At 43.7% G+C, this 72,089-nt stretch overlaps 1 protein-coding gene across 18 annotated transcripts; it reads left to right on the plus strand.

The window, feature by feature from the left end:
- Window positions 1-4,586: 4,586 nt before the first annotated feature.
- Window positions 4,587-48,634, plus strand: ZNF496 (zinc finger protein 496). 18 transcript variants are annotated; one of them, XM_085012224.1, is made up of 10 exons: window positions 4,587-4,793; window positions 5,439-5,667; window positions 7,553-7,669; window positions 8,016-8,442; window positions 8,856-9,039; window positions 15,860-15,936; window positions 36,771-36,903; window positions 37,430-37,537; window positions 38,756-38,869; window positions 46,003-48,634. In XM_085012224.1, exons 4-10 carry the CDS (start codon window positions 8,053-8,055, stop codon window positions 46,755-46,757), a joined length of 1,761 nt encoding a protein of 586 aa, XP_084868350.1. In that variant the 5' UTR covers window positions 4,587-4,793; window positions 5,439-5,667; window positions 7,553-7,669; window positions 8,016-8,052; the 3' UTR covers window positions 46,758-48,634. The 18 variants fall into 18 exon arrangements, with proteins under 18 accessions (XP_084868350.1, XP_084868357.1, XP_084868360.1 ...); XM_085012231.1 differs by having other exon boundaries at window positions 36,792-36,903; XM_085012234.1 differs by having other exon boundaries at window positions 8,063-8,442.
- Window positions 48,635-72,089: the final 23,455 nt, after the last annotated feature.

Below are 72,089 nucleotides of genomic sequence, written 5' to 3' on the forward strand. Positions count from 1 at the left end.
GCCCTTGCTCAGTGGGTTAAGGATCCGGCGTTGCCGTGAGCTGTGGTGTAGGTTGCAGATGCAGCTCGGATCCCGCGTTGCTGTGGCTCTGGCGTAGGCCGGTGGCTACAGCTCCGATTCGACCCCTAGCCTGGGAACCTCCATATGCCGCGGGAGCGGCCCAAGAAATAGCAACAACAACAACAAAAAGACAAAAGAAGACAAAAAGACAAAAAAATAAAAATAAAAATAAAAAATAAATAAATAAATATTAATCTCATCTTAAAAAAAAAAATTTCCATAGCAAATCGAGTGTTTTTGTTTTCTTTTTTAGGGCCGCAGTTGGGCTAGGGGTCAAATTGGAGCTGCAGCTGCCTGGCCTATGCCACAGCCATAGCAACACAGGATGTGAGCCACATGTGCAACCCACACTACAGCTTTGGGGCAATGTTGGATCCTTAACCCACAGCAAGTCCAGGGATTGAACCTGCATCCTCATGGATACTACTCCGGTTCTTAATGGGAGCCACAATGGGAACTAGTGTTTGATCAAATACCTGAGTAACCTGATCTTGCCAAATTGAGACATAAAATGAACCATCATAACATGTTTCTTACTTTGCTGGAGTGTCTGAGCATTCAGAAGTCCACCCATGGATTTCCACACGTCTGCTCCCTGTCAGCCCCAGGGCCCAGAGGCCATTTTGCCTGTTCCTCTCCTCTCACACTGTTCCCCTTGGTTCCTACCTGGCCCCTCCCTGCTTTAAGTCACAACTGTAATTCTCCCATCTTTAAGATGGGACTCATATTCCCTCAGCCACTGCCACTTCTTTTTGCCCGTTGTCTCCACTCCCTCAACTCCCTTCTCTCTTCAAACTGTACTCCAGCCCACCTTTGATCTGCTCAGGGGGTCTCACTACCAACTTCCATAGTTAGTGTTCTTAGTGTTTTTCGCATCTAATTTGACCTTGCAGCAGCACTTACCCCACCTCCCGAGTATCCCTCTTTGTTTCTTTCTTTCTTTCTTTCTTTTTTTGCTGCACCTGTAGCATGTGCAAGGTCCAGAGCCAGGGATCGAACCCATGCCACAGCAGTGACCCAAGCCACTGCAGTAGCAACATTGGATCCTTAACCCACTGTGCCACAAAAGAACTCCTATCCTTCTTTCTTTCTTGAGACACATTTGCCTATCTGGGATTCCAAGGCTCAGCACTGCCCAGATTTCTCTGGTCATGGTGCCTACTCCTTCTTTTCCCCTTCTCCCTCCATATCCCTTTCTTCTCCTACCTCCTCTCTTCCTAGTCTTCAAAGCTGGATGGCCAATTCACCCTCTCCAAAGCAGCTTCTCCACCCATGGTCATCTATCCCAGGGTCTCAACTCCTACTCTGAGCTGTAACAAATCCGCAGATTTCCACCTGCAGCCTTGTTGTTCTTCTAGGAGGCTTATAATTTTGTCTGTTGAGGATTTCGGACCCAGCAAATCTGAAACTCGTCTTTGTCTCCCAACCCTTTCCCAGAAACCTGCTTTGCAATCTCCTAGGAAGACCCTCCAATAACACAAGTGGGGCCAAAACCATATTCCTTTAACATGTAGCAGCACACTACAGGAGAAATCACCATTGCTCACTAGCCTCACCACCACCAGCAGACTCTGAAATGGACCATGTCCTGCCTGCATTTCCATGGCTGCTTCCAACATGGCCTCTACCTCCTCCACCCAGCTCCAATCTGTTCTGCACAGTGATGATGGTAAAATCAAAGTTCCATCAGGTCATGTCCTCATTTGAAACCCCCTAAGTATAAAATCCACAGCCAATCCATTCCAGTTTCCTCTTTCTTTAGGAGGGACAAGCTCTTGCTTCATGGCCTTTGTATGAGCTGTTCCCTCTGCTAGAATGTTCTTTATGCACACCTCAGTTCAGTTCACCCTCCACCTGCTCTGTGCTCAAATGTTGCCTTCTCATGAAGGTCCCACCTAACTGCCCCAGCAGACTCCTTACTGTTTTTTGTTTGTTTGTTTTCATGCCATCTATCACCAATGGCATTATATTGCAGAGCCATTTGTTATCTGATTCCCCTTCCAGCTTCTAGAAGCCAGATTTTCTGCCCACTACTGGTGTTCCCAAAGCTGAAGCAGTTGGTGGCACACAGCAAGCATTTCATAAAAAATATACACCATCAGCAACAAAATTTAAACCAAATTAAATGTACACATTAATCATGGGATGGCTTGATAATCCTTGAGCAGGGTTTACATTCAGGGTTCTCTTTCTATTGCTTCACTTGTGGTATCTGACACAATTTTTGATGCTGAGGAAAGCACATTCCCAAGGTCTTCAGTTGCCCCTGCCCCCACACCTTGAGCTGATACCTTACTGCCCTCACTCACTAGCTGCCTCACTGTGCTTCCATGCCTGCAGGGCCTTTGCTGTCAAGGTGGCCTCTACCTGGGACCCTGTTCTCACCAGCTTTGAGCTTGGTCAACTCCCTCATCTCAAGTGTCATCATCAGCATGGAACCTGTCCTGATCACTTCTGTAATAATACTGTGAGCATCAGCAGCTCATCTCCAGCAGCCCTGTTACCTGATGCTGCTCCCCTTTCTTCTTCCTCTGAAGCATGAATGGAATATAGCAGATCATGTTATTTATTTTGCTAACTGCTTTCCTTGCCCCACCCATTCCCCCAGTCAATTCTGGTCACTGATGTACCTGGAGAAGCTGGAATGGAGTCTAGCATCATGAGTTATCTAGTAGGTACACAGTCACTGAATGACTGAATGGCTCTGCATGCTCAGTGAGGTAGACAGCATCATCCATTTTCTGGATGAGGACACTGAGATACAGAAAGGTTCAGTACACCTCTGGAGTTCCTGTTGTGGCTCAGTGGTTAACAAATCCAACTAGGAACCATGAAGTTGTGGGTTCTATCCCTGGCCTCACTCAGTGGGTTAAGGATCTGGCATTGCCGTGAGCCGTGTGTAGGTTGCAGACGTGGCTCAGATCCCGCATTGCTGTGGCTCTGGGGTAGGCCGGCAGCTACAGCTCCAATTAGACCCCTAGCCTGGGAACCTCCACAAGGGAGCGGCCCAAGAAATGGCAAAAAGACAAAAAAAAAAAAAAGAAAGAAAGAAAGAAAGATTCTGTATACGTCAGATCACCTGGTTAGAAATTGATGAGGGAGGTTATAACCCAAGTGTTGTGACTCTTAACCCCTGTGCTGAGCAAAATGCAGAATAAACACAAAACTTTGAAGAGATAACAGTGCACAGAAGGTTTTAGATCAGGGGAAGGAACTGGACAGGGCAATGAGGATTGATTTGATACTGTGTACTATGGATTTCTGGTCACTGCATTTTATCAGCTTTAGAACTGTAGTGGGCAGAACTATGAGCACAAATTACCAACACTCAACAGGTAGTTCCCTGCCTGGTCACATGGCTGGGAACTCAGGTGGAGTATCTGGACTTCTAGAGCTATTTGCCAAAGCACGTTAGCCAGATCTACCTTAGCTGATACTTGGTTCTTCCTCAGACCTCTCCCCCAGACCGTGGTGCCTGGCTGGTGTTCCTGAGAAGAGGGTGCACGTGAATCCTTTTCATAGTGAGTCCAGTTAAAGTCTGAAGTTGGGGGGGTGGTCCCTACTAGTATCTGCAGATTCCAGGTAAGATTGCTAGGTGGCCCTGCCTGTCACTTGGGGTAACAAATCACTGTTCACAAAAATAAGCTTCATTCCTTTGCTTTGATCCATCTCCTTGCAAAAGTCACAGAATCCAAGCATATGACTTATGGTGGCTCCCAGTAACTCTGATACTCAGAAGTGATTATTCATAATTTAGAGGAAGAAACAAAAGGTTCCCAACTCCATGGAATAAGGAAAGCAACAGCGCAAAGGAATCCAGTTCCTCAGTCGATCCACCTCTTTCTCACCTGCTCAGCCAGGCCTCTTTCTCTCTTTCGTGGAACTCATATTGCCCTGCTTGATCTGAGGGAAATCAAGATCAGAAGTGTATCCCTGTAAATGGTAAATTTCTTTGCCTTCTTTCCTGGGAGAGTCTAACTTCAGTGCTGGGCACATGAAGAAAGAGAAGGGTTGGTGGGAGACCCCAATACATTTTCTCCCAAGCTCCTGAACCTGGAAGATTAAGAATTAGCCCGGGAAGATCCCTCTGAGCCTTCAAGCAATGTTCAGTCTAGAATAGTGTGGCAGGTAGCCCTGTCTGGGGGTCTGGAGGCCCTAATTCTTCTCGCCCCCCTGACACTTGACTTCAAGCCAAAGTTGCTTAACTCATCCCTCTGTGAACAGCTAACTACACCCTACACTTAAGGGAGCAATAAGCACCCCGACCACTAACGGGGGACCCTCTGTTCACTCCTCAGGGTTGTCCTGATGCTCAGAAGGACGAATGACGCACAGCTGGGAAAGTGCAAATCCCTCCAAAGCCCAGGCTGACACCTTGAGCATCTGATGTTGGACTAAGCGGGGCGGCAAGACTTCCCTTCTCCTACCTTCCTCGCCCATTCAGCGGCCGCGGGCCGGACGCAGAGGAGGGGTTTCGGCTGGAAGAGGGTTGGGCCTGCCGGAGGGGGGGGGGGGGCGTCACACGGGGATTCTGAAATGGAGCGTTCCACGATGCACCACAGCCTTTTCTCCGCCCCCCACTCCCAATTCCAGCTTTCAGCCTTGGCTCCAGGATCGACCCTTCTGGGCGTCCACAAACCCTTAGGGGAGTCCGAGACAGGAGGACAGCGAAGAGATAAGCCTCCAGACCGACCTTCCCAAACCGGTGGCGGCCCACAGCAGGACGCACCAGCGTGAGCCTCCTGCCAACCTTGTCCTCAGCCTCTCCACTTGGCCACCCGCTCGCGGGCGCGATTCCCGCCGCGCCTTCGACGCCCCTACCTCCCGCCCCGCCTCGGCGCGCGTCCCCCGCGCGAGCCCGCGGGGAAGCTGGGCAGCCGTGGCTTGGCGGACCCACAAAGCCCCCGGCCAGGAGCCGAGCCCCGGGCGCGCGCGGAGCGGGGCGTGGCAGGGCGGGGCGCGCAAGCCGGGCCGGGCCGGGGGTGTCGGATGTCACCCCCAGCGCACACCTCGGCCCGGGGACGGAGGAGCGAACCACTGAGATGCGGAGACCTCCCCGGTCCTAGAGCGGAGCAGGAAGTGTCCCAGGGGAGGGAGCCGGAGGGCTTCGGCCTTTCCTTTTCTCCGCGTCCGGCGGGCTCCAGAGGCAGCCAGGCCTGCACGGCGCGCCAACTGGGACGCGGCGCGGCGGTGAGTGCGGCCCGGGCGGCCGAGGCTTCTGCGGCCCGCGCGCCCGCTCGGCGCCTTCCCGCGCGCCCGGCTCCGCGCTCCCAGGTCCCTTGGCTCCCAGCCCCGCGCGCTCCGGCCTCCCTCCCTTCCCCGAGCCGAGAGGTGAATCTTCGGGCAGGGGCATAGACAACACAAATGTTGTTTTTCAGGCGTCTCCATTTGCTCCTACTTCTTCCCTCCTAAGCGGAGCCCTGGTTTTCTGGATGAGCAGGAGACGGGGTCTCGGCTAGCCAGGAACAGTCTGGCCCTTGCAGAGAACCCGCCTCAGGAAGGACACCCGGGAGACCGCGCTGGAAGGATGAGGAGCTGCTGCCTAAGTCTTCCGCCGCAGCAGGAGGGATTTGAGTTAGACGCTGGGAAGGAGTTCCAGGCTGTGAGGTGAGGAGCCGGGAGCTGGTTAAACTGGAGGCGTGCATGGGTGTGGATGTGTAGGGAGGGAAGAGGGAGAGGGATCTGGAGCTAGGAAAAGCTTGCCCCTTTCCCTGGCACAAAATGCCCATCCCCTTCTCTTTCTGCTAATCCAACTCTGTCCTCCTTATAGAGCTGCTTTAAGTGCGCCCCGCCCCCTACGGGATCCTCCAGGGACCTACGTTAGTTCATTCATCAAGCTTCATTCCTGAGCCTCCTATGTGCTAGATGCCAGGGCGACAAAGAGGAACATGGCTTTCTAGTTAGGGACGATGGGCAGAGCTAGGTGTTTTAGAGTGGACACTGAGGACTTAGGGTGGGGGCACGGGTCCCCTAGCCCTGAGAAATCTAGGGCCCTGTAGGTGTGTGATGGCAGGGAAGGTGGAGTGGATAGGGCTGGGATTGGGTTTCAGATGTAGGAGCAAACACTGGAGGAAATCCATTGGTATTGGTGGGGCAAGTTGTAAGGTGTCCAACCAGATACCCTCAGAGCCCTTTCATACCAGTGTGCATTTATCTTTATGTTGGAGAGCAGAGGTCCAGAGGTTTGGGTTTTTCTGACTGCCATTTAGTGGCATTGTTGCTCTTCTAGCCTCACCTGTCTTCCTGTGAAATGGGAAAGAAGCCTCCATTTTGCACGGAACCCTTGGGGGATGGGTGGGGGCATTGAGCTGTTGGAGGTTAAGGGGCTGGCTTGCTGGGGAGCCTTATAAACCAGATGTGGAGAGTAAGTGACCCTGTCCAAGGATTTCAGAGGCCCGATGGTTGGGGAAGAGTGACCCCATTTGCCCTTCATCTTTTCTGGGACCCATAGTCTGGAATAGTGGCTGCTACTCTATGTTGTTGCTCTATATGTATTCACTGGGGAGGTAGAGGGGCCCCTGAAGTCGTGGAGGCTGTGCTCTGAGCACCTCACCTGTGTCCTGCCTAGGAAAGGCTGTGAGTTGTGCATGGTTTTTCTTATTGTAGATTGAAGATGACAAGAGAAGGCAAAGTGGACATCTTTAAGTACTAGTGTATATTGGAGTTCCCATTGTGGTTCAGTGGTTAATGAATCTGACTAGGAACCATGAGGTTGTGGGTTCGATTTCTGGCCTCGCTCAGTGGGTTAAGGATCCGGCGTTGCGGTGAGCTGTGGTGTAGGTCACAGATGCAGCTCGGATCCTGAGTTGCTGTGGCTGTGGTGTAGGCTGGCAGCTGTAGGTCCGATTAGACCCCTAGCCTGGGAACCTCCATATGCCACGGGTTCGGCTCTAGAAAAAGGCAAAAAGACAAAAATAGATAAATAAATAAATAAAAAATACTAGTGTGTATTTAAATGTTATTGTGTACCATTCAGACTAGTGAGTTGTGCAGAGGCTCCTCAGAGAGTACTGACATTTTTTTTAGTCTTTTTAGGGTAGCACTCGTGGCATATGGAAGTTCCCAGGATAGGGGTCTAATTGAAGCTGTAGCTGCCTGCCTACGCCAGATCCACAGCAACACCAGATCCGAGCGACGTCTGAGCGAGGCCGGGGATCGAACCTGCAACCTCACAGTTCTTAGTCGGATTCATTAACCACTGAGCCATGATGGAGACTCCAAGAGTACTGATATTTTTAAATGCATAGTGTTATTTTCTTCTAGTAAACTCAGGGTGTAGCCACCTCTTAAGATTCCCCATCTCTTGTCTGGGTATCTTCTCTGCTATCTGCTTCATTTTCTGCCTATCAGTGCTTACTCCACTGAGCAAGGCCAATTCTTGCTCTGTGTTGTTCCAGCACTGCTAGTTCACTCTAACTACTGCAGGATGAATTTCTCATCTGGATTCACTTTTGAAGGCTTTTCCTGTGCATGTCTGTCTTTGTCTTTCCAGCTCATTTTGTAAAGGTCTCAAGGACAAGGACGGTGACTTCGGCTCCAAAGCCTCAAGGTAGCGGCCTTCTCATCTTGTCCATATCAGGTCCTTTCCAGGAGGACCTGGCCACTGAAGGTACCACACAGTGTTAATTACATCTCTGTCCTGCATGTGGCCCCATTGGTCTCTTGGGTTGCTTGGAACACCAATGCCACATTGAAATGCAACTGCTTTTCTCCTGGACTCCTTGCCTTGTTCATCTGGTCACCCAGTTAGGGAAATCATAATGATAGTTTTGGAAGTGGGGTCATTCCTTCTCTCCCTTTGTCTAAGGATCATCCACACTGACACTTCTCAAATGTCCTAGGGCTTTTCCTAAGGGCTCCTCTCTGTGGGCTTTGTCACTTTCCCCATCACCACCCCCAAAAAACTACTGCAGGAGACCAGAACATTGAAGCCAGTGATTTCTGTTTGGAAATAGGGTCGTCTTCTGCTGCTGACCCCCATCAAATCCCATCATGCCCACAGCCCTGTGCCCCCGAGTATTGGCTCCGAAGGAAAGTGAGGAGCCCAGGAAAATGAGGAGCCCACCAGGAGAGAACCCTAGCCCCCAGGGTGAGCTTCCCAACCCTGAGTCCTCCCGCCGCCTCTTCCGACGTTTCTGCTACCAGGAGGCGGCGGGCCCCCAGGAGGCCCTGCACCGCCTCTGGGACTTGTGCCGGGGCTGGCTGAGGCCTGAAAGGCATACCAAGGAGCAGATCCTGGAGCTGCTGGTGCTGGAGCAGTTTCTGGCTATCCTGCCCCGGGAGATCCAGGGCTGGGTGCGGGCCCAGGAACCTGAGAGTGGCGATCAGGCTGTGGCTGCTGTGGAGGCACTGGAACGAGAGCCAGGCAGACCCTGGCAATGGGTGAGCAGAGAGGGCTGGGCTGGGCTGGCCGGCAGGTTGGTGGGGAGAGGGAGAGAGTGGGCAGCAGGTGTGGAGAGGGAGGCCACTGTGCTTTGATGATTTGATGGAGTCACACCTCCCTGTGTGGCCAGGGATGAGGAATTCCATCTAGAGCTATGTGCTTCACTTAGGCCCACATCGAAGTTAGGTTTCCCCCAAAAGCAGCTCCCATTCCCTAAAGGCCCTAATTTGTGGTGCAGTTATGTCATCCCCCTTTACAGGCCTGTCCAAAGCTGTGGCTGAGCTAGTGGTAGAGTCAATGGTCAACAGATCCAGGGAGGGAGGAGTTTGCACAGTCTCTGGCACAGTTACTTGTCCTTACCTGGTCAGGGACCTTTTTACTGAGCTCTAAAAAGCCCTGTCTGGGATTGCAGCTCAAGCACTGTGAAGATCCCGTGGTGATTGATGATGCGGACAGCCCTCCAGACCAGGAGCAGGAACGGCTGCCATCAGAACCCCAGAGTGACCTTGCAAAGAGCCTGGACACCCAGCCCATGGCCCTGGCTCAGGGCCCTGGGCTTCCCAGCAGACTCTCGGGACAGCTCAGCGGGGACCCAGGTAGAGTGCCCAAGGGAGTGGGGGAGGGACAGTTATACCTTGTCCTGTGCACTTGACAGTAGCTGTTGACATTTTTAGTTCTTTCCTGCCCCCTAAGTGGCCTTGAACCATTTTCAGAGTCTGGTCCTTCTCTGCTTTTTTTTTTTTTCCCTGGCTGTACCCATGGCAGGGGAGATGTCCAGGCCAGAAATCCAACCCAATCCACAGCAGCAACCTGAGCCACCACAGTGACAACACTGGATCCTTAACCCGCTAGGCCACCAGGGAACTCTGTTCCCTAGGGCAGTTCATTCAGAATCTCATGAGAGTGTCCTCTTCATGGTGCCAAGTCTGCCCAAGGGACCTCTACTATGGCTAGATGTTTCTGAGGCTGTATCATCTCATCTCTTTGAGGCCCTGTCCCAATAGGGCCTATGCAGGGAGCTGAACATGGCCATGTCCCCTTGTCTCTCTGACTCTCTCTTACCCCAGCCAGACAACTCCTATTCTCAGTTTGTTATATTGTTGCAAGGAAATATAAAAATGCTTGTGAGGGAACAGGGTGCTATCTTCAGGGCTTGGGGCATGAATGTGTCCTGGACATGTCTGACTATCTGTATAAAGTGCGCTAATGGTCACAGGCAGGTGGCTTTGACAACAGATACACTTGGCTTTGAATATGCTAGCCATGATCCAGGGCATGCTTCTAAACCCTGCAAGCCTCAGTTTCTGGTGTGTCCAGTAGAGATAATCATTATCTTTATTGGGTTTTTGAGGATTAAAGGATTACAGGCATATATTGGAGATATTGCAGGTTCAATTATAGACTATTGCAATAAAGCTAATATCATAATAAAGTGAGTCACATGAATTTTTTGATTTCCCAGTACATATGAAATTTATGTTTGCTTTGTAGTCTATTAAGTATACAATAGCATTATATTTTTAAAAACAATCTAGAGAGTTCCCGTCATGGCATAGCGGAAATGAATCTGACTACGAACCATGAGGTTTTGGGTTTGATCCCTGGCCTCGCTCAGTGGGTTAAGGATCCGGGTTTGCTGTGAGCTGTGGTGTAGGTCGCAGACGCAGCTTGGATCTGGCATTGCTGTGGCTGTGGGGTAGGCCAGCAGCTGTAGCTCCAGTTAGACCCCTAGCATTGGAACCTCCATATGCCTCAGGTTTGGCCCTAAAAAAGGACAGAAAAGACAACAAACAAAAACAATCTACATACTTTAATTAAAAATATTATAGTCCCCGGTGGCTCAGCAGCTTAAGGATCATTGGAACCTCCATATGCCTCAGGTTTGGCCCTAAAAAAGGACAAAAAAGACAACAAACAAAAACAATCTACATACTTTAATTAAAAATATTATAGTCCCCGGTGGCTCAGCAGCTTAAGGATCTGATGTTGTCACTGCTATGGTGCAGGTCTGATGCCTGGCCCAGGAACTTTCTTTCATACACTGCAGTTGTGGCTAAAAAAAATTTTTTTAATTGCTAAAAAAATGCCAACCATTATCTGAGCCTTTGGCAAGAAGAAATGTTTTTGCTGGTGAAGGGGCTTGCCTCCATGTTGATGGCTGCTGACTTTTCAGGGTGGTAGTTGCTGAAGGTTGGTCTGACTACCAATTTCTTAAAATAAGACAACAATGAAATTTTGCCTCATCAATTGACTCTTCCTTTCATGAATGATTTCTCCTTAGCATGTCATGCTGTTTTATAGCATTTTACCCACAGAACTTCTTTCCTTTCAGAATTGAAGTCAGTCCTGCCATTGCTTTTATCATCTAAGTTCATGTAATATTCTAAATCCTTTATTGTCATTTCTACAGTCTTTGCAGCATTTTCACCAGGAATAGAGTCCATCTCAAAAAACCACTTTCTTTACTCATCCACAAGAAGCTACATCTCATCTGTTCAAGTTTTATCCTAAGATTGTAGCAAATCAGTCACATCTTCAGGCTGCCCTTCGAATTTCTAGTTCTTTTTCCTGTTTCCACCATATCTGCAGTTACTTCCTCCACTGAAGTCTTGAACCCCTCAAAGTCATCCATGAGGGTTGGTATCAACTTCTTCCAAATTCCTGTTAATGTTGTTATTTTGATCTCTTCCTCTGAATCACAAATGTTCTTAATGGCATATAGAACAGTGAATCCTTTCCAGGAGGTTTTCAGTTTACTTTGTTTGGATCCATCAGAGGAATTACTATCTATAGCAGCTATAGCCTAATATAATATATTTCTTAAATAATAAGACTTAAAAGTTGAAACTTCTCTTTGATCTATGGGTTGCTAAATGGATGTTGTGTTAGCAAGGCATGAAAGCATCTCCATCAGAGGCTATTGAAAAAGCAACACTATTTTGAAAGGAATTTCTTCTGAGGATTAGGTCTCAACAGTGGGCTTAAAATATTCAGTAAACCATGTTGTAACCAGATGTGTTGTCATCTAGGCTTTGTTCCTTTTACAGAGCACAGACAGAGTAGATTTAGCATAATTCTACAAGGCCCTGGGAGTTTTGGAATGGTAAATGAGCACTGGCCTCAGCTTTAAGTCACAAGCTGCATTAGCCCCTAACAAGAGTCAGCCTATCCTTTGAAGCTTTGAAGCCAACCGTTGCCTTCTTTTTAGCTGTGAAATTTCTAGGTGGCATTTTCTTTCAATATAAGGCTATTTTGTCTACACTAAAAATCTGTCATGGAGTACCCGTCATGGCGCAGCAGAAACAAATCCGACTAGAAACCATGAAGTTTTGGGTTCGATCCCTTGCCTCAGTTAGTGGGTTAAGGATCTGGTGTTGCTGTTTGCTGTGGCGTAGGTTGCAGACGTGGCTCGGATCCTGCAGTGCTATGGCTGTGGCTAGGCCAGCAGCTGTAGCTCCGATTTGACCCCCTAGCCTGGGAACCTCCATGTGCCACCGGTGCTACCCTAAAAAGCAAAAAAAAAAGAAGAAAAATTTACAGATCTGTCATGCAGTGTAGCTACCTTCATTAATGGTCTTAACTATATCTTGTGGATAACATGCTTCTACATCAGCACTTCCTGCTTCACTTTGTACTTTTGTGTTATGGAGACGGCTTCTTTTCTTCAACCTCATGAGTCAACCTCTGCTAGCTTCAGACTTTTCTGCACTTGTATACCTCTTTCAGCCATCACAGGTAGAAGAGAATTATAGCCTAGCTATGGATTAGGCTTTGGTTTAAGGGAATGTTATAGCTGGTTTGATCTATCCAGACCATCAAAACCATATCATATGACCATATCATCAGTAATGCTATTTCGCTTTCTTATCATTTGTGTGTTCATTGGAATAGCACACTTTTTTTTTTGTTTTTTTTGTTTTTTGGGGTTTTTTTTTGACCATGTGGAAATTTTTTTGACATGTGCAAGTTCCCAGGCCAAGGACCAAACCTATGCAGTAGCACTAGTAACACCGGATCCTTAACCTGCTAGGCCACCAGGGAATTCCTGGAGTAGTGCTTTTAATTTCCTTCAGTAATTTTTGGCTTGCATTTACAACTTGACTGACTGGTATAAGAGGCCTAGCTTTCATCCTGTCTCAGCTTTTTACGTGCTTTTCTCACTAAACTTAACCATTTCTGTCTTTTGATTGAAAGTGAGAGATTTGTGGCCCTTTTCCTTTCACTTGAACACTTAAGAGGCCATTGTAGGGTTATTAATTGGCCTAATTTCAATATTACTGTGTCTCAGAATAGAGAGACCCAAGGAGAGGGAAGGAAGGGAGCAATCAGAACACACACGTTCATCAATTGTTTGCCGTGGTTTATGGTACCCTAAACAATTGCAATGGTAACATCAGAGATCACTGATTACAGAGTACCATAGAAAATATAATAATATGAAAAAGTTTGAAATATGAGAAATACCAAATGTGACACAGTCATTAGGTGAACAAATGTTAGGAAAGTGATGCCAATAGGCTTGCTTAGTGCAGTGTTGCCACAACCTTCAGTTTTTTTTTAAAAAAATGTACTGTCTATAAAGTATAATAAAATGACAAATGCCTGTACACCCATAAAATGTTTAACAGGGCAGCCTGAGCTGCCCATGATTTTTAGTTGAGATAATCATGGGAAAAAATGGTGCTCTCAGGTTGAAGGAGGTGATCTCTAGGGTTTGAGAGTCAATTCGGGTGGACTTGCCACTTTGCACTGTAGTTACAGATGGGGAAAGAAAGTATGGGGAGACCAGGATTACATTCTTAAAATTCACAGGAGTTGTCCTTGACATTGTAGTAAGATTTTCAGTTAAAAAAAAAAAAAAAAAAGCATATTGGCAGTATCTCTGGAGCACTAGGATGCAGGTTCAATTCCTGGCCCCAGGGCAGTGGATTAAGGATCCGTGTTGCCACAGCTGCGTCAAGGTCGAACTGCAGCTCAGATCTGATCCCTGATCCGGAAATTTCATGTGCCATGGGTGGTCAAAAAAGAAAAAAAAGGGCATGTTAAATCTCATTATCTGTGAAACCATACTGATTTCTGTACAGATGAAACTCTCCAACCTTTCCCTGGTTAAAAATCAAGGTAGATGTGCTAAGTTTGTTTGGGGTGCCATAACAACGGCCCATAGTCTGGGCAGCATAAACAACAGAAATTTATTGTCTCATGGTTGGAAGTCCTAGATCATCAGAGTTGGTTTCTCCTAAGGCCTTATTCCTTGGCTTCTAGGTGGGTCTTGTGTCCTCACATTGTCTTCCCTCTGTGTGTTTGTGTCCTAATCTCTTGGTATAAGAGCATCAGTCATGTTGGATTAGGACCCACCTCAATTACCTCATTTTAACTGAATTACCTCTTGAAAGATGTTCTGTCCAAATATAGTCTCATTCTGAAGTACTAGGGGTAGGGGCTTCACCATAGGGATTTGGCAGGGGTGCAGTTCAGCCCATAACCACAATCATTTGCCCAATAAACCATGCATGTGCAAGTAGCCTAGGTGCTGCAGGTTGTTGATGGCCATGAGAGGGCCCTCAGGAGGAAAGAGAGGAGCTTCAGGAACAGTAGCAGCCTACTCTTCCAGGTGAAGTTCTGCGATAAGCCAGCTACCATAGATGGGCTTTGGGTCAAAAACATCAGCTCCTCCATTTCCCTGAGTAGTAATAAATGGACAAAGACGTGAAGAGAGTTAGCTCTTTGGAAGACATTAAATGTTTGGATGTTGTATCGTTGGGAACCACTTCCAGTAAAAGCCGTAAAAGTTCCTCATCTTGAAGGTTTTCCTAAAAATACAGATTTTGTTTAGAGGATAGGAGCTTTTCCAAAGTAATCTTCGCAGTGTCGATGTGCTTATTCGTCATGGTGTAAGGTAGAGTAGGACTGTATTTTCTCTCCCAGGAGGTGGTAGATATGAGAGTAGGATTAGAACATCCCTTTCTCAAATCCATGCCCATCTAGCCTGAACTTCTTATAATAGTGATGAGGCTGTCTCCCATGAGGAAGCCCCACCCCCCACCCAAATGTCACTGCTGGCTGAGCTGGCTCTTGTCTCAGGCTCTTGTTCCAAGTAGCCATACCTGCCCCTGCTCTTTGCTGAAGGCTTTGCATCTCAGGTGGGAACTGTGAGGAACACTTGGTTTCTAGCATTGGCTTTGACACTGATTTTGCATCATGACCTGGGGTTAATCTCCCAAACTTTCTCTAAACAAGAGATGATGGTGTAGTTTTCCAGTTCTTAGTCTGTGAAAGGAGTGCCTTTTGAAATACACCTCATTTTGATGTGGCTGTACCATGAGCCAGGTCTGAGCCAGTGCTAGGCAGGGAAGAGAAATCATATGAGAATATAGCAGAGGCCCTGGTAGCCCAAGATACGGGAGAGTGAGATGATCCCAAGACCATGTCTTTTTTGTGATAGTGGTTAGGGTACCAAGTGCTCTCCCAGGAGCATCTAATAGAGATAATGGCTTTTCTCACGGAGCTTTGCAATTTTTTCTTTTTTTTTTTTTTACAGCTGCACATGCAGTATATGGAAATGCCCAGGCTAGTGGGTGAATCAGAGTTGCAGCTGCAGGTCTTGACCACAGCCATAGCAACACAGGATCTGAGCCGCATCTATGACCTACCCCACAGCTTGTAGCAACGCTGTATCTTAATCCACTGAGCAAGGCCAGGGATCGAATCCCTATCCTCTTGGACACTGCATTGGGTTCTTAAGCTGCTGAGCCATGATAGGAACTCCCAATTTATAAACTTATAGACGTATACATTTGAATGTCCCTGGAGTCCCACAGTAATCTTCATTGCCAACAGCTCTTACTGAACCCTTTACTCCATGGAGCTTCAACCCTTTGTTTCCCTTGTATTGTGAAGGATAAAGTAAGGTCCCTGGACCTACTGGGAGTCACATAGCTAGTTGGTGGTGAACCCAGGCATTCACTGTTAACGCCCCAGTTGACATGTCTGAGAGCAAAGTGACAGAAATCCTTATGGTTTGCAAGTACATTTTATGTGTATCATCTGGTAATCCTCTTTCTTTTTTTGTTTTTTTGTTTTGTTTTTTTGTTTTTTGTTTGTTTGTTTTTTAGGGCCGCACTCATGGCATATGAAGGTTCCCAGGCTAGGGGTTGAATCGGAGCTGCAGCTGCCAGCCTATGCCAGAGCCACAGCAACTCAGGATCCGAGCTGCGTCTACGACCTACACGGTAGCTCATGGCAATGCCGGATCCTTAATCCACTGAGCAAGGCCATGGTTCGAACCCTCAACCTCATGGTTCCTAGTTGGATTCTTTTCTGGTGTGCCACAACAGGAACTCCAGTAATCCTCTTTCTACTGGTGAGAAAAGAGACCCAGGATTTTATGACATATCCTCTTCTGGTCTCTTTCAGTTCTGCAGGATACTTCTCTTCTTCAGGAAGCAAGTTTGAGGGATGCACAGCAGGTGACTGCCCTCCAGCTGCCCCCGGTGAGTGATTTCTGCATGAGTCTTTGAGAATCTCATGTTTGCCTTCTTTGTAAGCTAAGGGGCAACTTTTCAGGACCCCAGTCAGCTTGCTATCTGCCACGTAGGCTGTTCAGCCCTAGCCCAACAAAACTAATACAGGAAGGACATAAGTTTATGATATGCCTTCCTGCATCCCTCCTGCCTTCATAGTCTGGCTGTTCACTGTACTAGCTGCTTGACTGTCACCTTGGGGAGCCTTTGTGCAGACAATGATGGTGAAAAACAAATCCCCCCAAGTCCTCATCTGTTGTCCTCTTGGTATCTTAGGGTTCCTTTCCTGTGGAATAAGGGAGACCGCTCCACTCTTATACTTCACAGAGTATTTTTAATTTAATAATAATTACAGTAGTAACTATTTCAGAAATGATAGGAAATGGAGGGAAAATTACAGATCACTTCAGCATCATCACACAACCAAGTAGTGGGTTTTTAGGGAGTTTCCTCTGTGTTTTTCTCCTGTGTTACCACACAACGCTTACTTTCTCAGCTGTCCTCACCGGATAGGGGGCTGGTCTTGGTCTGGCAGGTGCTCCCACTTACCTCTTTCCAACCCATTTTCTGCCTTCTGTCATGGTTTCTGACCATACTTCTTCATCTTTTCTCCTGTCTTTCTTTCTTTCTCCTTCCTTCCTTCCTTTCTTTCCTCCTTGCTTCTTTCTTTCTTTCACCATACTTCTGCTATATGGAAGTTCCCAGGCCAGGGATCGAATATGAGCTGCAGCTGCAACCTCTGTCACAGTTGCAGCAATGCTAGATCCTTAACCAGCTTGCCACAGCAGGAACTCCCATTTTCCTTCCTAACACTTCCTTTTCCTGGCATGAAATTTAGTTATTATAACATCATCTTCCACAAGAATGGGCTGTGTGTGTGAAAGTGTGGACCTTATTTTGTTACTCGTTCCCTGGCAGGTGGAAGACTGTCTGCTCTCAGCACAATGCATTCTGCAAGACTTCAAACTTGGGGAGTGGAAGGGGCTCAGAAGGGGAAGGAATTAGCCAGGGTACATGGGATGGGACACCTCCATTCCCTCAGTGCTGTACCCATGGGCCCTTGTGCCCAACACATGTGTTAGAGCATCTTTGTACTGTGATGATTTTTGAACACGAATGACCCAAAGAATATGACTCTCATAACCAGTATGACACACAAGGAGATAGTGTGAATTTAATACCTAATGAGCTTTGGCATTCATCTTTGAATTTCTCCAGGTGCTTGTAAATGCCATAGTGAACAGAAGATGTAGTTTGATAAAGGAGTATTATCTTATTACTCTATTGAAGATTGTTTCTGTCTAATGCCCTAGAAGTCACCATCATGAAGATTTTTGTTTTGTTTTGTTTTTTTAAAGTCATTTGGGGAATTTCCTGCTGTGGTACAGTGGGTTAACGATCTGGCTTGTCTCTGTGAAGGCACTGGTTTGATGATCCCAGGCCCAGAGCAGTGGGTTAAGGATTCAGCATTGCTGCAGCTGCAGCATAGGTCACAGCTGTACCTTGGATTTATTTGATCCCTGGCCTGGGAACTTCCACATGCTATGGCGGCAGCCAAAAAAGGGGGAAAAAATCATTTGGAGTTCTCTTGTGGAACAACGTATTAAGGATCCAGCGTTGTGGGTGTATCAGCTCAGGTCCCTGCTGTAGTACGAGTTCAGTCACTGGCCCAGGAACTTCCTCATGTTGTGGGTGCAGCTGAAATAAAAGAACAAAATCATTTGTGGTGGCATATACATAACGTGAAATATACTCTTTTTTTTCTTTTTTGGCTGCACCAGTGGCATATGGAAGTTTCTAGGCCAGGGATCAAATCTGAGCCACAGCTGGGACCTGTGGCACAGCTGGGGCAATGCTGGATCCTCAGCTCTGGCCTGAGATAGAACCGGTACCTCCACAGAGACCAGACAGATCATTAGCCCACTATGCCACAAAGGGAACTCCTAAAATTTACTGTCTTAACCATTTTCAATATATAGTAATGTTTTTATTTATTTATTTATTTATTTATTTATTTATTGTCTTTTCTAGGGCTGCACCTGTGGCATATGGAGGTTCCCAGGTGAGGGGTCTAATCAGAGCTGTTGCTGCTGGCTTCCAGCCTTCGCCAGAGCCACAGCAATGCAAGATCCGAGCTGCGTCTGTGACCTACACCACAGCTCACTGCAATGCCAGATCCTTAACCCACTGAGCGAGGCCAGGGATCAAACCTGCACCCTCATAGTTCCTAGTTGGATTCGCTAACCACTGAGCCACGACAGGAACTCCTACAGTAGTGTTTTTAAGAGTTCAGTAATATTAAATATATTCATTGTTGTGCAATCAGTCTCTAGCATTTATATTCCCAAGCTGAAACTCCTCACAAATTCAGTAATAAACTCAGCATTTCCCCATGTGCCCAGATCCTTGAAATCACCATTCTGCTTTCTCTGATTTAACTACTCTATTTTTTATTTCATTTTATTTATTTATTTTTGTTTTCTTAGGGCCACACCCGTGGCATATAGAAGTTCTCAGGTTAGGAGTTGAATCAGAGCTGCAGCAGCCGACCTACACCATAGCCACAGCAAAACAGGATCCGAGCTGGATCTGCAACCTACACCACAGCTCACAGCAACGCCAGATCCTTAACCCACTGAGCAAGGCCAGGGATCAAACCCGAGTCCTCATGGATACTAGTCAGGTTTGGTTTTAGGTTCAGATTCAGGTTTGTTACTGCTGAGCCACAATGGGAACCTATTTGATCACTCTATTGTTTTTTTAATTTTATGATTTTTATTTCGTCTATTATAGTTGATTTACAGTGTTCTGTCAATTTCTACTGTACAGCAAAGTGACCCAGTATTACATATATACATTTTTTTTTCTTTTCCTCACATTACCCTCCATCACGTTTCATCGCAAGTGACTAGACATAGTTCCCTGTGCTATTCAGCAGGATCTCATTGCTTATCCACTCCAAATACAGTAGTTTGCATCTATTAACCACAAACTCCCAATCCATCCCACTCCTTTCCCCTCCCCCTTGGCAACCACAAGTCTGTTCTCCAAGTCCATGAGTTTCTTTTCTGTGGAAAGGTTCATTTGTGCTGTATGTTAGATTCCAGATATAAGTGATATTATATGGTATTTGCCTTTTTCTTTCTTTTTTTTTAATTACTCAATGAATATTATTACATTTATAGGTTACAGTGATCATCACAACCAAATTTTATAGCATTTCCATCCCAAACCCCCAGCCCATCCCCCACCCCCAACCTGTCTCATTTGGAAACCATGAGTTTTTCAAAGTCTGAATCAGTATCTGTTCTGCAAAGTTCATTGTGTCCTTTTTTTAGATTCCACATGTAAGTGATCGCATTTGATGTTGGTGTCTCATGGTCTGACTGACTTCACTTAGCATGATAATTTCTAGGTCCATCTGTGTTGCTTCAAATGCCATCATTTCTTTCCTTTTATGGCTGAGTAATACTCCATTGTGTATATGTGCCACATCTTCTTTATCCACTTCTCTGTTAATAGTCACTTAGGTTGTTTCTATGTCTCAACTGTTGTATGTAGTGCTGCAGATTTGACCACTCTAAATAGCTCATATAAGTGGAATCACACAGTATTTGTCTTTTCTGGCTGACTTCTTTCACTTAGCATTATGTCCTCGAGATTCATCCATGATGTAGCATGTGTCAGAATTTCCTTCCTTTTTAAGGCTGAGTCATGCGTATGAATAATTTGTTATTTCATTCATTCATAGGTAGACACTTGAGTTGCTGCCACCTTTTGGTTATTGTCAGTAATGCTGCTGTGATTATGTGTGCATACAAAGTTTATGTATTTCTAACGTTTTTAGATAATTATAGATTCACATGTAGTTCTAAGAAATAACAGATTCCTTGTACCTTTACACTAAATGATAACATCTTATAAAAATACAGTACAGTATCATAACCAGCATAGTGACATTGATACATACAGGATACAGATTGTTTACTTCATCAGAGAATCCTTTATGTTGTGTTTTATACTCCTCTTTCACTCCATGCTCTTGTCTGTCTCTGGCAATCACTAATCTGTCCTACATCTCTGTAATATTGTCATTTCAAGAAAATTATATAATATGTAACATTTGGAATTGACTGTTACCATGATTCTGAGGAGATTCAACCAGGATTTTGCATATACCAGTAGCCCATTCCTTTTTGTTTGTTTTTCACCACATGTGCAGCAGCTTGATATGATATCTCAGTTCCCAGACCAGGGATTGAACCTGGGCCTCAGCAGTGAAAGTGCCAATTCCTAGAGTTCCTGTTGTAGCTCAGTAGAAATGAAACTGACTAGTCAGGAGGATGTGGGTTTGATCCCTGACCTTTGCCTAGTGGGTTAAGGATCCTGCATTGCCATGAGCTGTGGTGTAGGTCACAGACTCAGATCTGGAATTACAGTGGCTATGCCATAAGCCAGTAGCTACAAATCTGATTTGACCCGACCCCCAGCCTGGGAATTTCCATATGCCACAGGTGCCTCCCTAAAAAGCAAAAAACAACAATAACAAAAAAGTAAAAAATGCCAATTCCTAACCACTAGACCACTTGGAAACTCCCAATAGTCTATTCCTTTTCATTGCTGAGTAGAATTCTTTGGTATGGATATATCACAGTTTGTTTAGTTACTCATCTGTTTTTGTTTTTTTCTTTTTGCCACATTCAGGGCATGTGAAAGTTCCTGGGCTAGGGATTGAACCCTTTTCACAATAGCAACCTGAGCCACTGCAATGACGACACCAGGTCCTTCACCCACTGTACCACAAGGGAACTCTTCGTTCATCTGTTGAAAGACATCTAGGTTGTTTCCAGTTTGGGACCTTTTTGCATAAAGCTACTGGTGCTGACATTTGCATACAAGTTTTGTGTGAACATCAGTCTTTGGGATAAATGCCTAGCCATGTAATTGTGGGTTGAATGGCAAGTTCATATTTAGTTTCATAGAGACCTACATCCTTTTCCAGAGTGACTATACCATTTTACATTCCTGTGACTGATTCATATTCTCTGCATCCTCTCACCATTTATTGTTGTCACCTTTTTATTTCAGCCATTTTGAAAAGTGATATCCCATTAATTTGTTTAAATTTGCATTTCCCTAGTGGCTAAATGATGTATGACATCTTTTCATGTGTTTATCTGCCATCTGAATATCCTGTGAAATGTTTCTTCATGACTTTTGCCCATGTTCTAATTGGATCATTAACTTTTTTACTGTTTTTTTTAAGAGCTCCATATATATTGTAGATACTTAACCCTTTGTTGGTTATGTGTTTCACAGATATTTCCTTCTGCTCTGGAACTTGCCTTTCCATCCTTTTAACAGTTTTTAGCAGAGCAGAGGTGTTAAATTTGGATTAAGTCCAGATTGTCAGTTTTTCCTTTTAAAGATTATGCTTTTGGGGAGTTCCCTGGTGGTGAGTGGGTTAAGAATCTGATGTCACTGCTGTAGCTTTGGTCGCTGCCATGGTGCAGGTTCAGTCCCTGGCCCAGAAACTAAGTGCTGCAGGCATGGCCAAAAACAAACAAACAAACAAAATAAATCACGCTACTGGTGTAAATCTAAGAACTCTCTTCTTAACCTTAAGATCCCAAAGGTTGGAGTTCCCGTCATGGCGCAGTGGTTAACGAATCCGACTAGGAACCATGAGGTTGCGGGTTCGGTCCCTGCCCTTGCTCAGTGGGTTAACGATCCGGCGTTGCCGTGAGCTGTGGTCTAGGTTGCAGACGCGGCTCGGATCCTGCGTTGCTGTGGCTCTGGCATAGGCTGGTGGCTACAGCTCCGATTCGACCCCTAGCCTGGGAACCTCCATATGCCGCGGGAGCGGCCCAAAAAAATAGCAAAAAGACAAAAAAAAAAAAAAAAAAAAAGATCCCAAAGTTTGCCTCCAATGTCGGATCCTTAACCTACTGACCCACCAGGGAACTCTCCTTTTTTTTCTAAAAGTTATGTAGTTACACATTTTATGTTTAAATCCATGATAACATTTAATCTGTCATCTGTGGTCCATTTACATTTAGGTCCATGATCTCTAATTTTTTTTATAAGGTGTGAGACTTAGGTTGAGCTTCATATTTTTTGCCAGTGGAAATCCAATTGCTCTAGTACCATTTATTGAAAAAGTTTTCTTGCCTCCACTGAATTGCTTTTGCTCCTTTGTCAGAAATCAGTTGAGCATATTTGTGTGGGTATTTTCCTGGATTCTTTGTTCTTTTCCATTCGTCTGTTTGTCTCTATCTCTACTAATACTATGCAATTTTGATTACTATAGCTATATATTAAGTCTTGAGAGTGGGTAGATTAATTCTGGAGGTTTGAAAGTGGTGGTGGTATTTTAATTATAGATTCAATTTTCTTAATGCCTATAGAGCTATCTATGTTCATAGTGTTTCATGGTGGATAAGTTACGGTAGTTTGTGTTTTTCAAGGAATTGGTTCATTTCATTTAAGTTGTCAAATGAATGTGTGTAGAGTTATTTGTGATTTTCTTTCATTTTCATTTTGTTATCAGGAGGGTCTGTGATATCCCTGTTTCATTCCTGATAATGAAAATGTGTGCCTTCCTTCTTTTTCTTTGTCAGTCTTGCTAGAGATTTTTGGTTTTATTGATCTTTCAAAGAACTAGCTCATTGTTTCACTACTTTTTCTCTAATTTTCTGTTTTCAATTTCATTGATTTCTGCTCTTGCCTTTATTATTTTCTTCATTCAACATGTTTGAGTTTTGAGTTCCCTTTGTGGCTCAGCAGATTAAGAACCCAGCTAGTATCCAGGAAGGTGCAGGTTTGGTTGGGGATCTCGCATTGCCATGAGCTGTGGTGTAGGTTGCACATGTGGCTCAGATCCTGCATTGTTGTGGCTGTGGCTTAGGTAAAAAATGTTTGAGTGTGTTTTACTATTCCTTTTCTAGTTTCTTGAGATGAGAGGTTAGATTGATTTGAGACTGCAAATGTCAACATTTCTGATATGAGCATTTTAAGTGTTAATAAATTTCCCTGATTTAGCTACATTCTGCTTTAGCAACATCCTACGAATTATATTGTTTTCACTCACTTCAGTGTATATTTAAATTTCCCTGAGCTGCCTTCTTTGAAGCAAGGATAAATTAGAAATGTGATATTCAATTTCCAAGAATTTGGAGAGTTTCCTAACCTTTCTATTATTGATTTCTAGTTTGATATCATAGCTTCAAAGAAGACTGTATGATTTCAATTCTTTTAAATTTGTTAGGAGTTTCTCCTCCTTCCAGGATTTTGATGACCCAAGTGTTTGGTCTCCCTTGGTGTATATTCTATGGGCATTTTAATAAAAATTTTGCTGTTGCTGGGTGAAGTGTTCTATATAAATGTTCATTGGATCCTCTTTGTTGATGGTACTATTGAGTTCTTCTGTATCCTTGCTCCTGATTGGCTGTTGTATTAGTTTTTGAGAGAAGGATGTCAAAGTCTCCAACTGTTGATTTCTTTTTCTCCTTTTAGTTATGTCAGTTTTTTGCTTTACATTTTGCACCTCTCTTATTTGAGATATACATACTTAGGATTGCTATGCCTTCTTGTTGGATTGATTCTTTTATTGTATAGTGTTCCCCTCTCTCTGATGATAACTCCCAGACTTGTGGTTGCCAAGGGGGAGAGGGAGGGAATGGGATAGACTGGGAGTTTGGTGTTAGTAGATGCAAACTATTACTTTTTTTTTTGTCTTTTCTAGGGCTGCACCCTCGGCATATGGAGGTTCCTAGGCTAGGGGTCTGGAGCTGTAGCCACCAACCTACACCACAGCCACAGCAACGCCAGATCCAAGTAGTGTCTGTGACCTACACCACAGCTCACGGCAATGCTGGATCCTTAACCTACTGAGCAAGGCCAGGGATTGGACCTCCAACCTCATGGTTCTTAGTTGGATTTGTTGACCACTGAGCTACAGTAGGAACTCCTACATTTTTTTTTTTTTTAAACCATTACATTTTAAATGGATAAGCAATGAGGTTCTACTGCATATATCCAATCTCTCTTTCTCTTTTTTTAGTCTCTTTAGGGTCGCACTCACAGCATATGGAGGTTCCCAGGCAAGGGATCGAATCAGAGATACAGCTGCCAGCCTACAACCACAGCTCACAGCAACACCAGATCCTTAATCCACTGAGAAAGCCCAGGAATCGAACCCTCGTCCTCATGGATACTAGTCAGATTCGTTAACCACTGAGCCATGATGGGAACTCACTCATTGTTTTGTTTTGTTTAATTTTTATTTATGTATTTTTTTTTATGGTCACACCTGTTCCTGGCCAGGGATTGAATCTGAACCTCAGCTGCAGCAATGCTGGATCTTTTTAACCTATTGTACTCAAGCCCCCGCAGTGACCTGAGCCACTCTCAATTGGATTTTTAACCACAGTGGGTACTCTCAGGTGTACTTATTTTTGATTCTTCTGAAAATATCTTGATTTCTTCTTCATTCCTGAAGGATATTTTCATCAGATACAGGGTCCACAGTTGACAGTTTTCTTTTAGCACTTGAAAAATATGGTGCCTGGAGTTCCCTTTGTGTCGCAGCAGAAACAAATCTGCTTAGGAACCATGAGGTTGTGGGTTCAAATTTCATTTTCTCCTAGAGGAAAGATGGCATTTTTCCCTGGCTACTTTTTTTTTTTTTTTTTTTTGGCCATACCTGAGGCAAGGAGAAGTTCCTGGGCCAGAGACCAAAACCGATCCCCAGCTCTAACCTATCTTACAGCTGCGGCAACGCTGGATTCTTAACCCACTGCTCCAGGCTGGGGATTTAATCCACACCTCCTCAGAGACACTGTTGGATTATTAACCCCACTGTACCACAGTGGGAACTCCCTCTTGGGTGGATACTTTAAAGATTTTTTTTTTTTATTTTTGTCTTTACATTTCAGAAGTTTATTATGATGTGTCTTGGCATGGATTTCTTTGTATTATTGGATTGGAATTTACTTGTTGAATCTTTGGGTCTGTCTCTTTCCAAATCTGAGCAGTCTTGAGTCATTTTTTTCCTTCCAAGTATTTTCTTAATCCCACACTCCTCATTCCAGTACTCTGATGACACAGATTTCATCTTTTGTTGCAGTTCCCCTACTGCCTGAGACCTTGTTCATGTTTTCTCAGTCTCTTTTCTCTGTTTTTAAGATTGGACAATTTCTGTTTTCAAGTTGACTGGTTTTTTCCTTTGCCCTTCCATTCTGCTGTTGAGCCCATCCACTGAGCTCTTCATTGCAGTGTTCTAGTTTTCAGCTCTAACATTTTCATTTTGTTACTTCCATTTAGTTTAGATCTTCTGTGTTTTTGTTTTTGTTTTTTGCCAAAACCTTTTCTTTGCAGAGGTTTCCTATTTTTTTTTTCCATTCGTTTTAAGCATTCTTATCATTGCTCATTGAAGCATTTTTATCACAGCTCCCTCTTTGTATATAGTTCTCACATCTCTGCCATCTCAGTGTTGGCATCTGTTGACTGTATTCATTCAGCTTGAGACTGTCCTGATTCTTGGGATAGTGAGTGATCTGTTGAAACCTGTACATTTTCATGTTAAGTTATGGATCTCTGGATTTAAACTTTCATTTAGCTGTTTTCTTTTGACACCACTCTATCAGGAGATGGTGAGAGGGTGTTACTGCAAGGTACGGGGCAAGGCAAGTTCCCGCTTTGGTCTCCATTGAGGGGGGTTGGGAGTTCCAGCTCCCCACGTGGTCTCCGCTGATCCTCTGATACTGCGAGCCACTGGGAGTGTGGGGGTGCAAGGGGAAGGACAGTTATAAGTCAGCAGGGATGGAAGTCTCAGCTCCCTGCCTGGCCTTCTCAGACCACCACTCCAGCAGGAGTGTTAGGGCACTTCATTACAGCCAGGTAAGGGTGGAAGTCCAGACTTCCACCCACTCACTCTTTGCTAACATGAGCGAGGTGGGGGCCACGGTTTTTTCTGTGGTGCTTGGCTAGACTAAGCAGCTATTGTCTGTCTAGCTAGGGGATGCCTTTCCTGGTCCTGTGGCTGAGAGAACAGGCTTTTGTTAGGGTTTAATTTCTGTCCGAATCTTTGGTGGTTTTTTGGGGTTGCTGGCTCCTTCAGCTTCGAGTTTTGATATGTGAAGCAGAAAGAAAAACCAGGGTACTCACCACTGTGTTGTCCCTTGTGGTCCAAAGTCCCTAGCTGATGTGACTTTGTCTCTCCACCTTTGAGAGTCTGCTGGTTTTTGGTTTTATGTATAATTTCATGGGATTTTAGTTGTACTTAGTGGGAGGAATTGAAGAGAAGTGTATCTACTCCATCTTAATAAGGCAGCAGAAGTCTCCTTTAGAAATCTAATTTTAAATTTTAAATGGATATATTTATTCCCACCCCATTCTTATTATAAAAATTGGTAAGATTTTGGAGTTCTCTGGTGGCCAAGCATTTAGGGATCTGGCATTGTCACTGCTATGGCAAGGGTTTGATCCCTGACCTTCCAAATGCTGTGGGTGTGGCCAAAAAAAAAAAAAATTGGCAAGGGAGTTCCCATTGTGGCACCAGAGGAAATGAATCCAACTAGTAACCATAAGGTTTCAGGTTTGATACCTGGCCTCGCTCAGTGGGTTAAGGATTTGGCGTTGCTGTGAGCTGTGGTATATGTTGCAAACGCGGCTCAGATCCTGTGCTGCAGTGTCTGTGGTGTAGGCCGGCAGCTGTAGCTCCGATTTGACCCCAGGCTGGGAACCTCCATGTGCTTCAGGTGCAGCCCTAAAAGGCAAAAAAAAAATAAAATAAAAATTTGCCAAGATTTATAAAGTGGAAGGGTATTACGTGTACCCCATTATCTGAGCAGATCTTTGTGTGTTTTGATGAACTTCCTTCTTTTCTCTGCAATTTTGTTTTTGCCTTTCTGGGGTCATGCTGTAGATCAACTCCTGTTTTTATCCCTCATTGCCAGTGTGCTTGTGAACATTTCCCCATATGATAGTGAAGCTCCCTGGGTATCCTGCCAAGAGACTGTCAGATTGTCAGTGATTGGAGCATCATTGATCCATTTACCTTTGCTCTGGGACTTGGGTTAGCTTCCATGATGAAGCTAACCATGAATGCCTGTGCCTCCATATTTTGTTCTATTCCAGTTTGGGGTAGATTCTAAGTTACTTGTCCAGGGGTCACAGGGAAAAAAAATCCCTTTTTTTTTTTTTTTTTTTTTTTTAGGGCCATACCCACAGCATACGGAGGTTCCCTGGCTAGGGATTGAATCAGAGCTGCAGCTGTCAGCCTACACCACAGCTACAGCAATGTCAGGTCCAAGCCTGGTCTGCAGCTCACAGCAATGCCAGATCCTTAACCCACTGACGGAGCTAGGGATCGAACCCACATATCACAGACACTGTGTCATGTGTTGAGTTCTTAACCTGATGAGCTGTGACAGGAACTCCCCAATTTTTTTTTTTTTCTTTTCTTTTTGCCATTTCTTGGGCCACTCTCACGGAATATGGAGGTTCCCAGGCTAGGGGTCTAATAGGAGCCACAGCCGATGTCCTACGCCAGAGCCGCAGCAACACAGGATCTGAGCAGCATCTGCAACATACACCACAGCTCCTGGCAACGCCAGATCCTTAACCCACTGAGCAAGGCCTTGAATCTAACCTGCAACCTCATGGTTCCTAGTCGGATTTGTTAACCACTGTGCCACGACAGGAACTCCCCCACCTTTTTTCTTTAGAATCTTCAGAACCCAGAGTACTGATTTCATTCGTATTTCATCAGTAGTGACAGTTACCGTCTTTTCCTTACTAAGAGACTGACAGGGAAGAAAGGTGTTCTCTTGTGACTCAGTGGGTCAGGGATCCATCATTGTCACTGCTGTGGTGAGGGTTCAGTATCTGGCTGGGGAACTTACACATGCTGAGAGTGGAGCCAGCAAAAAAAAAAAAAAGGGAAAAAAAGACTGTCAGGGAAGAAAAAAGCCTTTTTCTTCTATTCTCTTAGGCCATTGGCTGGGAAACTGCACATTGAACTGATAAAGGATTAATAGGAATTCCTATTGTGGCTCAGTATTAATGAACCCGACTAGTATCCATGAAGATGCAGGTTCAATCCCTGGCCTTGCTCAATAGGTTAAGGATCCAGTGTTGCCGTGAGCTGTGGGTAGGCCAGCAACTACAGCTCCTATTTGCCCCATAGCCTGGAAACTTCCATGTGCCACAGGTGTAGCCCTCAAAAGACAAGCAAGTAAATAAATGAAAGATTAACAGTTGAAAAATATATGTATTTTTAACATGCCTATGGGAGGCCTCACAGAAGGTAAATGAAAACCCCAAGACTTATATACCATTTTAACCATGGGCAGTACATTTATGGAGAGATGACAGGATAAAGAGGATTTTGACTTCATGGGCTGGTAAATTTGAGGAAATAAATATATGTAGAAACTAATCAAAGATAAGGGTTATTTAGTTTATTATGCCATCTCTGGGTCACCTTCCCCCTCCCCCCCACCCATTGGAAAGGAGGATTCCTTCCCAAATGAAAATGTATGCCCTGCCTTTAAGCACATAGAGGGGACTTGTTCTGCAGTGTCTGTTTCTCTATTGTCTTCAGCTCAATACCAGCCTTAAGCCAGAAGTAGTGTATTTCTGGGTGACTTATTCTTATCCCCTTCAAGGCCAACATCAAATTCTGCTGGCCCCTGTGAGGAGAGTCTGTGGCTTCTTGAGGTTTGTTTTCCATTCTGTGGAATGAGTCTTGGAGGACCGGCTTCCCCCACACTGGCCTCTTGCTAGCAGTAAAGCTACTTAGGGCCTGGTAAATGTAGGCTCTCAGGCTCCACCCCAGGCCTGCAGAGGCAGAATGTGCATTTTTACCAAGATGTCCTTGTAGTTCATATGTACTTCCACATTTGAGAAGCCCTGTTCCAAACTGATTCGACTTTAGAAATTTTCGAAGTACTCTCATTTTTAACTTTTTCTTTGGAATTAATAGAACTTTTGGGGAAGACTGCCAGACTAGTAGAACCTTACAAACATTCTTCACTTTAATTCCCCCATTCTCTATCACTGTCTGTCTCTTTCTCTCACTCTCTTTGTCTCTGTCTCACCCCCAACCCCCCAACCTACCGTTTTTTTTCCCCTGAGTCTTTAGGGAGTTATATGCAGATATCCATGCCCCTTTATCTCTTTGTTCATGCCAAGGGGGCATATTTCCTAAAAGTAAGGGCAGTTGCTTACATAACCATAATATAGATATTCTGGAAATTCAACATTGAAATAGTAATCATAGACCATCATGCTTCCCAGTTAGTCATCCTATGTCCAACATTTCCTCCTTGGAATTTCAGCATTTGTCATGGCATTGGTAGTTCTGAAGATTTCTGAAGAGTAGAAGACTAGTTACAGTGCAGACTCTGCTCAGATCATTTTTGTTTGTTTTTAATTAATTAATTAATTTACTTATTTATTTCTGGTGTAATGTGGGATCTCAGTTTCCAGTCCAGGGATTGAACCTAGGCTTGTAGTGGTGAAAGCACAAATCCCAACCACCAGGAAACTCCCTTGATCAGTTTTAACTCACAATGAGAGTCAGGTTACATGATTTGGTGGGAGTGCCATTCTGGGTTGTGTCTTCCCCATGTGTCTTCCCCATGTGTCACGTCATGGGCACTGAAGTGGTGTTTCCCAAATGGGTCATGTCAGCTCTGAGCACTGAGGTAAGGGTCTCAGGTGATTTTTAACATGACTAATATGTGGAACTTACATATAATTGTTCCATAGTTTGTTTTGGCTTTTTTTCTTTTTACAGCTATACCTGCGGCATATGGAAGTTCACAGGCTAGAGTTCAAATTAGAGCTGCAGCTTCTGGGCTATGCCATAGTCATAGCAATGCTGGATCCTTTAACCCACTGAGCAAGGTTAGGGGTTGAACCTGCATCCTCACCAACACTATGTTGAGTTCTTAACCAACTGAGTTACAGTGGGAACTTCTCATTACATTAACATTGCTTTTTTATTTTATTTTATTTTTGCTTTTTAGGGCCGCACCTGCCAAATATGGAGTTCCCAGGCTAGGGATCGAATCAGCTACAGCTTCTAGCCTCTACCATAGCCACTGCAAGGCCAGATCCGAACCTCATCTGCAACCTACACCACAGCTCACGGCAATACTGGATCCCCGACCCACTGAGTGAGGCCAGGGATCGAACCTGCATCCTCATGGATGCTAGTTGGGTTCTTAACCCACTGAGCCACAATGGGAACTTTGAATTTTTTATTTTTTGGCCTCCCTGTGGCATATGGAGTTCTCAGAACAGGGATCAGCTTCGAACCTCAGTTGTAACCTATGCTGCAGCTGTAGCAATGCTAAATCCTTAACCTACCGTGCTGGACTAGGGGATTGAACCTGTGTCCTAGTGCTTTGGGGATGCTGCTGATCCTTGTTACACCACAGCAGGAACTCCCACATTGCTTTTTTATTTTATTTATTTTTTAATTTTATTTAATTAATTAGTTTATTTTTTAAGTTATTTCCCCGCATTGCTTTTTTATTCTTCACCAAATTGATGACTGAAAATGGTCCCTATATTTTTACTTTTTTAAATCTATTTTTTGAGCTATAATTTGCGTACAATATACTTTTTTTTTTTTTTTTTTTTTTTTTTCAGTCTTTTCTAGGACCACACGCAAGGCATACAGAGGTTCCCAGGCTAGGGGTCTAATCAGAGCTGTAGCTACCAGCCTACGCCACAGCCACAGCAGCACAGGATCCGAGCTGTGTCTGCGACCTACACCACAGCTCATGGCAATGCCGGCTAACCCACTGAGTGAGCCAGGGATCGAACCTACAACCTCATAGTTCCTAGCTGGATTCCTTAACCACTGAGCCACAATGGGAACTCCACAATACACCTATTTTAAGTGTAACATTTAGAAAGTATTTGATAAGTGTCTACACATATAACCATTACCCAATCAAGATGCAAGACACCTCCATCACCCTAAAAGTTCCCTTGTGCTCTTTTGCCGTAAAGCCATGCTCTCCTGCCTAGGCCAGCACTGATCTCCTTTTCGTCACAATAGATTTGTTCTTGTTTTAGAATTTTATGTAAATGAAATCACACAGTATGTGATTTTTGTGTTAGGTGTCTCTTAATCAGCCCAATGGGTTTAAGCATCATTCATGTTGTGTATATCAGTAGTTTGTCCCTTTTTATTGCCAAATAGTATTCCATTGTCCATTGTATAACTGTGTCACAGGTGGTTTATTCGTTGGCTTTTTGATGAATATTTGAAATCACTTCTGCTTTTTGGCTATTATGAATGAAGCTTCTAAGGGCATTCGCATACTTTTTTTTTTTTTTTTTTTTGGCCGTGGCACTCAGAAATTCCTGAGCAAAATGGGAACAAAATACCATGTACCCACCACTAAGATATAAAAACTATTAACAGGTCAAGTCTTTGTTTTAGGTTTTCTTTGAAAGGGTATGGTGGGTCACAAATGGGATTATGGTCTCCTCAGACCTTTTCCCATCCTAGTCCCAACCCCAGACCTTCTTAGAGGGAGGCTGCACTTTGGATTTGATGTTTAATATTCTATGCATGTCTTTTAAACTTCCACTACAGCTGAATATAGCTTGAAATGACAGCACTGTTTCATAAATTTTTTGTTTTCGCCTGGGCATGCACAAGTTCCTCGGCCAGCAATAATAATAATTATTATGAAATAATTCTTACTGTATTTCAAGAAATTTAAAAATATATGTATTTTGGATAAAAGACCTTTGTTATATATATGTATTGGGAAATTTTATAATATCCTGAAAAGCGGTTTGCTTTTTCATTGTTTTAATGATGTCTTTTAAAGATTGAACAATTCAGTTTTAATGAGGTTGAATTTATCAGTTTTTTCTTTTATCATTTAATGTATTTTGTGCCCTGTCTAACAAATCTTTGTCTACACCAAGGTCACAAAGCTTTTCCTCCTGTGTGTTTCATAGTTCTAGATTTACATTTAGGCCTTTGGTTCCTTTTAAAATTATTTTGCATAAGAAATATATAAAAATTATAAATATCTACAGTAGTGAAACAGAATGGGTAAAACTAAAAATCAAGTCACAAACTGGGAACAAATGTACACCATTTATGAAAGGCAGAGTACTTAAAATATATGGAGCCCCAGCAGGTTAAGGATCTGGCATTGTCACTGCTCTGGCTCTGGTTACAGCCGTGGCATGTGTTTGATCCCAGGCCTGGGAACTTCCACGTGCCCCAGGTGCAATCCCTAGATACATAAGACAGTTAGAAAAGGCTTCCATCAAAATAAAAACAGGGGAAGGGAAGAACCAAAAGTAAATATTTTAAAACATGAAAAATAATTCAACTTTACCAGTACATGAGATCCTCTGGAATATTCAGAAAAGCTTCTACACTAAGTAAAATTAACAAGGTTGGAGTTCCCATTGTGGCGCAGAATGTTATGAACCTGACTAGGATGCAGGTTCGATCTCTGGCCTCACTCAGTGGGTTAAGGATCCAGCATTGCTGTGAGCTCTGGTGGAGACGGTCAACATCAACTCCAATTTGACCTCTAGCCTAACTTCTATATGCCTCAAGTGCAACCCCAAAAAGCAAAAAAAAAAAAAAAAAAAAAAAACAAGGTAGCTGGATAGGTCAATAAACAAAAATCAATTGTATTTCTATATATGAACAACTGGAAGATTAAATATTTAAAAACCTTACCACTCAAATAGCATCAAAACCCATGAAATTCTTAAGGAAAATGTTCACAAAATATATACCCTACCCAAACACTGACAAACTAAGTAAATGAAAGACTTAACATGTTCCTAAATGGAAGACTTCATACTGCTATGTCACTTTGCCCCACAATGATCTGTAAATTCAGTGCAATTCCATGCCCTCCAGGAGGCTTTATTTATTTATTTTCTTATTAATAATGATTTTTATTTTTTCCTTTGCAGCTGGTTTACAGTGTTCTGTCAATTTTCTACAGTACAGCAAGGGGACCTGGTCACACATACATTCTTTTTTCTTTTTTCTTTTTTCTTTTTTTTTTTTTCTTACATTCTTTTTTCTTACATTATCATGTATCATGTTCCATCATAAGTGACTAGATATAGTTCCCAGTGCTATACAGCAGGTTTATTTTTTAAATTAATGTGTTGATTCTAAAATTTGTAAGAACATGCAAAGCACTCACAATATCCATCAAAAGAATTTGACAAGAGTCAAATTGGAGGACTCAACAATCAGTTATAAAACTTTGTATAAAGTTATAGTGTTATGAATAAATCTAAAACAGAATGGTGAGTGTAAGGCAAGTTTAACATTTAAAAACTTACAAAACAGTAGTTCCTTGATAGCCTAGTGGGTTAAAGATCTGGCGTTGTCACTGCTGTGGCTCAGGTTCGATTGCTGGCCGAGGAACTTGTGCATGCCCAGGCGAAAACAAAAAATTTATGAAACAGTGCTGTCATTTCAAGCTATATTCAGCTGTAGTGGAAGTTTAAAAGACATGCATAGAATATTAAACATCAAATCTAAAGTGCAGCCTCCCTCTAGGAAGGTCTGGGGTTGGGACTAGGATGGGAAAAGGTCTGAGGAGACCATAATCCCATTTGTGACCCACCATATCCTTTCAAAGAAAACCTAAAACAAAGACTTGACCTGTTAATAGTTTTTACATCTTAGTGGTGGGTACATGGTATTTTGTTCCCATTTTTAATAATAAACTAAAAATTATACATGCTTAAGCTAAGTCTTCAGACACTAGAGAAAAGCGTAAAGAATAGAAACCTTCCATGTGTTTCTGCTAAACAGCGGGTTCTATTTTCTTGACATACATCTTTTCATACATCTCTAATGATTTTCTTAGAAAAATTTCCTAGAAATAGAATTACTGGATCACAGGGTATGCTTCTGCTACATTCTCTCAAATATTGTCTAGAAATGTACATTTCTCCTAGTTGATTTCCTATATCCAGGGGAGCATCACACTTTCAGTCTTTTCTGATTGAATGGACTTGTCCAAAAAAACAACACAAAACCCAAAAACACATAAATAAGTCATTATAAACATATGCCTCTGGTAATGAAAATGTAAGACTGTTGAATTTCATTCGTATTCTCAGTGATTGACATTTTAAAACAATGTGTGTTTAGTAAGATTCCTTGGAGGCCTGTTAGAAAACTTTAAACCCAGCAATCCCAATCTTGACTTCTCTCAGTCATCTGTTGTACTCTTCATATTTTTTTTTTTCCTTGAAAGGGTAATGTTATTTCATGATTCAAAAGATACTGGATGATGTTACTGAACTGTTATTAAATTTGGGGGGGTGTTATAGAGCAGTTCCTTGGCTGTGGCTTGATTGACAGTCTGGCTGTATAGCTTTTTGTCAAGTTAGGCTGTTTTGCCCACAGCCCAAGGATTGTTAACAGCATCCTTAGCCTCCATTTACTTGATGCCAATAGTGCCCACCCCTCAGTGGTGACAAAAATATCACCAGACATTGCCAAATATCCTCCTGGTGCAGAATCAATCCCCCTTGGTGAGAAGCACTGTGCTAAAAGGATTGTGCTGAGGTAGGAGAATTAACATTTTTTCTTAGGAGATTCACACAGATGCGTGGTGGGCTAACAAACTGGGGAGCCAGCAACTCCCCAGTGATCCAGGGGAATGAAAACAGACCCACTCAACATATATGTGAGAGGGGAAAATGTGATAAAAGGGCAAAATGTTAATTTATTAGATCTAGTTGAAGAGTTCTATATCCTTTGTGTTCATTGTATTGCTCTGTTTTCTCTAGGTTTCATTTTAAAAATTAAAAAGGGTGCATGTGGGGGAGGAAGGATCCAAAGATACCAGAGGCGATTCATTGAAAATGCTCTTTGCCCACTCCCCAGCACCATCATCTGGCTCCAGGGCAGCCATATGGCAGTAACTGGAAATCTTACAGAGATTTAGATGCAAGGACATGTATTTAAAATATTAAGAATTTTTTCTTTTTTAAAAATACAGATGTTCCTATATTATGCAAAAATACTGTGGGTTGCAGTTTTCCCCAAAATTTTATTCTGCAGTCCTTTCCAGTTAACTGTATAAAGAGCTTTATTTATTTATTTTTTATTATTATTATTTTTTTTTTGCTTTTAGGGCTATACCTGTGGCATGTGGAGGTTCCCAAGGCTAGGGGTACAGCTACCGGCCTACATCACAGCCACAGCAACTTGGGATCTGAGCCACGTCTGTGACCTATACCACAGCTCATGGCAATACCAGATCCTTAACCCAGTGAGTGAGCTCAGGGAGCAAACCCACATCCTCATAGATCCTAGCTGTGTTCATTAACTGCTGAGCCACAAAGGGAACTCTAAAAAGTGAATAATTAAAAAAAAAAAAATTAGGTATAGTTGATTTACAAGGTTCTGTCAATTTCTGCTCTATAGCAAAGTGACCCATTCTTTTTCTTGTTATCTTCTATCATGTCTATCATGTGATTGGATATATTCCCTGTGCTATACAGTAGGACCTCATTGCTTATCTATTCTAAGTGTAATAGTTTGCATCTACTAACCCTAAACTTCCAGTCCATTCCCCTCCCTCTGCCTTCCCCTTGGCAACCACAAGTCTATTCTCCATGTCTGTGAGTCAAACAAGGTGAATAATTTTTTTTTTTGTCTTTTTTTTTTATGGCCACACCTGTGGCATATGGAAGTTCCCAGGCTAGGGGTCGAATTTGAGCTGTAGCTGCCAGCCTACACCATAGCCAGAGCAGTGTGGGATCTGAGCAGGTCTTTGACCTACACCACAGCTCACAGCAATGATGGATCCCTGCCCCCCTGAGCAAATTGGCAACCTGCATCCTCATGGATACTAGTCGGATTCATTTCTACTACGCCACAATGGAAACTCCCCAGCCAAGACTTCTAGATACTGTGTATACAGAGGCAGTTTAGACAATCTTCTGCACAGGTACTTTTTTCATTTTTGGAGAGCTTCCTAGTCAGTACAGAGAAGCCCTTATTCTTTCTAATGGGGTGTGATCATGCCTTATTGGATGTACTGTAGCTTACTTAAATAGAGCATAGACTGTTTTCAGTCTTAGAAGCATTATCTGTTACCAGTGCTGCAGTGAAGGAACTCTTTGTATAGATTCCATGTACACATGTGCAAAATAAGCCCTAGAAATGATATCTCTCCATCAGAGGGTGAGCATGTTGATGATTTGGTGAACATTCCCTGTTTGCCTGCCTGGGAGTTGGGTGTGAAGCCTCCTGAGCACCGTGTAGGAGGGCCTGTTCTCCACATCCTTGGCTACCCTGGGAAGCATCCACTGTTTAGATTCTGTCAAACCAGATTTATACCATATGGATCTCAGGCTAGAACTGGGGAAAGCACTGTGAGCTCTGGAGCAGCTTGTCTGCTTTTTCTTTTTCTTTTTTTCTTGTGTGTGTGTTTTATTGAAATATAGTTGATTTACGGTGTTGCGTTAGTTTCTGCTTTACAGCAAAGTGATTCAGTTAGACATACCTGAATAGGTGTATTCAGTTATACACATATATGTATTTGCATGTGTGGGTATATTTTTCCATTATGGTTTATCATAGGATATTGAATATAGTTCTCCATGCTTTACATTAGGACCTGATTGTCTACTTTTTCTTTCTCCCATCTGCACGTGTGGCTGTGGGTTCTACCTCAGCCCCATCTTGCTTTCCACTAGTTTAGAGCATCCCTCCCCTAGCTTGTCCCTGGATTGATGTACCTGTTGTCCTGTGGTTTCAGAACCGGGTTTCTCCTTTCAAGGATATGATCTTCTGCTTCTCAGAAGAGGACTGGTCCCTTCTAGACCCTGCCCAGACTGGCTTCTATGGAGAGTTCATCATTGGGGAGGACTGTGGGGTCTCACTGCCTCCAAGTAAGACTTAACTTCCCTTTCTCCTGAGACCAGGGAACTGAGGTGCCCATGTCTGACCTCTCTGTTCACCCCCAAACCCTGATGGGAGGTTATCTATACACAGCGGTCCCAAGGCCACTTTGCAGATTGACCACTGCCTGCTGCCATCAAATGTTAAGTTAGGCTTATTACCTGGTTATTTTGCATACACAACCACATGTAACATATATCCCTTGCATCTGTTTGTCTTTTGTCATTCTTATCTAATGGTTCTCCATTGCTGGTTTTCTAACTAATAGGCCTGAAAAAGATATCCCAAGCCCACAGCTTCCCCTTTATTGTCTTCCCTCCCTTGTCCTCTTTCTGCTTTCCCTGGTCTCTCCACTTCTCTGGTTCTGTGGCTCCTGTTGGTGTCATGGCCTATTGTGCATCCCTCCAGCTTTTTCTGGACCTGTTCCAATCACCACTCTCCCCCACCCCGGTTTCCTGTGAGCAGTTCACAGTTCATAGGAGGATGAATGTGTATCCTCCTTTTTTCTGTGAACAGATGACCCAGCTGCCCAGATGGATCTCTCCCAGGGAGAGGAGAATGAGCCACGTGTTCCAGAGTTGCAGGATCTCCAGGGGAAGGACATATCCCAGGTCTCCTACTTGGGTGAGTAATGATACCAGAACTGGGTGGGTAGTAGAGTGAGATGGAAGGCTATTGTGGGCCAGAGAAGGCCTGCTCCCTCTGCCATCTTTCTGCAGCCCTTTATCACCCTCTGGACCACATCTTGGTAGAATGACTCTTGCCTCCTTGATTCCTTGCAGAAAGAATGTGGCATTTTAATTTTGCCACAGAAAATTAAAAATTGTTCGATTACACTCTTATCAACTGGGCACTAGGATATGATAGGAGTATCCTCCTCTGCTACAAGTACCACCTGGCTTGTGCTGACAACCCAGGGGCCTCTCCACGGGAGAAGGAGGGCAAGCCACCTCTTGGCTGGGCACTGAGTGAGCACAGGGCCTCTGGATACCTCACCTGTCTCCTTCCAACCACAAATTGCCGGTGGTGTGAGGAAACTGAGACATGGAAAGGTGCTGGGGCTCGGTTGATGTGACACAGCTCAGCAGTTGCATTTCCCAGCCACTTCTCTGCCCCCAGCTTTCCGTGTCACCAGGGCTTGTCTTTGTAACCACCACATTGTAATTGCCTCAAGATGTCTGCTCCTTCAGGGGAAAAAGCTTTTTTGTATGGTGTCAGCAGCAGCCCCATGGCCTTTTCCCCCTTGGGACCCAAAGCTGTCACAGAGCAGATCATGTTTTTGCTCATCATCCCCACCTGGAACAAGCATTCAGGATCTCTGGACCCCATCTCTGCCCCTGCAGGCTCTGTCCAGGCTGTGTTTATGCGGTGTCTCTGTGGGGTGCTAGAAATCTCGCCACAGAAAGTGAAAATGTCAATAAGGATGGCAGTTACTTGTCCATAGTCAGGTGGACAGGGCAGAACCAGGATCCATATTCATTCAGTCTAGCTTCAAAACCCATATTCTTGGCAGTGGCCCATTTAGCAAATTCATTTGCTCAACATTTACTGAGTGGCTTCCCTGAAAGGGAACTCAGGCCTGCTCTCAGATCACAATCTGGCATCTATTAAGTCCCTATTGTGGCACAGTGGGTTAAGGATCCAGCATTGACCACATGGGTGGCAGCTGTGGCATGGGTAGCAGCTGTGGCTTAGGTTCAGTCTCTGACCCTGGAACTTTTATGTGCTACAGGTATGGCAAAAAAAACAACAACAAAAAAAAAACAAGCTTCTTTCTGGTAATGCAGCTGTAGGGGGAAAAAAATCAGTTATTTTTTTTTTTTAATTTTCTTCTCTGGAAAGACTTTCCAAGCCTCGAGCCATTCCAGGTAGAAGAAAGAAGAAAACGAGATGAACTGCAGGTACCAGAGTTCCAGACCTGCCAGCAGACAACCCTCCCTCAAAGCACCTGCTCAGGTAAAAGAATGCCTGTGAGGGTGTGGGGTGTGTCCACCTGTGTGTGATATGTGGCTTGAGTGTGTGTATGTGTACGGCATGTATGTGAACTTGGATGTACATGTACTGTGGGGGTGTGATATGGTATGTACACATGCATCTGTGTGTGTACACATATGGTAATGGCACATATGGTGTGGTGGATGTGTATAGGGTATCTGGTGTGTAGCATGTGTGGTATGCATGTGAGCATGTGTGTAGTATATATGTATGTGGTGTATGTGTGTGTGTGCACGCACACTCAAATGCATGTTGTATGTGTGCAGTTTATATATGTGTGTACACACACGTTTGTGCTAATGGAGGTGGTGTAGGCTCAGGAATTGAACTCTGAGATCCCTGCTGACAGCTTCTAAGGGTTACCAGCTGCCTGCCCTAGTTCTATTTTGCTAGGCTCTCCCAATCTGAGACCTTCCCCTTCCTCCTTTCCCTTGAGGGTTGCAGTAATGCACTGGTGTAGTAGCGCTATTGGCCATGTAGTTGGTGTATTTCTTCCTTGAGTACAGAATACTAGAGTCCCTGGAAAAAGTATTGGAATTAAAGCACAGGCTTGCGAATGCTGAAAGGGGGACCTTTGGAGAGAGTGCTTCAACCACCCTCAAGGGTAGCCAATATTTAGGCTCTGAGTCCAACTAGTAAAAGTCAACACCTCAAGGCAAAGGCTAAAGTCTCCCTATATTTATTGTCCTTTGGGTTCAGACGTTCTTCACCCACGTCTCCAGTCTTCACTTAATTCTGCTGTGTAATGTAGAGTTTTTGCACCTATGAAAACAAACTCATGCACAATCTGTTTTGCCTCTGACACATTTTGGAGGGAAGATTTGCATGCTATTCTGGTGTTTTCACCTAGGTCCATGCAGGGTCCACAACCAGTTGTGTTCATCCCCATCCTTTTGTAGACAAAAGCAGTGTTACATTTATGTCAACCTACAGCAGATCTAGATGGACAATACTCCCTCCCCACAAGCTTTGATATTCACCTCTGGTTTTCTAGGGAACCTGCTTCTATATGCTGAGAGTGATCATTCATGTGTGGCCCATTCTTAGTTCAGCTTGATGAATGCTTGATTCTCGAGATGGATTTTGAATTCCCTGGCTTCTGCCTGCCCACAGCATGTCTTAGCCCTGGCAGCATACTTTTAGAATGTGGATGTTCACTACCACAGGGGAGTATTCAACTCCACTCTCCCTTTGCTGGGTGCTGACAGAATCTGCTTTGAAATGGCAAGAAACTAAGGGTCACTCTCTGAGAACAGGGAGAAATGATGGATTGCCTAGAATATGCACCTTTTTTTATTTTGGTAGCCCTTTCTCTGCCTTCTGACAGCATGTGAAGGGTCCACATCCTTACATCCATGCTCATGAAGGATGCTCTCCCAACCAGTTCTATTGGTGTCAATCCAACCAGCACATTTTAATGTTGCTAGTAAGATGGAATATATATATATATTTTTTTTTGTCTTTTTGTTGTTGTTGTTGTTGTTGCTATTCCTTGGGCCACTCCCGCGGCATATGGAGGTTCCCAGGCTAGGGGTCGAATCAGAGCTGTAGCCACCGGCCTATGCCAGAGCCACAGCAACGTGGGATCCGAGCCGCATCTGCAACCTACACCACAGCTCACGGCAACGCCAGATCGTTAACCCACTGAGCAAGGGCAGGGACCGAACCCGCAACCTCATGGTTCCTAGTCGGATTCGTTAACCACTGCGCCACAACGGGAACTCCTCTTTTCTTATTTATTGTGTTTTCTCTGTGAATTGCCCAGTTAATATTTGTTAATCCTTTAAAAAAAAATTATAGGAGTTCCATTATGGCTCAGTGGGTTATGAGCCCGACTAGTATCCATGAGGATGCGTGTCTGATCCCTGACTTCGCTCAGTGTTGCTTTAAGATGTGACTCAGGTTGAAGACACAGCTTGGATCCCTTGTTGCTGTGGCTGTGGCTGGCAGCTGCAGCTCTGATTTAACCTCTAACTTGGGAACTTCCATGTGCTGTGGATGCGGCCCTAAACAGCAAAAAAAAAATTATGGCCCTATCTGCAGCATATGGAAGTTCCCAGTCCAGGAATCAAATCAGAGCCACAGCTGCGACCTGCATCACGGCTGCAGCAGCACCAGATCCTTAACCATTGCCCTGGGCAGGGGATTGAACTGTGCTTCCAAGGTAGTAACCCCAGCTGCTACAATTGGGTTCTTAACCCAGTGCACCATGGTAGGAACTCCAGTCATTTTTTTTCTATTTTGCCTTTTCCCCCTTTGCATTTTCTCCTTCTCTATGTCCCATGCCCTGCACCAATGTAAGGTCTTTACATGATTTTGTGCATTGAATCCTCATGGCACCTTCTAAGATAAATACTGTCTTAACCAGCACAGGCCAGTGTGGCAGAATACCATAGAGATATTTTCTATTAAACAATAGAAAGTTCTGGAGGTGGAGAAGTCTGATATCAAGTCAGCAGCAGATTCGGTATATGGTGAGGACTCTCTTCCTGGCTTGTGGAGGACTGCCTTCTTTCTCCCTGCATGCTTCTTCCTTGATGCACATTCCTGGAGACAAAGCTCTTATCTCTTCCTCTTTAAGGGTACTAATCCTATCACAAGGGCCCCACCTTCAAGACCTCATATAAACCTAATTAGTTCCCAAAGGCCTCACCTCCTCAGACCATCACTTTTTTTTTCTTTTTTTGTCTTTTTGTCTTTTCTAGGGCCGCTCCTACAGCATATGGAGGTTCCCAGGCTAGGGGTCGAATCGGAGCCATAGCCGCCGGCCTATGCCAGAGCCACAGCAACACAGGATCCAAGCCACTTCTGCAACCTACACCACAGCTCACGGCCACTCTGGATTCTTAACCCACTGAGCAAGGCCAGGGATCGAACCCGCAACCTCATGGTTCCTAGTCGGATTGGTTAACCCCTGTGCCACGACAGGAACTCCAGACCATCACATTTTGAAGTAGGGCTTCAACATAAAATTTTTTAAAAGATAGAGACCTTCAGCCTGTAGTGGGTACTAGGATGTCTCTTCTACAGCTAGGGCACCTGAACTGAAGCCACTTGCCCAGGCAGGGTCTGACCCTTACAGGCTGTGGGTATCAGACGGAGGATCTGAACCCATGTGGGCTCCATACCTGTGCTCTTTATTCCACATTAACTTGCCTTTTCTATGAATTTGTAGAAACTTTAAAAGTTATGGATCTGAGGGAGTTAAGAACCTGACTAGCATTCATAAGAATGCGGGTTTGATTCCTGGCCTTCCTCAGTAGGGTAAGGATCCGGCATTGCTGTGAGCTATGGTATAGGTTGCAGACATGGCTCAGATCTGGCATTGCTGTGGCTGTGGCTTAGGCCAGCAGCTGCAGCACCATTTGGACCCCTAGCTTGGGAACTTACATATGCCACAGGTGCAGCCCGAAAAAAAGCAAAAAAAAAAATTATGGATCTGAATTTTTTGCCTCTTGTACATAATTCCTCCTATATTTTTTAACTTTTTGTGTCTTTTAGCACATGAATTTTTAAAAACATTTTTATTTTTATTTATTTTATTTTTATCATGTAGAAGTTCCCAGGCTAGGAGCCGAATCAGAGCTGCAGCTGCTGGCCTATGCCACAGCCATTGCAATGCCAGATCTGAGCTGCATATTCATCTTACACCACAGCTTATGGCAATGCCAGATCCTTAACCAATTAAGTGAGGACAGGGATCAAACCTGCATCCTCATGGATACTAGTCAGGTTCATAACCTGCTGAGCCACAATGGAACTCCCTTTTTCAATATTTTTAATATTTAGATATAGTTATTCATCTCTTTTTTAATTTTTTGTGTGTGTGTGTGTGTCTTAAGAAGGCCTCCCCTTCCCTAAGATTATGAGAATATATGTTTTTATGATCCCTTTACTGTTTGTTTTTTACATCATGCTTCCTGTCTTCCTTGCTTCTCTCCTTAGCTCCTACAGCTGACAGGGAACCATTCATTCCCAGGCCACAGACTGCCCTTCTTGAGGTATCAGCCATCAATTTGGGAATGGGCTTTGTCCTCTTGCCCCACAAAACACACAGCAGCCTGGTTGTTCCCTGTCTGTGCAACAGCATAAACACCCACACCTTAAACCTTGGGCAATTTTATCCTTCTGTTTAAATTTTTTTTCCAAAAAGACAGAAATGGTAGTCAAAGCTACCTTGTTGAATTATTGTTGAGGACTAAATGATTTAATACATAAAAAAGCACTTAAACCACTAATAACTATTCCCTGTTTTCCTTACTATTCACCTAACAACCAATTCAGCCTCCCTCCTCCCTGTACGTCCCCCACCTCCATCCCTTGTACTCATCAGTGCTGAGCTGAGACACTCTTGGTGTTACTCTTCCTCTGCAGTATTTTGGGTACATCTCTCAACTCATCTAGGAATTCTTTATATTGTTGTGTTGATGGCGCACAGCAGCACTGTTTGCTGATTTATCCCCCCCTTAGAAACTCTGCATCTGTTTTTGGTCACTTCATCTGATTTGAGTGGATGTCATCCCATATGCACTATATTAGTATCCTAGTTCTGCCATAACCAAGTACTGCAGATTAGAGTTCCGATTGGCACAGGGGGTTAAGGACCTGATGTCTCTGCAGTAGTGTGGGTTCGATCCTCAGCCCAGCGCAGTGGTTTAAAGGATCTAGGATTACTGCATCTGTAGCTCTGATTCGATCCCTGGCCTGGGAACTTCCATATGCCTCAGGTGAACTTCCATATGCCTCATCTGTAGCTCTGATTCGATCCCTGGCCTGGGAAATTCCATATGCCTCAGGTGCAGCTGAGAAAGATAAAGCAAAGTACCACAGACTGGGAGGCTTGAACAACAAGAATTGATTTTCTCGGAATTCTTAAGTCTTAGACTGAGATGAAGTCTCAGTAGGATAGGTTTCTCCTGAGGCCTCTGTTCTTGGCTTGTAGACAGCTATCTTTTTTGTGTCTTCATATGGTCATCTCTACATGTCTATGTCTAATTTCTTCTTAAAAGGATACTTTTGGATTAGGGTCTGCCCTAATGACCTCATTTTAACTTAATTACCTCATGAAAGACCTTGTCTCCAAATATAGTCACATTTTGAGGTACTAAAATTCAACATGAATTTTTAAGGGGATCAAGTTCAGCCTGCAACATCACCCCTTCTGTTCCTTTGTGATTCATGCTTCTCATATGCAAAATAAACTTACACTCTCCCAACATCCCTTAATGTATTCCAGCATCAACTCTAAGTCCACTCTGAATATCATCTCAATCAGGTTTGGATGGGATTCAAAGTACATTTATTTCCAGTTGTGAACCTATGAAATCAGACATCAAGTTATGTGCTTCCAAAATGCAATGGTGAGACAGACGTAGAGTAGACATTCTCATTCCAAAAGGCAGAACTTGAAGAAGGAAGGCTGTTGGCTCCCAAGCAAGTTGGAATCCCAGTGGGGCAAATCCCATTAGATTTTAGGGCTTGAGATTCATCTTTGGCTCAGTGCTCTATCCACCCTCTGGACCATGGATGCAGTAAGTGGCAGTCCTGTCAACCTCTAAATCACCTTTGGGGCTGGTCTTCCTTTTTTTCAAGGATAATGCATGTTTGCAGTCAAATAGCTCTATTAGTTTGTTCTAGAAGTCTGATAGCCTTCCTTCAGTTCATCCTGTCACTCCTTTTTTTAGTACAAGATGGCTGTGTTTCTGCTTATATAACATTCTCAGAAACACTGTTGGCCAGCCTCTCATGCAGTTTACAGGGATCCATATTCAACAGGCCTTTCCTGAATTATCTCATCTCTATTCCTGGCTTCTGAAATGGTTGATTGGATCCATAGTTGTCCAGCCACATTCTTGGTGTTCTCTCCAGAACATACTTTCTCACTCTTTGTGATGTAGAGAGACTGAAAATCTTCTAAATCTTCAAGTCTTCCCTTCCCACTTCTCAGTCTCCTGTCTTGCCAAGTCCCCCCTCACACTTGTCTTCCGATGTATGGACAGATAACCCCCGTAGACTCTGCCGTTGCCCAATGTCTCTCCTGTTTTCTGTGACTTTGGATCTTCCTGCTGTGCTCTGCCCAGTTTCATTTGCCTTCAGTTTCCCTAATGTGCCAGAACTCTCTTCCTTCCAGCAATTAGTCCAGAACAACCATATTCCTACTAATGTCTTGAAGGGCCTGGCACCACTGCCCCCCACCCCTGATTTAGACCTGAGCCTTCCTTTTCACCAAAGTGAGGAAACAGTCCTGAGGAGAGCTGTGCAATGGGCTCTGTGCCCAGGCTCCTCATTGCCCACCCACCTCCTCCACATGGTACAGCTTTCCAACATCACAGACTCAGGATCCACTAAGCCAGCTTAAGTTTAGTTTATAAACTCCAGTATATCTCCAGCCATCACCACTAGTGGCTGATGGGGGGCCTCTGATGTGGTATGAAGAGGGAGAGATGACCTTGAACAGTCTGAGACCATTGAACAGCCTTGACATCATAGCAGAGCACAACTCTGTTTCAGCCCTGAGCCGTTGAGCACATGTAGTGTGCCTATGTTTATAATGTGGGAAATAATATATCATTGGGTTGTCTCCAGGAGCAAATGGGGCTGTGCATGTCAAAAGTCTTGCACAGTCCCTGGGACATTTAAATGCTCAGAGTATGGTAGCTGGCAATTTCCTAGCACTCTACTTATAGAATATAGGGCCTTTCTCTCTCAAGGCTTTCAATGCATCTTGACAGAATTTTTGCCATGGTTGGTTAAGTAAGGCAGTGTCAAGTGATAAATAAATGATCAGATACAAACACTTAGAGCTTGGAGGGGTCTCAGAGTCTAGAAAAGAAAAAATGATTGGGTCTCGAGGTCTAGGGGAAAGGGGTAGGAAAAAGGGAGAGAGGAGAAAGGGGTACCCAGAATGGGTTAGCACAGTGTAGTTGGTGCTAAGGGTTTCCTTCTCTCAGACTATACCAGAGGTATCTGCAGCAGAAAAATCCCTTGCAAGAGTGCTAGTTTCCGGACCCAAGCTGAACCTTCCTGGGGAGTGTTTGAAGGGGCTAGTCCATGGCCTGGGCAGCACCACTGACCTCCCTGTTGCTTTCTGGTAGCTGGAGGTGATGCACCATTTGCCGAGAACAGCCTGGACGAGGAGGTGACCATCGAGATTGTTCTATCCAGCTCTGGGGACGAGGACTCCCAGCTCGGCCCCTACTGCACAGATGAGCCGCAGAGCCCCACGGAGAAGCAGCACAGCCTCCCCACCTCCCACCGGAGTGGCATGGAGGCAGGGAGTGAGATGCAGACCTCCAAAAAGTCGTATGTGTGCCCGAACTGTGGCAAAATCTTCCGCTGGAGGGTCAACTTCATCCGGCACTTGCGGAGTCGCAGGGAGCAGGAGAAGCCACACGAGTGCTCAGTGTGTGGGGAGCTATTCAGTGACAGCGAGGACCTAGATGGGCACCTTGAGGCCCACGAGGCCCAGAAACCTTTTAGATGTGGTGCATGTGGGAAGAGCTTCCGCCTCAACTCCCACCTGCTCTCCCATAGGCGGATACACTTACAGCCAGACAGACTTGAGATAGTGAAGAGGAGAGAGCAGGTGGCGTCGGGGACCGTGGGCGGGGACTCTGATGAGCTGCTTGCAAAGAACAAGGCCAAGCTGCCCTACCAGTGCTGTGAATGCGGGAAGGTGTTCCAGCGGCACGACCACCTAGCCCGGCACCTCAGCAACACTCACATGGACAAGCCCCGGCCCTTTCAGTGCCGGTACTGCGTCAAAAGATTCTCCCAGAACTCTGACCTCCTCCGCCATGAGCGCCTGCACATGAAGCGCCGGTCCAAGCAGGCTCTGAACTCCTACTGAGTCAGGGGAGCACACAGCAGGTGCAGCCCCAGCCTGGGTAGAGTACATTCCACTCACACTTGGTACTGACTGGTTCCAGACTCCTCCCCAGGACTGAGACCACATCCTCCTGCCCTTCACTCTCAGGTAGAAATGAGGTAGTGGCCTGTTGAGCATTTGTTCTGTCTTTGGAGGGTGTGTCACCACCATCTTTGACTTAAAGAACCCCTTCTAGTGCTTTCCAGGCGCTGGAGGGACTGGGGTGCCCCCTACTGTGGTGACCCCTTGGTGGGGTGTCTCTTCTTGCCAACCGACTTTTAATACACTCCTATCCTGGGGTCTGAAGACCACTGCACTTCCTTTCTGACAGCAAGAAGCTGCAGATGAGGTGATGGGCTAGGAGGAAGGCAGTAGGCGAGGAGGTCCATGGGCACAAGGGCAGCAAGGACCAGCACACCAAGCTGTGTCATATCAGAAGTCTGAGTCCCGGTCACCATCTGGTCCATAAGAACCCATGGAAACTATGGCCCTTTCAAGGCTTGGAAGCTTCGGTAGGGAGCTTTATAGCTTCTGGCCAATTGGAAACTGTTGTACCTTTCATTTGTTATGGTGGCTAGTTATGAGGGATTGTGAGCTCATTTAAGGCAAAGCCCACATTTTAAATTGTTTGTTGGCACACACTGCCCAAAGTGTCCTTTTTTTATACCCGGAAAAACCTTGGTATATATTTGTGGGGTAGAAGCAAAGTCATCATCATTTGAAAGACACTTAAGTTTCTCTTCCCATTTTGTCATATCTAGGAGATCACTTCCCAATGAATGAAGGGTTCTTTTGTGTGGGTGAGCTGAGCAGAGAAAACAGAACCTTTGATGAAGTCATGCTCTACATATATATTAACTTGGTGTGCCAGTTGTCTTAGTTCATTAGGGCTGCTGTAACAGTACCAAAAACTGGGTGGCTTAGAACAACAGAAATTCATTGTTTCAGTTCTGGAGGCCAAAGACCAAGATCAGGGTGTCAGCAGGGTTGGTTTCTTGAGAAGGAAGTTCTGTTCCTTGCCACTTCTTTAGCTTCTGGTGGTTGCTGGTAATCATTCATGTTTTCTTGTCAAAGCATCTCCTCATCTCTGCCTTCATCTTCACATGGTGTTCCTGTGTATGTGTCTGTCTCCAGATTTCCCCTTATTATAAAGATACCAAGTCATACTGGATTAGGGCCTACTCTACACTTCCAGTATGCTCCCATCTTAACTAATTGTATCTGCAATGACTCTCTTTCCAAATAAGTTCACATTCTAAGGTACTGGGGTTAGGACTTCAATATGAATTTTGGGAGTTTCAGCCCACAATACCAGATAACCCTGAGGTGCTGTCATTCCTGATTTACAGAGGAGTCAATACAAACTTGAATTAACTTACTATCAATTCCATTGCAAGCAGGATTGAGATCCTAGCTTCTGCTCCCAGGATGGGTGTTGTCTGCATAGTTGCCTTGAAAGTTTATAGCCTAAATTCTGAACTAGGAGTTACCACTGGTAATGGAACCTCAAGCAGTGAAAACCATGGTCTTGTTCTTGAAAGACTGGCAGTGTTGGCTAGGCTCAATGAAAAGAAAGCACAGAGACTGGAGTATCAGTGGCTGAATTAGAAGGCTAGCCACCAGGTATGTGTTTTATATTTGTATGTCAAGTCCCATTAGCAGGCAGTAAGGCTGGGCAAATGAATGCAAGGCCCTTTGCTCCTTATCACCCACTGCATTTTCACATCGAGAGACACTGCTGTCACAAACTCAAAAGAGTTCAGTGTTTTATAATTATGATTACTGTGTAGATGCATCTATATATCCAGGAACAGTAAATGCAATAAAATCATTTGGTCATACCCTGAACAAGAAATAAACTGTCGGGGCTTTTCGTTTCTAAATACCTTGTTTCTAAATACCTTGTTTCTAAATCTTGGATTGATTAGCCAGGAAAGGGAAAAGTAGGAATCTTGAAGGCCAAGGGAGGGGAAAATTCCAAAGAGAAGGCAGATTCTGTTTATCCCACCCATCTGTGCAATTTTGCCCAAAGATTACATTAAGAGGAGGGGAAGTTATGAATCCACCCACTTCAGGCATTTGTCTAAAAGAGGACAAATGTACTCAGTGTATTTTACCTGTAAAATCAGATCATAAGTGAGAAGGACAAAGGGAATGTAATAAATGAAACCCATGAGGAGGCTATGCAAATACTGTGAGGGAGTCCCCATTCACTGACAAACCTGACCAAGTTACTTAGCTAATCAGGTCACCTTACACCTGGATTCAGAAACCCTACTGGGTCATGTACCTCAAATCCTGGATTCTTCCCATACAGAAGAAGCCAATGGGGGTTACCTGCACTTGGAGAAAACTCCAGAAGACAGGAGAGCTCACCCACTTGGTCCCTTCTCACCCTCCCTGGGTGACTGGGCAGACAGGCCAGCTATGTCTCTACCTTGCCATGGATTTCAGAGACCCCATATCCGATAAACACCTGTCCTCCTTGTCCCTCTGATCCATTGGAATTGTTTCCATAAGTTCACAGGTGCATAATAAAGATTGGACTTGCTAAATTAATATTTGCATCAGACTTCATTTAGTTAAAAAAGCAGTATGTAGCACAACTGAGAGAGATGGTCACTTGACCTGACAAGAACTTGATGTGGGAGGATGCTGAAAATGGCCCTTTAGGACATCAGACATCACCTTGTGAAACTTTTAGGCTTCAGATAAGTAGTTCTGGTCACCTGATCTGACTTCTCTGAGGAAAGAGGAAGTAACTACTTACTCATACCAGAGACACTATGGCTGTTTAGCTCAACCTCTGCCATTTTCATATGACCTCTGTCTCCTGACCTCTTACCCTAGCCAGGAAATACAAAGATGAAGCCATGGTGGGAAGGTGCCTTGCTATTTTTTTTTTCCCCTTGCCATTCTTAAGTTATGGCACAAAAGAAAGAGAAGTCATAAGTCTCTACCTACCTTGAATTTAGAGATTAGGATTTTGGGGGGGGGTTTTTTGGTTTTTTTTTTTTTTGCTTTTTAGGGCTGCACTTGCGGCATATGGAGAGTCCCAGGCTAGGGGTCAAACCAGAGCTGTAGCTGCTGGCCTATGCCACAGCTCATGGCAACGCCAGATCCTTAACCTATTGAGCAAGGCCAGGGTTCAAACCTTTGTCCTTATGGATGCTAGTCAGATTCATTAACCACTGAGCCACAACGGGAACTCTAAACTAGGAGATTAGTGTTGGTTGCTCTCCCATGAGAAGCTTTCCCTCCACCAAAAGCAGGGTTTTGATCAGGCACAAACACTTACGCTTGCCACATAATGTAGGGAATTTGATGACATTTATTTCATCTCTCCAGTTTCATCATACAAGGCCAGGTGCATTTTCCATTAGCAACAAAAGTGGATACTGTTTTTGTCTTAGAAGTAATGGTCAATGCCCACCAATACTCTAATGCAATCAAGTCTACAGATTAGGTAACATGTGTAAGAAGGCAGTTTAGCCAAGAAAGGAGCATCGGGAAGAAGACCTGATGACCGGGCTCTCCTGCAATGCTGTCCCACATCTAAGGCACCCAGCATCTGCAGGCTGGTATTTTAGAGATTGTAAATTCACCAGGGGCAAAGCCCTGGGGTTCCATCCATGCCATACCAGTTAGGAACTTTATTCTAAATCGTAGCCAACAACCACGATCAGTGTGCATGTAATCACCAAGGTATACTACAGTATTATCAATTCTCCAAAAGATGCAGAACTCTTAAGAAATGGGAGAGCAGAGTCACACAAAAGTGGAAGGAGCCAGTCACACAAAAGTGGGAGGGGCTTCCCTTGAATATCTTGACTATAGTCTGGGTTATCACAGACAGGCTGGTAACCCTTGCAAGAAGACAAAGGTCTGCGTCAGCACACAACTAAATGTCAGGGGATTGCCTTTTTCCCATCAGCTGCTAAAAAATGATTTGGTACAGTTGTGTCCATGCTAGCTTATTATACACAGGTGTTGCTACATCTTGTCAAGTTGTAAATGGGCCAGGATATCTGCCTTGAAAACATCTCAGGTCAGAAAAGTTGCATTTAATAATTGGAGTAAATCGATTCCATCCAAATCGGGCTAGAGCCCCTTTAAATGTGTCTCTGTGCTCTTGATCTCAGAGAGACAGCAGTGAGTGATGGCTTGCAGTGAGATCTTAATTCTTTGCTTAGGAACTGAACCTGGGCAGTCTGGATGAAAACCAGGAATCCCAGCCACTAGACCAGCTAGAGATTAGAAGCAGAATTGCCCTGATTCTTGCCCCCTGTTGAAAGCATGGATGTTCCAAAGAGGTGAAGGCTGTAAAAACAGGTATAACATTTACTGTTAGAGTCACGTACATGTAACATGTGGGAGAGCACACAGAGAAGTAGTTTATTTAAGTCAGAAGCAAGGAAGTAATACCCTAAAGAGGAGTGCAGGTGCAGGCATCCCCCTGAGTGAGTAGAGTACCAAAGAGGTGATTTAAATCACTTATATAGGACAGTTCTTCTGGGTCTTTGTTTTCCTTTGGCCAATTATCTTGTTTTATTTCTTTCCTTTTCTTTCTTTCTTTTTTTTTTTTTTTTTTTTTTTTTTTTTTTTTTTTTTTTTTAGGGCTACACCCGCATCATATGGAGGTTCCCAGGCTAAGGGTCTAATTGGAGCTGCAGCTGCCAGTCCACACCACAACCACAGCAATGAGGGTTGTGAGCCACGTCTGTGACCTACACCACAGCTCATGGCAATGCCAGATCCTTAACCCACTGAGCAAAGCCAGGTATCAAACCTGAAACCTCATAGTTCCCAGTTGGATTCATTTCTTCTGTGCCATGACGGGAACTCCATCTTGTTTTATCTCTTACACCTGACTGGACACAGGACCCTCCCTGATACACGTGTACGTCTTTTGGTAAAGATGGATTCCAGAGAATGGATTCTGGGACAGCATCAAGACTTATTATGGCCTGGTGTCCCCTCCCTTTTTGACCTCTAGGAGTCTTACTGTGCATAGGTAACTGGGGAGATCTTCTTGACCCCAGGAGTGATCAAAGTGGTCATCTTATCTTTCTACTTCAGCAGAGCTCAGCTCCTGCAATTTACTTTCTCCTTGACGTATCAAAGAGAAGCCCCAATTTACTTGGCCTAACGAACCCAGCTGGTCTCAGCCCAGGGGTCCCTCTACCCACTACCTCACTCTGAGAAGAGATGGGGCCTGCTTCCAGCACACTGAAGGTAATTTCAGAGATTTCTGGATATTTTAAAGTGTTTTCCCTGAGTATTTTTTCAGCAAACATCTGAAGTGGAAAAGCATATAAACTCATGTGGAATCACACCAACACTTTGCATCTTCAGCAAACATTGACCCATGATGTTGCAGGCAGGGGAAGTAGGGAGTGGGGTTGCTGAGAGTGGCTGGGCTTTTTTTTCTAAAATGGCTCAGCTAATGTCAAGATGATATTCTGCAGTCATGATCTGAAAACTTCACTAGCAACTTCCTTTAACCATCTGCTCAAGAAGCCAAAAGTCTAACCAGATGTGCACTCACCAAATTTATAGAAACAGAACCAGGTGCTCCAGCAAAGGCAGCCACAGAGATGAGAGAGACAATGGCCCCAGCATCCTTAAGGTTGTCTCCCATACCTGTGAGATTTTTATGTAGCTGCCTTTGATGACAGCAGAGAATTTTGACTTGGGCATACTCTCTGTCCGATGAGGAAGTGTTAGGCAGATGGGTAGTCCTGAGGTTGAGAGAGGGTGGGCATAGGCCGACATGGTAGTTGGGAAGGAGAAGGTAGACAGATACATAGTGCATTCTCAGCACTTTTCTCTACTGCTAATCACCAAAAGCGGAGACCTCATTGTGTTTATCTGCTGCATCATCAGCTCAGTATCTGATACAAAATGGGATATTGATAACGTTCTGCACCTTGTCACTTCTGCTCTCCTGAGAGGAACTGGACTCCTATTGGAGCTGGAGCATTTTGTCCAGGTGCTGAGAACAGCTTGCTGCTATCCTGATGCCAATTCTCTGACACCACCCGGGTGTCCACTGTGGACAGGGAATGTTGCCTGCCATTCCAGTAAACAAGGCTCAAGCCATGAGCCTTTGCAGCAACCCTCCACCCCAACCAAATGCCTGCTTCCCAGACTGTGTGCCCTGGGGAAATTCAGGATGAAGACAAATAGGAAGCACTATGTGCTTTGTATACTGGAGCTATCCAGTTAAGATGCATATCTAAGGAATAATTTCCATAAGCACAGATTTCTGCATCTTCCCTTACGGAGAAAAGTGCTAAAATCATTAACTTGAAAGGGCTGTTTTTATGATTAGTAGTAATAAATGCGGTCACTCTCCCACTAGGATAAACAGTCTGAGAACATGGGACACATGGTTTTTATTTTTGTTGCTTTTTTGGGTGGAGGTGAGATTTTTGAACTGGGTTTTAAGAGACAGAGGGAAGCAAATTCCTTTTTGCAACTTTTCATGGCCTCTTAGGAAGGAGATGTCTAAGACAAAGACTTGTCTGAAGCCAGACAGCCTCCTCCTGGAATCCCTCAGCCTTGAGGAAGCCTTCCACCCCTACTCCAGGGGCTATCAGTGCTGTAGCTCCACCCTCCACTCCCCAACCTGTGCTTGGGTCACAAAGTGTGGCTGAAGAAGACAGAACCACAGCCCTGGCTGAGTTTCAGGCTCTGGATATCAAGGGTGAAGTCATGATAAATCCAGGGAAGAAAAAAAATCATTTTTAATTGGAGCTCCATTTTGGCACAGAGGGTTAAGGATCCAGCATTGTCACTGCAGAAGCTCAGATCAACAGCAGGTGTGGACCTAAAAAGGAAAAAAAAAAAAAAAAATCAGAGTAAAACAATAACTCTCTGTAAATGACAAAGGACTTAAATTTTTTTCATTATTAAAGATCTGAGAGTTCATTATAATGAAATTAACAAGGAAATTTTGTTATTTCTGTGGCACATGAAATTTTAATAACTAAAATTATGGATAATATTATACCTAAACATTTCAGATTTTTGGGAATTGCACATATATTTTTTTTTCTTTTTGCTGTGTCTGTGGCATGCAGAAGTTCCCAGGCCAGGAACTGAACTCACACCACAGCAGTGACCCAAGCCACAGCAGTGACAATGCCAAATCCTTAATCCTCTGGACCCCCAGGAAACTCTTGAACAAACTTTCTGAAATACTTATATACTTAAACAGATACAACATAAAGAAGGTTTGTTTACTTCTATTTGGCAATGCTTCTCATGTTACTTAACAGATCAAATAAGCTTAATTACTTCAACATCTTTCTAAAAAGTTTAAATACGAAGAGAACAAATCTTTCAGATTTATGAAGGGCCCTATGAAATCTCATATCTCAAAATTACTTCTAAGTCAAAAAGTTTTCACTTAGAATTAAGATTTTTGGAAAATTAAATTTGTAGAAATTTGCCAAAATTATCAAAAAGTTTAAAAAACAGTCAAATAGGAGTTCCCGTCATGGCACAGTGGTTAACGAATCCGACTGGGAACCATAAGGTTGCTGGTTCGGTCCCTGCCCTTGCTCAGTGGGTTAATGATCCAGCGTTGCCGCGAGCAGTGGTGTAGGTTGCAGATGCGGCTCGGATCCCGCGTTGCTGTGGCTCTGGCGTAGGCCGGTGGCTACAGCTCCGATTGGACCCCTAGCCTGGGAACCTCCATATGCCATGGGAGCGGCCCAAGAAATAGCAAAAAGACAAAAAAAAAAAAAAAAAAAAAACAGTCAAATAGGACTTTAGGTCACTGTGAAACAATGCTTAGTTATCCATTTAACCACAATGACAAAGATTTCATAAGCAAATACAGAAGGTTATATAGTTCTGAGAACTATATAGGACTGGGTTTACTTAAGCAATCAAATCCCTGGTAAAATAACAGAACATAAGTATTTTGATAAGACCTATGATACTCTTCCCACCCAGGCATATTACTTGTAGGTAAAGAAAACTTTTGTTTTACAATTTCTCATTAAGATCAGGACAATAGGGGTTCCCATTATGACTTTGTGGGTTAAGAACCCAACTAGTATCCATGAGGACTTGGATTCAATCCCTGGCCTCACTCAGTAGGTTAAGGATCTGGTGTTGCTGTGAGCTGTGGTGTAGGTCACAGATGAGGCACAAATATTTGAGTTGCTGTGGCTATGGCTATGACTGTGGTGTAGGCCAGCAGCTGCAGCTCCAATTCAACCCCTAGACTGGGAATTTCCGTATGCCTTTGGTGTGGCCCTAAAATCACACACACACACACACACACACACACACACACGCACGCACGCACGCACGCACGCGCGCACAGAAAGACCAGGCCAATAATCTAATAAAACTTTTTTTTTCCTTTTAACAGAGAGAAAAACTGAATGTTAATTTTTCACCAGCTTACTTTTGATATCAGAACACAATTAAATGTGTTCCTATTTAACCAGTCCTGATGACATATAAAATTCCTTTCTAAAGATTCTTTTTTCACAACCTTTTACAATTTTTTATATCCATTTTATTTGTACCTTGTTTCCTTTCCCATTTTGAAATAACTAGCTTTAGTACACAACCACTTTCTTCTCTCTTAAAAAGATGCATTTCTTTTCTTTATTCCTTAAAAAAATTCCTTGCTGACAAAGATATATTCCTTATTAATTTTTGTCATTTTAATTACATGTATTAATTAGGATTTTTAACCTTTAGAAACCTTAATTTCTAGTTAAAAACTGGGATCTAAGCTATTGTGAACTGATTGTGATACTAGTATTTTTTTAGATTTGCAAAACTTTGAATACACTTTATAATTTCTAGAAACATACATTTCCTCATTTTATATATATATATACATATTTTTTTTTTACAATGTGGTACAAGATATGCTTCTAATGGGCCCAAATATCTTTAATTTTTCTGTAATAAGACAATTGTAGGTCAACTTAGACTTGTTTAACAATTAATATTTCAGTATTTTTCTTATTTGGAAATGATCTAGTCATTCAATGAATCCTTGGAGAATACAGTTTCCAATGTTCCCCAGTGACTCAGCAGGTTAAGGATCCAGTGTTGTCACTGCTGTAGATTGGGTCACTGCTGTAGCTAAGGTTCAATTCCTGGTGCAGGAACTTCCACAAGTTGCATGTAGGGGGAAAAAAAAAATTCTGCACTTAGCAAAACTCTAAAATTTCAAGTTACTACCAAAATTTTTTTTTTTTTTTTTTTTTTTTTTTTGGTCTTTTTGTCTTTTTGCCTTTTCTAGGGCCGCTTCCTGTGGCATATGGAGGTTCCCAGGCTAGGGGTCCAATCAGAGCTGTAGCCGCCGGCCTCCGCCTGAACCACAGCAACAGATCCAAGCCGAGTCTGCAACCTACACCACAGCCCACGGCAACGCCGGATCCTTAACCCACTGAGCAAGGCCAGGGACCAAACTCGCCATCTCATGGTTCCTAGTCAGATTTGTTAACCACTGTGCCACGACGGGAACTCCCTACCAAAAATTTTTGAAGCTACTTTTCTCTCCTTTCCTTTCCTTTTCTTTTCCCTTTCTTTTCTTTTCTTTCTTTCTTCCTTTCTTTCTTTTTCTTTCTTTTTCTGTTTCTTTCTTTTTCTTTCCTTCCTTCTCTTTTTCTCTCGTTCTCTCTTTCTCTCTTTTTCTTTCTTTTCATGGAAGTTCCCTGGCTAGGGATCAAATTGGGGCTGCAGTTGCCAGCCTACACCACGGCCACAGCAATTAGGGATCCAAGCCACATCTGTGACCTACACCACAGCTGTACCACAGCTGATCCTTAAATGCTGCACCACACAGGAACTTCAGTAGTTTGTGTTTTAAAAGGACTCTTTTCCTCTTTTTTCCCCTTCTGTCAGTCTTAGGAATTAGAGACAGTCTAGATAAGAGTTCCCAGAGGGGTTACAAGACTTTTGAGATAAATATGGGAGGTTTTGGATAAAAAGAAATGAGTGGAATTTGAATTGTCTCTAGCGCTGCATTTCCCGTATTGCAAAGATTTCTAATGTGTAACAAATGACATCATAGGTTGATCCACACTTCCAACTACCTTATGCCTGTTTTTAAAAACAGTGTCATTACAGGAGGGGTGTTATACCTAGTCTCTTCTCTGGAGGATCAATCTCAGCATTATAAAAAGAAAATTCAGAGAGAGATGTGTATCAAAGAGAAGAGCATTGTGGTGGACATTCAGAAGTAGGAGTAGAGGGAGTTAGAAAGAGAAAGCTCTTAAAAGCCTCAGGGTTTTATTTTTCCAATTTTCCTTTGAGATAATTGTGAGTTATTTCTTTCTCTGAGGGAAGCAATAATAGATTCACTATTACATCTGGAGGCCTCAAAATACCAACTGAAATATGCTCCTCTGGTGATCATTTTGTAATGTATAGAAATATCAAATCAATATATTGTGTACCTGCAATTAACATAGTGTTGTAGACCAATTATACTTCAACTTAAAAAATTCTTCTCAAGGAGTTCTCATCGTGGCTTAGTGGTTAATGAACCTGACTAATATCTATGAGAATGTCAGTTTGATCCCTGGCCTTGCTCAATCTCTGGCCTTGCTCAGTGGGTTAAGGATCCAGCATTGCTGTGAACTGTGGTGTAAGTTGCAGAAGCGGCTAGGATCTGGCATTGCTGTGGCTGTGGTATAGGCTGTCAGCTATAGCTACAGCCTGACAACCTCCATATGCCGTGGGTGTGGCCCTAAAAATACCAAAAGAAACAAAGCATTCTTCTCAGAGTTCCTACTGTAGTGCAGTGAGTTAAGAGGCTTGAGTTGCTGCAGAGGTGTGGGTTTGATCCTTGGCCTGGTGCAGTAGGTTTGTCGACTAAAAAAATACACAACCTAAAAGTTGAGCATTAAGTTTCATTTGGTGTGAAATTAGAACTTAAGCCCGGGAGACAACATTTCAGGTAACCCTGAGAAATCACTCCAAGGTGGTGAGGGAGGAGCTAGGATATATAGGGGTTTTTGCAACAAAGGACAGGTAGCAAGAACAAAAGAGGCCTAGGTGCACTGAAATCATTCCTTTGATATGCACCTCCACTGTCAGGGCCAGTATCCCGAGTCTTCACAGCCTATAGGACTTTCTGGCTCTCACCCTTGGAGGTGATTGCATTTACAGATGACTGTGACATTCTTTGTCCTTAACTACTGACTGGGCTGAAATACCACCCAAGGAGGAAAAGGAGGAATGATAAAAGTTTGTTGCTGATCTCCTGAAGGTTACTACCAGCCACAAGAAGGGGACATCACCATGAAGGATTTTAGTGTTTCTCTAGATATGAGGAAATGTAAGAATTGGGCACATAAACTATCCTAAAAATATCTGACTATCTGAAGGCATGATCTTCCAGTTTTCCCAGGGCACAAAGTGCCTCACTCCTGGTCTCCATCCTGAGCTCCACTCAGGGCCTGCTACAAGTTTGTACCTGCACTCCATGTAGAGGCTAATGCCAAGTGCCAAACTTCAGTTCACAGGTTAAAGGATCTACAGCTGCAGCACAGGTCACAGCTGTGGCTCAGAGTCAATCCATGGCCCAGGAACTTCCATATGCCACAGGTGCAGCCATTAAAAAAAAAGAAAAGAAAACCTTCCTGTTCTTGATATCTTGTTCTATAGCTTTTCTCCAATTGCATGTACAAAAAATAAACTAATTTATCACTCTCAAGGGAGCCCCAAATTTGCTGGATACTTAACACACTAAATGAGGCCAGGGATTGAGCCCACATCCTCATGGATATAGTTGGGTTCTTAACCCACTGAGCCACAATGGGAACTCCTGAACCCAATGTTTTCTCAATTAAAATCACACACCTGGTTCAAGAATTTATTGAAGTTCAGATTCTTTAGGTCTCAGCGAAGAAGGAATTCAGCGAGAAGAAAAGTGATAAGTAAGAAGTAGGTTTTCTGAGAGATAGATGAAGTGTGAGCCATCTCAAAAGGGGAGAAAGTAGCCCACACTCCGCAGAGTGTGGCCATCTCAGAAGGCAAGAGGTGAGAGGGCCCAGGAAATGTGGGGTGGTGAGTTTTTATGGGCTGGGCAAATTCATAGGCTAATTAATGGGAAGGGGTAGGGGTTTCTAGGAATTGGATCACCACTTTTTTTTTTTTTTTTTTTTTTGCTATTTTAGGGCCTCACTCGAGGTCTATGGAGGTTCCCAGGCTAGGGATCAAATTGGAGCTGCTGCTGCCAGCCTACACCACAGCCACAGCAATGCCAGCTCCTTAACCCACTGAGCAAGGCCAGGGATAGAACCATAACCAACCTCATGGTTCCTGGTCGGGTTGTTAACCGCTGAGCCACATAGGGAACTCCCACTACTCACTTTTTGGCCTGGGAACTGTCATGACTTCTTTGTACATGTCCTTCAGCTAATATGTTACAATGAGCATGTAATGAAGCTCAAGTTCCCCTGGAAGTCAAGTCATCCACCATCTCGAATCTAGTTCCTTCTATATAGTTTGTGTCAAATTCTGAAGAACCATGCTATTCTTTTAAGAGTTATGCCCTGCCCCCTTCTGTCCTGCTTCAATTGTTTTGTTTTCTTTGAGTTCATCCTGAAGCACTCTTTTTTATGGCAAATTATGCTAATGATACGAAGCTTCTTTTTGCAGGAGCGATGTGAAGTTTTCTTTAAATAACTTGATGTAAATTTTTAAAAAAGGAGTTCCCATCATGGTTCAGTGGTAATGAACCTGACTAGTATCCATAAGGATGAGGATTTAGTACTTGGCCCCACTCAGTGGGTTAAGGATCTTGTGTTGCTGTGAACTGTGGCATATGTGGCAGACATGGCTCGTATCTGGCATTGCTGAGACTGTGGTGTGGGCCAGCAACTATGGCTCCAGCTGGGCCCCTAGCCTGAGAACTTCCATGTGCTGTGGGTGCAGCCCTAAAAAGACAATAAATAAATAATTTTTTGTTTTGTTTTGTTTTGCTTTTTGGGACCACACCCACAGCATATGGAGATTCCCAGGCTAGGGGTCTAATCGAAGCTACAGATGCCAGCCTATGCCAGAGCCACAGCAGCGCCAGATCTGAGCCACATCTGCGACCTACACCACAGCTCTCAGCAACACCAGATCCTTAACCCACTGAGGCCAGGGATCAAACCTGCAACCTCATAGTTCATAGTCAGATTCGCTTCCACTATGCCATGATGGGAACTCCAGTAAATACATTTTTTAAAAGGAAAATATTAAGCATCATGGCGTATTGAATCTTTCCCTGGCCCTGTGAGTGAGGGTTGAAAAAATCACCTTGCCCTTTGTTTTTTGGAAATAATTTCTAACAAAGAAACCCCTTCTGGAGTTCCTGTCATGTCTCAGTGGTTAATGAATCTGACTAGTAACCATGAGGTTGAGGGTTCGATCCCTGGCCTTGCTTAGTGGGCTAAGGATCCAATGTTGCCGTGAGCTGTGGTGTAGGTTGCAGACCGGCTAGGATCCAGCATTGCTGTGGCTGTGGTATAGGCTGGCAGCTAAATCTCTGATTGGACCCTTAGCCTGGGAACCTCCATATGCCATGGGTGCAGCCTTAGAAAAAACAAAAAAACAAACAAAAAAAAAAAACGAAGAAGAAAGAAGAAAGAAAAAAGAAACCCCTTCTGCACATGACTAAAGATTTGTAGATGCACCCTTGTTTACCTAGGACAGAATCGGACATGAGCCTTCAAAATCCCCAGTCTTTATCCTATAAATGATTGATGGAAATGTTTGCTCCTACTGTGTTACAGCAGGCAGATGGTTAGGCATGAGCAGAGAAGGGGTACATGGAGCTGGATGGCAGGAAACCACACATCATATGGACAGCAGTGTCCATGGGCGGATAAAGAAAAGCCTGAACCCCCAGACTGATGGGAAACCACACCTCTTTTGCTGATAAGTGCCCTGGGGGCAGTCAAAACAAGGTGGAAAACAGGGAGGATCTCCAAAGTCCAGATGTAACCTGTTGTTCATTGTGCCCTCATTATAATAAAACTATAATAAAAATTAGCTATGCACATAAGAGCTACCAATCATACACCAACACCATGACACTTCTGATAAAACTAAATAAGGACAAAAAAATCCCTCCTCCTTTCGGGAAGGTGAAGCCGGGATGAAAATTAAGGAATGCAGGAGTTCCCATCATGGTGCAGTGGAAAAGAATCTCACTAGGAACGATGAGGTTGTGAGTTTGATCCATGACCTCAGTCAGTGGGTTAACAATCCGGTGTTGCCATTGTCTTGGCTTCCGATCCTGTGATCCGGTGTTGCTGTGGTCGTGGCATAGGCTGGCAGCTGTAGCTCTGATTAGACCCCCAGCCTGGGAATCTCCATTTGCCATGGGAGCACCCTCCCCCACCAAAAAAAAGAAAAGAAAGTTAAACCCCACCTTCCCAGGGGTTTGAATATTCCACCCATATTGCCCCATATAACCAGTATGCCTAAAAAACGCAGGGCAGCTGCTCACCTCTCTGCCCACCTCAAGGGGTGTATTTCTCACTTAAACCCTCAATTTTCTTTCTCAATTTTCCATCTCATTTCTGAATTCTTTCTGTGACAACGATAAGAACTTAAATTTCAGGAACAACTGAACAATCATAACAAAATCCTTGTGAATCATTCTTTGGTTAAATTTCTTCCTTCCCTGGAATTTGAATCCACCCTCAGTCTAAGCCAACAGAGGGCTTCTCCTCAGAATAGTTTAACCTCAGGGTAAAACATTCTCTTATTAACTATCCCCCCAGGCCACACTTTTGTCACACTTCCCTAGTCAGATTTTTTTTTTCTTTTCTTTTTTTTTCTATTTTTATTTTCTCGGGCCACACCTGAGGCATATGGAGGGTCCCAGGCTAGGAGATGAATCTGAGCTGTAGCCGGCTGCCGGCCTACACCACAGCCACAGCAATGCCAGATCCGAGCCACATCTGCAACCTACACCACAGCTCATGGCAACACTGGATCCTTAACCCACTAAGTGAGGCCAGGGATCAATCCCGCAACCTCACAGTTCCTAGTCAGATTTGTTAATGACTGAGCCAGGAAGGGAACTCTGAAACAATGCTGGACCCTTAAACCATTGTGCCACAGTGGGAATTCTGGCATAAATATTGTTGGTGAAAAATAATGTTATCAGTCAATCTAAGAGAGAAGTATAAAATTGTATTCAATCAAATCTGAGGATTATAACCAGGGAGATAGTCTTTCACAAAACTCTGAGACCTGTTATGCTCATTAGATGTCAAAGCACAGTTATATATATTTTTGATACAAATGGTTATACATTAAATGACATATTGATAATTTATACAGTCCAGATTTGCCCATACAAAGTGAGTAGTGAGTGATTTGGATTCCTTAGCAGGATTAAGAAGGAATGTTAGCGAGTTCCCATCCTGGCTCAGCGGAAACAAATCTGAATAACATCTGTGAGGACACAGGTTCAATTCATGGCTTTGCTCAGTGGGTTAAGGATCTGGCCTTCCTTGAGCTGTGGTGTAGGTCACAGAGGTGGCTCGGGTTCTGTGTTGCTGTGGCTGTGGTGTAGGCTGGTAGCTGCAGCTCCAATTCGACCCCTATCCTGGGAACTTCCATATGCCATAGGTGCAGCCCTAAAAAAGACAAAAAAAAAAAGTAATGTTACCTCCTAAGGTGGTCTGGTTAATGCAGGTGACTAATATGCAAAGAGGAGGGAAGAGGCCTGTATAGGCAAATATGAATTTTATTTCATCAATTTTCCCCTTTTTATTCTGAACCTTTCAGTACAAAGCATTAAGTGATCAAGTATTTGGCCCCTTAATAACAGGGTAGTTGCTTACCTGCCCTGGGTCATCATGTCCCTCAATTTAATAGCTTGGTTCTTTTTTTTCCATTTAGGGGTTGTGCGATGTCTGGGGTTGGAGACCACTGAACTACTGAACTCTGCAGAAGGCAAATACCTGCTGATGCAGAGTTCTAAATTACAGGGTCTCCTTCAAAGACAAGATAAGGGAGTTACACATAAACCATGCTATTCTATAAGCAGTTGCACTATGCCCTAGAGGTATGCACCAGTGCTAATAGTTTCCTTTGTTATTCACTAAGAGGTAGCTTTGTCATTGCCTATGCCTGATTTTGCTTACTAATCTACCTGCCTCAACTTCCTTAATAAAACGCATGTAGGCTAAAGCCTAGGTGCCTTTGTTCTGCGGAACAGAGTGCCTCCTGGTCCCCCACTTTCTAAATGTAAAAGAGTCTTGTGTGTTTTGTTACACTGCACCATCATCCCTCTTTCAGGATCTCCCATTGCCCTGCAGTGCTGGACATGGCAGAGTGGTGCCCAACATGGGGCTAGAAGAAAAGGTCTGCTACAAGTGGAGAAAGTGAAACTACAGATGGCGGAGATGGTAGCCTTGCACTCTTCGGAGTTGCGACTGTGTGTTGGCAGGTAGAAACTTTAAACCAGGATAACAATGGGGCAGAATCAATCACAGGAAACTAAACATTATAATCAATTGTTTATAAATGTATGTTGAAACAGCCAGGGGCTAGGGTAACAGAGTATATGATAGAGGAACTGTTAGAAGTCATGATCAAATATAACCCTTGGTTTCCAGGCGAGGGTACTGTGGACCTGGAATGTTGGGATCTCATGGGAGAAAATTTAAAGCATGCCCATAAGTCTGGGGCCTCACTTTCTGTTTTTTCTATATGGGGACTAGTAAGACATGTTTGGAACCTTGTGGGAGCACAAAGAAAAGCCTATGCCTTCAGCTCCCCCTCAGACTGATCCTTTTCTTGAAGCTCTTAAAGCTCTTCAGGATAGTGTAATACAGAATGGAGTTACAGCTCCCTTTACTATGAGTATGGTAGAAAGCATGGGGACACTTCAGCTTCCCCCATGGGATTGGCATATGATAGCCAAAGCCACACTAGATGGTGGAGACTATTTAATTTGGAAGTCTAGTCTTTCAGATTTTTGTCAGGAACAGGTTCTCTTAAAGAAATAATGTTCCAGTTACTTTTTATTTTTATTTTATTTTTTTGTCTTTTCTAGGGCCACACAGTATATGGAGGTTCCCAGGCTAGGGGTCTAATCAGCTGAAGCCACTAGCCTATGCCAGAGCCACAGCAACTCAGGATCCAAGCCACATTTGTGACTTAACCACAGCTCAAGGGACTGCCAGATCCTTAATCCACTGAGCAAGGCCAGGGATGGAACCCGAAACCTCATGGTTCCTAGTCGGATTCGTTAACTGGTTTTGGCTTCCATCCCTGGCCTTGCTCAGTGGGTTAAGTATCCGGCGTTGCCGTCAGCTGTGGTATAGGTTGAAGATGCGGCTCTGATTCCGCATTGCTGTGGCTGTGGCTTAGGCTGGTGGCTACAGCTCCGATTAGACCCCTTGCCTGGGAACCTCCATATGCTTTGGGTGCAGCCCTAGAAAAGACAAAAAGACCAAAAAAAAAAAAAAAAAAAGTTGGTTGGGACAGGCCCTTTTCTTGACTTAGCAAAGCAACTGACTTCTGATCTTTGGTTATACAAGCAGTTGAGCCTGGCTGCCCAAAGAGCATGGATGACAATTCCTGAGGAAATCCACAAGGATCTTTTGTAATATGCCTTCAAGGTCCTACAGAAGCTTACCCACAATTTGTAGACTGCCCACTTCAAGAGCAGTACATCGCCAAGCAGCACGTTCTCAGGCAGCTGATATTTTAATTAAATAATTGGCATATGAAAATGCAAATAAAGACTGTAAAAGGGCAATGACCCCTGTAAGAAATTCAGAAGGCATCTCTGATTTTATTAAGGTGTGCAAGATGTAGGGAGTACAGGTCATACTCAAGCAATGCCTGCTGCAGCATTGAAAGTAACACTTACTTGGAAGCTCAAGAAAGAAATGTTTTAACTCTGGAAGGGCAGGACACTTTCAGAGAGAATGCTGAGCCCTCTCAAAAGAAAAGGCACACCCTGCAACAGGATCATCTCCAGGACCTAGTCCTAACCATGTTTATGTCCTCTTGTCAGAAAAGAAATCATTGGGCTCATCACTGTCAATCTAAGTTTCACAAAACGGCACCCTACTTACAGCTTTGGTGTTAGGAAACAGGAAGCCCCGGCCCTATCAACCAATGAGGGCATTTGTGTCTTGGAAAAGGAATCCAATCCCTTACAAGGGGCAATCCAGCAGCGCATTACCCTGGGCCACAGCAGCAGTTTTAACATATGAACAGGGCATTCAGGCTATCCCTAAATATCCCTTCTGGAATTTATGGCCCTCTCCCTCCTGATAGTGTAGGCTTCATCATAGGGAGAAGTGGCTTAACCATGAAAGGTTTACAAGTTTTGCCTGGGGTAATTAATGAGGACTATCAGGGAGAAATTAAGGTGATAGCAAGGTCAGATACCATTCATACTATACAGCCAGGAATGAGAATTGCTCAGTTGTTACTGCTGCCATATCTTAAGATAGGAAAAGAGTTGCCAGAAAGAAAGGGGAACATCAGGATTTGGAAGTTCAGGGACTTCTCAAGTCTTTTGGACATTCAGTTGGAAGAATGAATGACTATTAAGATTAATGGAAAAAAAATAAAGGGATTAATGGATGTTGGAGCCAATGTTTCTTTCTTTCTTTTTTTTTTTTTTTTTTTTTTTGTCTTTTTGCTATTTCTTGGGCCGCTCCCGCGGCATATGGAGGTTCCCAGGCTAGGGGTCCATCGGAGCTGTAGCCACCAGCCTACGCCAGAGCCACAGCAACGCGGGATCCGAGCCCGCGTCTGAAACCTACACCACAGCAACGCCGGATCATTAACCCACTGAGCAAGGGCAGGGACCGAACCCGCAACCTCATGGTTCCTAGTCGGATTCGTTAACCACTGCGCCACGACAGCCACGACGGGAACTCCCAATGTTTCTTATTTGTTATAGTGACTGGCCTCCTACATGGCCTTTAATTACCACAAAGTAATTAAACAAAGTTGAGGGGATTAGGAGTTCTAACTACAGTCCATCAAAGTCAGCAGATGGTTTCCTGGGTCAGATCAGAAGGAAAAAAGGACTATTTTAAACCTTATATTGCTGATATACCAATTATTTTATGGGGAAGAGATGTTTTTGCTATGAGACTTAAATTAACAACTGAGGATGTATATTATGACAATTCTAATAATTCTTCCCCTGGATGGAAATTAATGAAAAAATTAGGATACCAAAAACAAACAGTCTTTTGTTTTGTTTTGTTTTTTCCCTGGGGCTGCTCCCATGGCATATGGAGGCTCCCAGGCTAGGGATCAAATCGGAGCTGTAGCTGCCAGCCTATGCCAGAGCCACAGTCATGCAGGATCCAAGCCACGTCTGCAACATACACCACAGCTCACGGCAACACCGGATCCTTAACCCACTGAGCAAGGCCAGGGATCGAACCCACAACCTCATGGTTCCTAGTCAGATTTGGGTTTTTTTTTTTGTCTTTTTGCCATTTCTTGGGCCACTCCCGTGGCATATGGAGGTTCCCAGGCTAGTGGTCAAATCGGAGCTGTAGCCACCGGCCTATGCCACAGCCACATCAACGTGGGATCCAAGTCGCATCTGCAACCTACACCACAGCTCACTGCAATGCCGGATCCTTAACCCACTGAGCAAGGCCAGGGATCGAACCTGCAACCTCATGGTTCCTAGTTGGATTCATTAACCACTGAGCCACAATGGGAACTCCCCTAGTCAAATTTGTTAACCACTGAGCCACAATGGGAACTAATAAACAGGTTTAAGAAAAAAATAATCAAGGAATAAAAGAACCTATAAACTTGCTCATTAAGCTTAATAAACATTGAATGGGATTTGATGAGGATTTTTAATAGGGACCATCGAAAATTCTCCAGTAGCCCATGCAGATCCTATACAGTGGATTAATGATGATCCAATTTGGGTAGATCAATGGCCCCTAACTCAGGAGAAATTGACTAAAGCTCAGCTATTGACTAATAGCTCAGCAATTACAAGCAGGACAATATTGAGGAAACTAACAGCCCATGGAATACTCCTATTTTTACTATTCCTAAAAAATCAGGAAAATGGAGGCCATTACATGATTTAAGAGACATTAATAAAACAATGTACCCTATGGGAGCCTTAGAACCAGGCTTGCCTTCTCCTACTGCAATTCCCTTAGATTGGGCCTTAATTGTTATAGATTGAAATGATTGTTTTTTCACCATACTGAAGCAGAATATTAACTCAGGTAGTCAGTGTAGGAGCATGGGCTTGATGTATTCTTTGATATGGCCATTGATTAACATTTGTGGCTTAAGGGCTCCAGGGAGTAACATCCCCACAGGACTTGTTTACTATAGGGAGTGTTCCTACACCCAGATGGACTTGAATCCCTAATCTCCTGTGACTCAGTTTAGGGAAGAAAAGGACAAAGAAACATGAGATTTAGGAACATTTCCACACCTAAGACCCTATTGGACAAGGACTGATATAGGTAACTGAGCCAGGCCAATGGGAGAAGACCTCATCTCTTTGGTACCCCCCCCCAACTTTAAGGAATAAAAATCCCTATAGGACAATAGAAAAAGGGGCCCTTCTCCCCTTTCCTAGCAATCCTGGGAGCTGTTTGCTTTCCTTTAATAAAGACTTTGCTTGCTTGCTGCCTTTGTGTTTGTGGAGTTCATTCTTTGACTACAAGAACCAGATTCCAGTATCACCTTTCTGGTATTAATACCATTAGCCCCTCATGATAAATGTAGATTTGCTGTCTCTGTTCCTGCTTTAAATAACAAAGTGCCTATGAAATATATCAATGGAAAGTATTGCCACAGGGCATGAAAAACAGCCCTACCACGTGCCAAAAAATTTGTGTATTGAGCCTTAGCTCCTGTTAGATTTAAATATCCTGAGGTACATATTATCCATTATATGGATGACATTCTCCTCTCTGCCTCAAAAGAATAACAAGTTTTTAACATCTTGCTAGATACTGAAGTATATCTTAATGAAAAGGGGCTTATTATAGCCCCAGATAAAATTCAAAAAAACCCTCCATTTCGATATTGAGGAACTTTTTTTTTTTATCTTTTTGCCATTTCTTGGGCCGCTCCCGCGGCATATGGAGGTTCCCAGGCTAGGGGTCCAATCGGAGCTGAAGCCACCGGCCTATGCCAGAGCCACAGCAACATGGGGTCTGAGCCGCGTCTGCAACCTACACCACAGCTCACAGCAACGCCAGATCCTTAACCCACTGAGCAAGGGCAGGGATCGAACCTGCAACCTCATAGTTCCTAGTCAGATTCTTTAACCACTACACCACGATGGGAACTCCAATATTTAGGAACTTTGATAGAAGGCCTACTATACAGCCACAGAAAATGCAAATTTGCAGGAACCAATTAAGCACATTAAATGATTTTCAAAAATTATTGGGAGGTATTAATTGGCTATAGCCTTATTTAGGAATTACTATAAATCAATTAACTCATCTTTTTAAAACATTGAAGGGCGATCCTGACCTTACCTACCCATGTTCATTGTTTCCTGCAGCCCTCCAAAAATTACAATTGATTGATTGTTTTATATTTCCAAAAGTTACCAGATCACAGCATATTGCTAAAGCTCTTACTTATTTTACAGACAGATCTTCAAATGGTAAAGCTGGTATTCAAGGTCCAAATATTACTAAAATTATACAAATTTCTTACACTTCATCTCAAAAAGTGGAACTAGTGTCTGTTCAACAAATTTAAAAAATAATCTCATATCCTTGTAATATTGTTTCAGATTCTCAATATGTGGTACAATTAGTACAAAAATTAGAAACAGCAAAATTGAAAGAACTAAATGATGAAGAGTTATTTCAACTATTTTTTTGTACACAACAATTTTTTTTTTTTTCTTTTTAGGGCTGCACTGCAGCATATGGAAGTTCCCAGGCTAGGGGTCAAATTGGAACTGCAGCTGATGGCCTATGCTGGAACCACAGCAATGCAAGATCTGAGCCACATCTGCAACCTACACCACAACTCATGGCAATGCTGGCTCCTTAACCCACTGAGCAAGGTCAGGGATCAAACCCGAAAATTCATGGTTCCTAGTCAGATTCATTTCTGCTGAGCCATGATGGGAACTCCTATACACAAAAAATTATTAGACAGAGGACATCACCATTTTTTATTACTCATATATGTTCTCCTACTTCTCTACCAGGTCCTTTACATGATGGTAAACAAAAGGTGGACCAGCTTGTAACTTCCATTTTTGAATGGCTTGTGCTTCACATGCACTTCTCCATCAACCCGCAGCAATGCTGCATAGACAGTTTGGTCTGGCTCCTGCTGTTGCCCAAGATGTCAAATCCTATCCATTGTGGAGTTCCCATCGTGGCTCAGTGGTTAACGAATCCGACTAGGAACCATGAGGTTGTGGGTTCAATCCCTGGCCTCGTTCAGTGGGTTAAGGATCTTGCGTTGCTGTGAGCTGTGGTGTAGGTTGCAGACAAGGCTCAGATCCAGCGTTGCTGTGGCTCTGGCATAGGCTAGTGGCTATGGCTCCGATTCGACCCCTTTCCTGGGAACCTCCATATGCCATGAGAGCAGCCCAAGAAATGGCAAAAAAAAAAAAGACAAAAAAAAAGACAAAAAAAAAAAAAAATCCTAGCCATTGTGTCAAAGCTTAGCCCAGGTGTCTACCAATGATGGAGTCAATCCTAGAGGACTAAAAATTAATCAACTATGGCAAATGGATGTTACTCATGTTAATAGTTTCAGTCATTTAAAATTTGTTCTTGTTATTGTTGACAGACATTCCTCTGTTCTTTGGGCCTCATCTCAGACAAGTGAGACTATTTGATATGTCAAAAACCATTGTTTGGAAGCTTTTGCTGTTTTGGTCCTGCCACAATGTATTAAAACTGATAATGGTCCTGCTTATGCTAGTAAGGCTTTTGCTGAATTATTTTCTAATTTGGGGTATTTCACATGTCACTGGCATCCCTTATAATCCCAAAGGACAAGCTATAGTAGAATACGCACATCAAAAATTGAAACTCCAAGAGTTCCCATCATGGCTCAGTGGTTAACAAATCCAACTAGGAACTATGAGGTTGTGAGTTTGATCCCTGGCCTTGCTCAGTGGGTTAAGGATCGGGCGTTGCTGTGAGCTGTGGTGTAGGTTGCAGACGTGGCTCGGATCCCGCCTTGCTGTGGCTCTGGCTTAGGCCAACAGCTGCAGCTCCTATTTGACCCCTAGCCTGGGAATCTCCCTATGCCACAGAAGCGGCCCTAGAAATGGCAGAAAGACCAAAAAAAAAAAACTCCAACTTAAAAAACAAAAGGGGAAAAAGAAGTCCCCTCCTCCACAAGATTATTAAGACAAAATTTGTTTCCTTTAAATTTTTTCACCTGAGGAGTTCCCGTCGTGACTCAGTTGTTAATCTGACTAGGAACCATGAGGTAGTGGGTTCCATCCCTGGCCTCATTCAATGGGTTAAGGATCCAGTGTTGCTGTGAGCTGTGGTGTAGGTCAAAGACGTGGCTCAGATCTGGCATTTCTGTGGCTCTGGTATAGGCCAGCGGCTACAGCTCTGATCTGACCCCTATCCTGGGAACCTCCATATGACGTGGGTGTGGCCCTAGAAAAGACAAAAAAATAAAATAAAATAAACTTTTTCACCTGTAATGAACAAGAAATAATGCCCAAGAAAAGAACTCTGGCCAGCATATTCCTGGTACCTCCCCATTAGTATACTGGAAAACACCTGAGGAAAATATATGGAAAAGGCCCTGATCATTTAATAACTTGGGGAAGAGGTTATGCTTGTGTCTTTCCAGAAATGGTGGCTACAACTTTTTGGATTCTTGGCAGGTAAGTGAAACATTGGCATGGAGGAAGACCAACTGACAGGTGACTTCCAATGAATGACACTGGGAGCCTAGGGTAGACATAATGCTACATTAGATATTCTGGCTTTACAAAAGGACATGCCATTCTTGCAGTCCATTTTATAAGCCAGGCTTCCTGTGACAGATGAAAACTACAAAAGTTAGAACAGGAGCTTTTGTTCTGTGGAACAGAGTGCCTCCTGGTCCCTCACTTTCTAAATGTAAAAGAATCTTGTGTGTTTTGTTATACCACACCATACCTCTTTCAGGATCTCCTGTTGCCCTGCAGAGCTGGATGGGGCAGTCTGGAAAGACTTAATGATCAATTACAAGATGTTAAGTCTTATGACAATTGTACCTTGCATGTGCATTGTATATGTTCATTAATTTACAGAGAATGATAGATGTGACCAATAGTTTCAAGTTGTTTAGATATCATTTTCTCAGTAGGAGTAGGTAATACACAGTGCAAAAGGCAAGAAACTATCACTTAATAAGTTATACAAGCTGTAATCAAAATGTCTAATAGGTGTAACAATGTTATTAATGTCAAGATCCTTCTAAATCAAGCTACTTTACTAGTATTTCCTTAAACTAGGGAGAGGATCATTCAGACTAGAAATGTGATTTTTTACTTTATTTATTTATTTATTTATTTATTTGTCTCTTCTAGGGCCAGACCTGAGGCATATGTAGGTTCCCAGGCTAGGGGTCCAATCAGAGCTGTAGCCGCCAGCCTATGCCAGAGCCACAGAAATGCCAGATCTGAGCTGCGTCTATGACCTACACCACAGCTCACAGCAACACCAAATCCATAACCCACTGAGCAAGGCCGGGGATGGAACCCGCAACCTCATGGCTCCTAGTTGTATTCGTTAACCACTGAGCCATGATGAGAACTCAGAAATGTGATTCCTCATATGTGTCATTAGATATGTTAGAATACTCATAAAGTATAAAAACATAGCATTCAGTATGTATTTTAGTACAAGTTCCCCCTTAGAAGCAGTTAGAATACCAAAGTCCATGAAATTCTGTAGAACAGCTTTTCTCATTCTTGAGAGTACTGATTTAGCAAGCTAAAGGCTTGATTACTATCATACAAAGCCTGCTGAGTAAATTCTGTCAAAGCCTCTGTGTAAGTAATGATGTCTTCTATTCTATGTGAAGGAATGAATATTGCAGCCAGATGGTCATACCACTGGAAAATCAGTTGAATCCAGTGTGATCACATTAAAGTCAGATCAGTAGAGGCTGTTTCCAAGGCTACTCACAGGTGACCTTGAGCTCAAGGGAAACCAATTATGCATTTTCCTAACTAACTTGTGGAATCCCAAGTCTTTTTTTTTTTTGTCTTTTGTCTTTGTTGTTGTTGTTGTTGCTATTTCTTGGGCCGATCCCGCGGCATATGGAGGTTCCCAGGCTAGGGGCTGAATTGGAGCT

Source organism: Sus scrofa, chromosome 2 (genome assembly GCF_054392235.1).
Source record: "Sus scrofa isolate SSC_HxYL_T2T_F1_AM1 chromosome 2, Sscrofa_HxYL_maternal_Yorkshire_Landrace_v2.0, whole genome shotgun sequence".
In the NCBI taxonomy this organism is placed as follows: Eukaryota; Metazoa; Chordata; class Mammalia; order Artiodactyla; family Suidae; genus Sus; species Sus scrofa.

What these genes read in the sequence shown, in the direction of transcription:
- ZNF496 (XM_085012224.1), top strand. Translation starts at nt 8,053, where the DNA reads ATGCCCACAGCCCTGTGCCCCCGAGTATTGGCTCCGAAGGAAAGTGAG. An exon ending in CTGCCCTCCAGCTGCCCCCG is followed by an intron (nt 15,937 to 36,770) that starts GTGAGTGATTTC and finishes CTGTGGTTTCAG; the next exon opens with AACCGGGTTTCTCCTTTCAA. An exon ending in ATCCCAGGTCTCCTACTTGG is followed by an intron (nt 37,538 to 38,755) that starts GTGAGTAATGAT and finishes TTCTCTGGAAAG; the next exon opens with ACTTTCCAAGCCTCGAGCCA.